Source organism: Zea mays, chromosome 6 (assembly GCF_902167145.1).
Source record: "Zea mays cultivar B73 chromosome 6, Zm-B73-REFERENCE-NAM-5.0, whole genome shotgun sequence".
In the NCBI taxonomy this organism is placed as follows: Eukaryota; Viridiplantae; Streptophyta; class Magnoliopsida; order Poales; family Poaceae; genus Zea; species Zea mays.
Window position 1 is genome coordinate 19,619,646 of NC_050101.1, and position 72,089 is coordinate 19,691,734.

The 72,089-nt window shown below is 44.8% G+C and overlaps 3 protein-coding genes and 1 pseudogene across 3 annotated transcripts; 3 read left to right on the forward strand and 1 right to left on the reverse strand.

The window, feature by feature from the left end:
• Positions 1 to 15,158: 15,158 nt before the first annotated feature.
• LOC109940372 (parkeol synthase-like) lies at positions 15,159 to 29,517 on the reverse strand (annotated as a pseudogene).
• Positions 29,518 to 40,151: 10,634 nt separating this feature from the next.
• On the forward strand, positions 40,152 to 42,006 carry LOC103630887 (uncharacterized). Its single transcript, XM_020540221.1, has 4 exons — positions 40,152 to 40,796; positions 40,888 to 40,957; positions 41,029 to 41,127; positions 41,723 to 42,006. The coding sequence occupies exons 1-4, from the start codon at positions 40,702 to 40,704 to the stop codon at positions 41,879 to 41,881; spliced, it is 423 nt and encodes a 140-aa protein (XP_020395810.1). The 5' UTR covers positions 40,152 to 40,701; the 3' UTR covers positions 41,882 to 42,006.
• Positions 42,007 to 43,447: 1,441 nt separating this feature from the next.
• On the forward strand, positions 43,448 to 44,789 carry LOC103629073 (salt stress-induced protein). Its single transcript, XM_008650268.4, has 3 exons — positions 43,448 to 43,612; positions 43,760 to 43,951; positions 44,154 to 44,789. The coding sequence occupies exons 1-3, from the start codon at positions 43,610 to 43,612 to the stop codon at positions 44,391 to 44,393; spliced, it is 435 nt and encodes a 144-aa protein (XP_008648490.1). The 5' UTR covers positions 43,448 to 43,609; the 3' UTR covers positions 44,394 to 44,789.
• Positions 44,790 to 49,992: 5,203 nt separating this feature from the next.
• Positions 49,993 to 52,316, forward strand: LOC100501004 (uncharacterized). The gene is made up of 2 exons (NM_001195870.2): positions 49,993 to 50,262; positions 52,141 to 52,316. Exons 1-2 carry the CDS (start codon positions 50,107 to 50,109, stop codon positions 52,273 to 52,275), a joined length of 291 nt encoding a protein of 96 aa, NP_001182799.1. The 5' UTR covers positions 49,993 to 50,106; the 3' UTR covers positions 52,276 to 52,316.
• The last annotated feature ends 19,773 nt before the right edge of the window (positions 52,317 to 72,089 follow it).

Genomic DNA, 72,089 nt, shown 5'->3' on the forward strand with positions numbered 1-72,089 from the left:
AATTTTATATGTATTTATTTACACACACACAAACATATATATATATACATATATATATATATATTTATTTATGTTGAAAGCAACATGGAATTAAATTCTATCATACATTTATATACATCAAAGTCTTCTGTTTACAACCATATATGCTTCACACATTCTATACATCAAAAGTTTTCACCTAAGCTCTAATAACTATCTCGGCTAAGAGATAGTCTACTAATTTCTGTTAGTATTCTAAACTCTGGCCTAGCTAATGTACCGGAAGCATCGTGATATTTCTCTTCAGCGGGAATGACCTCTTTCAGTATGAATGTGCATAGGTCCTCAATTATGCCATACAATGCACATTCGGTCAAGTTCTCCGGCTTTCCTTGTTGAAATTCCTGTAAAGGAAGTTTATAAACATCATCTATTCACACTCGATAACACATTTGCATCTTTAATTACATAAATACAAACATGACTATTACTAATAATACCTTGCTAGGGTTTGTGATGTATCCTCCTTTCACTCTCATGAACTCGCACGCATAGAACCCAAATAGGACAGATCCTTGTGGTTGCTTGTGGCACTACATAACGGGAGATTGGTTATTTAGCTGCAACATTGTGTATGATATGTATTCATAAATTCACATACTTATCGGCCAGTTATGATGGATGTCTAGTGGCCACCCCCTCTGCCCGAGCGGCGCCCGCGCTATTTAAACCTTCCGCGGCCTCAGCTGACCACGTCCGACCCTCCGCCACCTTGCCTGCCGGTGAGCGCGTGAACAGAGCTAGCTCCGCCGCCCGCCATTGTCCCCGAGAGCCGGCCGTCGAGGCCAGACTCCCCTGGCCATCTACAGCCCGCCCCGAGCCCTCAGTCAGCTTCCCCGAGAGCCAGTGAAGCTTCCCGAGCCCAGGCCCGAAGTTCTACTCCACCGGAATAGTGAGATCGACCTCGCCGGACTTCGGCCGACCGCCGCCGCGTGTGGACAGAGCTATCGGGTAAGCCATTTACAAATTGCTCGTGCCCACAGCCTCACTGACATCCCGTGAAGCTCCCCGACTCACTAGATCGAACTCTACCGCTGTATACAGGTCGAGCTTATCACCGCCGACGAGCTCACTCGCCTGCGCGCGTGATCCGAGCTACACCGGCCATCCCCGACGACGAGCCGACCATCGACGTAACCCTCGTGACTTCCCCGACCTCGCTGACCACTCCCCGGGAACTCTATCGCCGCCGGTAAGCTGCTCCGCCCTGTTCTTCCTATAGGATTATGGGGAGGCTACGCTAGCGCAAAACAAAATTTTCGACCCCATAAAACCAAGAACTACTGCGATTATAGGTCATGGAATTACCACTAGACGCACAGGGCAGCGGAAGACGTCTCGATGTAGACGAACACGTCGAGCAGTGCCGTGCAGTCGCCGGCGTCCTTCACGTCCTCGCGTGGTTCGTCCTAGTGCTCCAGATGCAGCACCTCCGAGGTATCCACACGTACAGGGAGGAAGCGCCGCGTACCGAACTGCTAGGTTCGCGACGGCGGCTTGGCGAGGGCGAGAGGCGAGCGGCTGCTCGTTTGCTGGTGGCGAATTAGGGTTAGCCTAACCGCGCCCCCGCCCCTCATTATATAGGCGTTATGGTGGGCTTCTGACTCCAAGGCCCATCAGTAACCCTAAAGCCCAGTCTAATTTCGGATCTAATCCGAGTTAGGCTTCCTTCCCCTTAAGTGTGTGACCCTATAGGTTCACGTACAAATAGACATGGCCCGAGTACTCTTACTTGGCCCAATAATTGACAGCGGCCTCTAGCAAGACATGTCAACTCCTATGCGCACGTAAAGATCATATCAGACGAACCATTGCAACATTACGTACTTGTTGTTCCCTTTGTCTCACGATATTTGGTCTGGCTCTAAGCTGACCTCTCTTTCTCGATACTGTGAATTGGAATCCTTTCAATGGTTAACTCTTAACCCTAGCACGGCCATGCATTTCTTGATCCAATCACTCGAGGGGCCCAGAGATATCTCTCTCAAGAAGAGAGGGACAAATTCCATCTTGACTGACCATGCCTCATAGCATGCTTCCTGACAAACCCAAAACTACCTTTATAACTATCCAGTTACGGAGTAGCGTTTGATAGTCCCTAAGTAGGTCAATCCACATCTTGAGAACATGCGACAATCTCAGGTCTAAGAACACAATATACATGTTGCAAAAAGAGAACTATATTACAATATCTCACATTGGGTCGGTCCAGCCTCATGTCATACATGCGCCCACATTATTAGTTCGACATCTCCATGTCCATGACTTGTGAAATGTAGTCATCAACTAATATATGTGCTAGTCATCGACTCTGACCAGGGACATCATTTAGAATAACCATACAAGTAAAGAATCTCACAAACAATTCACATAATTGCTAATCAATACAAGGTGCCTTTCATGGATATTCAATTAAGCAATATATATATCATGGATACAAAGAAATATGCTCATCTCTATGATTATCTCTAGGGCATATTTCTAACACTTCCGTGCGTCTACAGTTCCGGTGAGCGGGGGACGGCGGGTTAAGGGGAAGGAAAACCTAGGGGGTCTTTTGCACTGTCAGTGACTCAGATGAATAGTACACCGAGGATCTATTTGTGAGAGAGGAGAAAAGAATAAGCCAGGGACCCCATTGCAAACCGGTTTTTCCTTTTCTTTTCAGTTAAATCATTTACCAATTTTTGCAGATAGTTTCAAAAATTCATAACTTGAAACATATTCATCCAAATTGGGTCAAACCAATTTTGCCATGTTCTGTAGAGTATAAACTATCAAACAAAAATAGTGAACCCCATGTTTCCTGCATTATTTCTAGAGTTTTGATTTAAATTAGTAAACTGCTTATTCCTTGAATATAGAGAGAAAAATAGAAATACTTTTAGACTCGGATTGAGAAAATTTGTGAAAGTACTTGCCAAGTAGTTGCACTGTTTAAAAATATGAAGCACCCTAGTTTACTAAGTTAAGTAAGGATTATCCACAAAAACATGTTTCTGCCCAAACTTTTGAAAAATGAAAATGGGAGATAAAAATGGGAACCAGAGGGCAACCATATTTTTCCTAAGTTGCTTAAGTGATGTAGTTCATAGGAAAAATGGATTTTAACCATAGTTCAGTGGAGAAAATTGAAACCATTATTTAAAAATGAAAAACAGAGAAAACTTCAAAAAGTCATAGGAAAATAATCCCAAGGATAAACCACCCCAACCTTAGGAATGATTGTGCTTGTGCTAAGAAGCACCTAGGAAAATTACTAGTTCTGTTGTTTGATACTTTTCAAATAGCAAGTTAGTTATAAGTGTCTTTCTAGCTTTAAACTTTAGAAAATCATAACTAAATGACCTCTGTGTATCTCTCTGTAATTTTTGGCACAAGACCATAGTATTGCACCTAGATACCAGGAAAAATAACCCTTAGGGCAATAGCCACTTTTAGGTAGGAGGTGTAGTGTAATGCACCCCCTCTGCCCTAGCTTTTGTTATTTTTGCCTAGAACATATCCTAATTAGTTTTGACCCCAAATTTCTAGGATATGTTATTTTAGCCAGTGGGAAGCCACTGTAATTTTTGTAGAATTTTATAATTTTTATAAACCACAGTTGTAGTTTAAATCTACCTTAAAAGCATAAATGGAAAAAGAAAAGGAAGATTGGAAGAGGTACCTAGTGTTACTCATAATAACTTCAGTAAAACCCCTTTTAGTCTTCACCAAATCTTTAAGAAATTGTCTAAGTCCAAATCCACCTTGTTACCACTGGTCAACCCTGACCTAAACCACTAAGTATGAATTACTAAGGACCTTGTATAAAGCACCAACACTAGTTTACTAAGTGACTAGTGATACTTCATCTTGTATCATAATTTCTACTTTTGCATATCATAGCATACATACATCTTATTCATTGTATTCGTTAGATTGCAACCTCGCTGACGGGGAGTATGTGCTCATCCCGGAGCAAGGAGTTGCTCAAGAGGAAGTCCAGGAGCCAGCTCCTGAACCCGCTACAGAGGATCTTCCAGCAGCCCCAGCAATTGAAGGCAAGCCCCGGTTTTATGCATAACCTAATATATGCTATTTTACTGCACTTATTGCTTGTAGGGTTGTACTGTGCACTTAAGTGTAGGAGTTGTATGAAACCCTAGTTGCATGAACTTAGTTTCCTTTTGAGATGGATACTAGTATTCTAGGTCGAGTAGTTGCTTTGCTTTTAAAAGGATCTCGGTAGAAGTCGAGTGATTTTTCATAGCACTCGCGCGAGGTCAGGAATTGGTTGTATTCATCTTGATAATGGGAATTATGATTTGTCTGTGGACACGGATCTCGGGGAGATACTCTGTCTATGAGACGGAATTGGAAAAAGGATTAACGTGTGGATACTTGTGTCAAACGTTTGAACGTACTAAGCACATGCCGAGAAATATGGTAAATCGGTAAGCCTAGTACCTGAGTGAACCTGCCCGCAGACTTTACTCCTCACTTGTCCTGAGACGGAGTCTCCCATGCTAGTGATGGTGGGTACAAGTGCGGTCACTGCACAACGACAGCCGGGGTCAGTGGAGCATTGTATGCCAAGGCAGTGGGCCCTATTCTGTTGCCAGGGAATCGATGGGGACGGCTGATGTGTGTGGGGACGGAGTGCCCCAACATGTCGTGTGTTTAGGTTTAAATTGCAAGGTTAAAACTCGATTCGAATTGTCTGCTTCTCGCAGCTAATGAGACTGCTTGATCCATTGTACTGCATTGAGTAAGAAGTATAATGAGGTTTCATGATGCAAAACTATTGTGTGCAATAAATGCTTGCTACCATGTATGCTTAGAAGGATGCTCATCTAGACTAAGGAACATTGTAGAAATTAAAAGGCTAAAATCTGACTTAGACTCAGCTAGTGCTATTGGCAAACCAAACCCCTCAGCCAAACAGCTTTATGGTCTAGAGGTAGAGGAGTAGATTCCTCACACCGGGTAAGTCTAGCTGAGTATTAGTATACTCAGCCTTGCTTGTGGCATAATTTTACAGGTACTTCCTTGGAAGAAATGGTTGCTGGTTTGACTTGGTCGTCGACCCTGCCACCGGGTTAGACAGTCGAGTGGGACCCTGCCTCTGCAGGAGAGGATCATGAGGAGTGATTGGCCAGGCTTCACCAAACTCCCATCCATTTATCGATTGTTTATTTCCGCTGCAATAAAAACATTGGTTACTGCCTTTGAAACTCCGATGATGTAATAACTCTAAGTACTCTTCTAATCTGTGGTTTTATGCTTATTCGTATTTCTCTGTGTCTCACCTTCGAGTGAGCAAGTGGTATTCGATCCTTGTTAAGTGGCTTCATCGAACTAGATCCGAGGGACTGACGGGTTATTCCGATTTAATTGTGTCGTTGCCTCTAAGGCGAGACTTGGGCACTTAAGCTGGAATAATCTGGGCGGTTCCGCCACAGCTGGTATCGGAGCGATTACCACTTCAGAGAAGTCGATAAGTCATAGATACCAAACTTTCAAAAATAAAACTTGCTAGAAACCTAGTGTTGGTTAGATTGTCAGGACGATAAGGATAGACCTAGGACGAGAAGCCTTAGGAAATTAGATGGGTAGCTAGGTGGCTAAGTAAGTACGCCGCACAGGCTACTATTATAATAGGTGGGATGCCCTAGGCGCACCCCTATGCTTGATGTAAGGACGCTTAGGACGAGCATGCATCATCATCATCATTATAGAGTCATGTTATTAATAAAAACTGCATAAAAGGTGAGTCACCCTAACCCCTTAACAACTTGATCAATCCATGGTTAGGTCTTAAGATAATTAATTAAGGAAAGATCTTAATCAAGTCAGGACAGGTCCAACATTTAAAAGTTTTTCTAAGTTCTTTACACTTAGGAATTTTTTTTCTTTCAGTCTTCTCACTGCACTTACACTTACCTTTGCACAGATGGATTCACCCACGCCTATTGAGGGAGGGGACGCCCCTGTCACTTTTGACTACCTTTCCCGAGAGGGTTTTCCCTCTATTTTGTGGGAGGTGTTGAGTGCAGCTGGCTACCCCACGCCCCCTCAGTACACGGTGCAGTTGTACGAGGAGCACCGGGTGCCACGTTGCAGGGTGTGGCTAGCCTTGGAGCCTCATCCCTTGCAGCCAGGTTGGCGTTCTCTGGACTCTAAGACTATCGGGTTCCGCGCCGACGACACTACGGAGGCCACAGCCCTGTAGGCTCTAACGACCTTTTGCGGATTTCACCCACTGGAGATGCTGACGCATCCCATCGGTCTCTTCCCCGCTGAGCAGAGGGATGACCCGATGTGGTGCAACCGGGTGAAGTACGCAAAGGACGTGTGGGCACTTCACCCCGAGCTGGTGGGTCGAGTGACGGTTCAGTGCATGAGCGCACTGTATCGCCTACAGGCCTTGCAGTGCGAGGCTATGTCACACTTGACAGGCCTGGCGCAGACTGCCAAGGTGACCCTTGACGACAGAGAGGGCTTCGTGGTAGACTTGTCTTCTGAGCTTGTGGAGAAGGATCTCCAAGCTAAGCAGATGGGTACCTGGATCCGCGAGCTCGAGGAGCAAGTGGAGGTTCAGGACAACAACATCGAGGTTCTGGAGAACCAGCTCCAGACTACTCAGCAGCAGCTCGAGTAGGCAAACCAGCACCTGGACATGCATCACCAGGAGATGCACGACGCTATGGAGGCAGTTGAGGCAGAGGAGGACGTGGACATTGATGGAGAGGAGGAGGATCCTGAGGAGCTAGTGCCAGCCTCTAGTCTGGACACTGCTAGCTTAGCTCACTCTGGTGGACCACCTTCTCCTGAGTCCAGTGCTGCCTCGTTCGCTCGTTGAGGCATCCTAATTAGGGTAGAAGTGTTAGGAAGTAGCACTCTTCAGAATAGCTTAGCTTTTGCACTCATGATGTACTAGGCTAGATTGTTGAGTCCCTCTAACTTGATGTAACCCATGAAACTTCTTTTGTGAAATGAAGAATGAATGGTTTTAAGTTTCAAATTATGGTTCGAGTTTCACCCTGTTGGTATACGTTGTGAAATACCAAGTAAATCTGGAATTTTAAGATTCTCGCTACTCACTCATTATTCGTCACACAATTTTGCAAGTATGGATCATGAGTATAACGACAGGGACTCCTTAATTTCAAATGGCAGGAAGAGCGCGCCGTGGACAGAATGAGCAGGTTCCTCCACCGCCACCACAGCCTCCCACTATGCAGGAGCTGATGGCTCAGCAGAATGAGATTCTGCGGCAGCTCGCGCAGCGTCAGCCACAGCCCCAGCACTTTGGGGGTGGTGAGCAGCACCAACGTCCACCGGCAGCGGCAACTTACCAGGAATTCCTCAGCACCCAGCCACCGCTGTTCACAAGGGCCGAAGATCCACTGAATGCCAATGTGTGGCTCAGAGTGGTGGAGTCAAAGTTTCCACTACTTACGGGAGCATGCCCCGATGCGGCCAAGACCCGCTAGGACATGGTGGGACCATTTCCTCACCATGCAGCCAGCTGACCACGAGGTTACCTGGGATGAATTCAAGACAGCCTTCAAGGGGCACCACATCCCAGCAGGCATCATGGACCGCAAACTCAATGAGTTTCTGGCCCTAACTCAAGGAAACCGCACGGTGCTACAGTATGCCCAGGCTTTCAATGATCTGTGTCAGTATGCAAGCTATCATGTAGATACAGATGAGAAGAAGAGGGACAGGTTCCGGAGGGGCCTCAGCACCTAGCTCCGGGAACGTCTCAACACAGTTCGGGCCAACAGTTACAATGAGCTGGTCGATTTGGCCATCTCACAGGAAGATTGCATCATGGCCCATAGGACAGAAAAGAAGAGGAAGGCACCCATGGCAGGACCATCCACACAACCTCAGCGCTTCCGGATTGTGTCCAATACTCAGAGTAGGGGACCGCAGCAGCAGCAGGGACGTTGGGTAATGAGGCCACCCCAGCAGTAACAAGCACCCAACCGCCCCCAAGCTCCAGCTCAGAGGAACAACAACCACCAACCTCAGCAGCAACAGCAGCAGTATCGCCAGAACAACGGGAACAGATGCTTCACCTGTGGTAACACTGGTCACTATGCCAAGGACTGCCCCCAAAACCAGCAAAGGCAAGGGCAGAATCCTGGCCAGAATAAGGGCAAGAGACAGAAGGTGCAAGTGAGGCAAGGCAGGCTGAACTTCACCACGCTGGCGGATCTTCCAGAAGGAGCACCCGTCATGACTGGTACTTTCTCAATTCTTAATCAACATACAGTAATTCTGTTCGATTCTGGTGCATCGCATAACTTTATTGGTCAAAGGTTCAGTGCTAAGTGTCAATTACCCTTCTATGATACAAAGGGGGCATATATGATTGCAACGCCAGGTGGCAAGGTTGCAACAAACCAACTCAACCGTAATGTGCCTATTCAATTGGAAAGTAAAATTTTCAAAACTACCCTCCTAATCCTAGGATTACAGAGTGTAGATATTATATTGGGGACCGATTGGATGACTCAGCACCAAGTTCTGCTAGATGTCGCAGCCCGTGCCCTTGAAATCCATTCCCCAGCATGTGGAGAGCTTACCCTATATCTACCAAGCCAAGGCTACACGCACTCTTGTGACTTCTCCATGATCGAATCACCCCTAGAGAAAATCCCAGTGGTCTGTGAATATGTCGATGTTTTTCCAAACGAGTTGCCTAGAATGCCACCCGACCGGTACATAGAGTTCGCCATAGAATTATAGCCAGGCACCGCACCTATCTCTATGAGGCCTTACAGAATGCCAACAGCAGAACTGGCTGAATTGAAGAAATAGTTGCAAGAATTGCTGGATAAGGGATTCATCCGCCCAAGTACTTCACCTTGGGGATGTCCAGCTTTGTTTGTGAAGAAGAAAGATGAAAGCTTGAGATTGTGTATAGATTACCGCCCTCTCAATGCGGTAACCATCAAAAACAAGTATCCTTTACCCCGCATTGATGTTCATTGATGTTCTATTTGGTCAACTGGTTGGAGCTAAGGTGTTTTCCAAGATAGATCTTCGTTCCAGCTATCATCAAATCAAGATCCGGGCAAGTGATATTCTGAAGACAGCCTTCTCAACCAGATATGGACTTTATGAGTATCTGGTAATGCCCTTCGGGCTGACCAATGCCTCGGCATATTTCATGTACTTGATGAATTCAGTATTCATGCCCGAGTTGGACAAATTCGTGGTGGTTTTCATCGATGACATATTGGTGTATTCCAAGACAGAGGAAGAGCATGCCAAGCACCTTCATACAGTGCTACAACGATTGCGAGATCACCATTTATATGCCAAGTTCTCTAAATGTGACTTTTGGCTAAAGGAGATCAAATTCTTGGGTCACACCGTCTCTCAGGAAGGGATAGCAGTTGATCCAGACAAAGTGCAAGAGGTGATGGATTGGAAGCCTCCTACCACCGTTCGCCAGATTCGGAGTTTTCTGGGATTAGCTGGATATTATCGATGATTCATTCTAGACTTCTCCCGAATTGCCAAGACAATGACAGAGTTACTAAAGAAGGGAGTCAAGTTTGAGTGGAGTTAGAAATGCAAAGATGCCTTTCACACCTTAAGGCAGCACCTGACAACCGCGCCAGTGCTAGCGTAGCCCGACAACACCAAGCCTTTTGACGTGTATTGTGATGCTTCAGGCACTAGACTTGGTTGTGTTCTAATGCAAGACAACCGAGTTATTGCCTACGCGTCACGAGCACTCAGACCTCATGAGTAGAATTATCCAACACATGATTTGGAGCTAGCGGCAGTGGTTCATCCTCTGGAGATCTGGAGGCACTACTTGATGGGAGCTCACTGCAACATCTATACCGACCACAAGAGCCTCAAGTACGTCTTCACCCAGGCTGACCTTAATATGAGACAAAGAAGATGGTTAGAGCTAATCAAAGATTATGACCTAGAAGTGCACTATCACCCGGGAAAAGCAAATGTGGTAGCAGATGCGTTGAGTCGCAAGGCACAATGCAACTGTCTGACCATAGATTCTCATGTCACCGCTCTCTGTGATGAGTTGAGCAAATTAAACATGGAAGTAGTTTCCTCGGGCACTCTGGACTACATTTCAGTTGAGCCGACCTTGCAGGATCAAATCATCATGGCATAACTCAATGATAAGGGAGTACAAATCATCAAGGAGATGCTCACACAGAAGGTGGAGAAGTATAAGTGCTTTCGCCAAGACAGTAAGGGTGTATTATGGTTTGAGGACCGACTTGTTGTTCCCAAGGATCAGGAACTTAGGAAGAAAATTTTGGACGAGGCTCGTCTCTCCAAGTTCTCCATGCACCCTGGAAGCAACAAGATGTATCATGACCTTAGATCCTTGTATTGGTGGACGAGGATGAAAAGGGAGATTGCTAAGTACGTGTCTGAATGCGACACCTACCAAAGAATCAAAGCAAGTCACCTCAAGGCAGCAGCCGCCTTGCAGCCACTCCCCATACCCGCTTGGAAGTGGGACGACATCAGCATGGATTTTATCGTGGGGTTGCCCCATACCTCACGGCACCATGATTCCATATGGGTCATTGTGGACAGACTGACCAAGACGGCTCATTTTCTTCCAGTACACACAACATATCCGACCAAGCGATATGCCGAGCTATATATGGACCGAATAGTGTGCCTACATGGAATACCACGGACAATTATCTCGGATCGAGGAGCTCAGTTCATAGCACGATTTTGGGAGCAACTGCAAGACTCGCTGGGCACCAAGTTAATCAGAAGTTCCGCATACCACCCTCAAACTGATGGCCAAACGGAAAGAGTGAATCAGATTCTTGAAGACATGTTGAGCGCATGTGTGATTCATTATGGCAAAAGTTGGGATAAGTGTCTTTCTCTAGCAGAGTTCTCCTATAATAACAGCTATCAGTCCAGCTTGAAAATGGCACCCTTCGAAGCCTTATATGGAAGGAGGTGTCGAACACCCCTTAATTGGTCAGAAGCTGGAGAAAGGGAAATCTTTGGGCCTGACTTAGTGCTTGAAGCTAAAGAAAAAGTCAGAGTCATTCAGAAGAATTTAGAAGCTGCTCAAGCCAGGCAAAAGAGCTATCATGATAAAAGAAGAAAGCCTTTGCAGTTCAAAGTGGGAGATCATGTGTATCTCAAGGTTTCACCCACAAAAGGTGTGCAAAGATTTGGGATTAAAGGCAAGCTAGCCCCTCGCTATATTGGACCATACGAGATCATAGAAGCATGTGGACCCGTAGCTTATAAACTAAAGCTACCACCTTACATGTCTGCGATACATGATGTATTCCATATATCTCAGCTGAAAAAGTGTGTCCGAGTACCAACAGAAGTTCTGGCTGAACCTGAGATGGAGATAGAACCAGACCTATCGTACAATGAGCTCCCTGTCAAAATTTTGGACCACAAGGAGAGATCCACTCGCAAAAAGACAATCAAAATGTATAAGGTTCAATGGAGTAACCACACTGAAGGAGAAGCTACGTGGGAAACAGAGGACTATCTAAACAAGAACCACCCCGAGTTTCTACCTAAAAGTGTTGGTACGTAACCATACCCTCCCTTGATCCCTGTCTTCTGTCGCAAGATAACAAGATCCCTCCTTGTTTAAATAAAAGATAAATTACCTGACTAGGTGTAATAGGGCTTCCTTTTGAAGTTGCAAAGAGGATAACATTCGAAGAGCCAGTTATCAACCCAACTCAGTGGTTACCCTATCCCTATTAGGAAAGTAGAGTTACCTACCTCCTTACCCCTGATAATCTCACTCAAATCTCGGGACGAGATTCTTTTAAGGGGGGAGGGCTGTAACACCCCTGGTGTTAATCAGGGTTTCTGCTCAAAACCTACAATGTGGAATCTATTATCACATGTAGTTTAATTTGAGCAAAAGACACCAAACTTGAGAATCAAGGTCTTAATTAAGTATAACTCATCTTAGAAGTCATGCCTTAGCCATGTCATGCACCAAAAAGGGGAGAAGTGTTAAACCCTAAATCTACCCTCTTTAAGCCATTAGAGCACCCAAGGAAAACATAGTAAAAGGGCTATGTAAATCACATTATCTTGATTTGGGCCATTTGTAAAAGTTGTAGCACACTAAAATATCTACAAAAAATAGTAAGAAAGTTACCCCAAAAAGGTTCCACAAAAGTCCCAAAAAGATTGCTCAAGTAGGAAGCTCAAAAGAAAATCAGTTTTTTCTCTAGTTCAAATTTCAGCCCACTTGTAAAGATCACACGTGTTCACCTAGTTCCAAAACCCAAAACCACAAGACCCAATTAACAAAGTGGCGCCAAAATACTGTAGGAACACTCTGGTAAAGGTTGAAAACAAACAAAATCCGTTTGACATGAGTTGGCATGGATTCTTCCTCGGGATGGAGCAGTCGGACAGACCTCTCTCTCCCCTCCCATATCTCTTCACTCAGTACACAAAATCTTTGACCTCCCCTACAAAAGAGGTTGCTTGTGGTAAGGAGAGCACGGCAGGTGAAGAAATCTTGCCAAAATCAGGCTTGGAACGGCGTCTACACGGCTTAGAACTCGGGCAGATGAACACTGCCACGTGTTCGACTAGGGATGACACGCCAGCGCGCGCCCAACCCACGCTCGCGCGCGCCCCTGTGCCGCGGTCGGCCACCCCCTCTGCCCGAGCGGCGCCCGCACTATTTAAACCTTCTGCGGCCTCAGCTGACCACATCCGACCCTCCGCCACATTGCCCGAGCCTTGCCCGCCGGTGAGCGTGTGAACAGAGCCAGCTCCACCACCCGCCATTGTCTCCGAGAGCCGGCCGTCGAGGCTAGACTCCCCTGGCCATCTATAGCCCGCCCCGAGCCCTCAGTCAGCTTCCCCAAGAGCCAGTGAAGCTTCCCGAGCCCAGGCCCGAAGCTCTACTCCACCGGAACAGTGAGATCGACCTCGCCGGACTTCGGTCGACCGCCGCCGCGCGTGGATAGAGCTATCGGGTAAGCCATTTACAAATTGCTCGCGCCCACAGCCTCACTGACATCCCGTGAAGCTCCCCGACTCACTAGATCGAACTCTACCGCCGTGTACAGGTCGAGCTTCTCGCCGCCGATGAGCTCACCCGCCTGCGCGCGTGATCCGAGCTACACCGGCCATCCCCGACGACGAGCCGACCATCGACGTAACCCTCGTGACTTCCCCGACCTCGCTGACCACTCCCCGGGAACTCTACCGCCGCCGGTAAGCCGCTCCGCCCTGTTCTTCCGTGCGTCTACTATTCCGGTGAGCGGGGGACGGCGGGTTAAGGGGAAGGAAAACCCAGGGGGTCTTTTGCACTGTCAGTGACTCAGATGAATAGTACACCGAGGATCTATTTGTGAGAGAGGAGAAAAGAATAAGCCAGGGACCCCATTGCAAACTGGTTTTTCCTTTTCTTTTCAGTTAAATCATTTACCAATTTTTGCAGATAGTTTCAAAAATTCATAACTTGAAACATATTCATCCAAATTGGTTAGATTGCAACCTCGCTGACGGGGAGTACGTGCTCATCCTGCAACCTCGTATTCATCCAAATTGGTTAGATTGCAACTTCATCTTGTATCATAATTTCTACTTTTGCATATCATAGCATACACACATCTTATTCATTGCATTCGTTAGATTGCAACCTCGCTGACGGGGAGTACGTGCTCATCCCGGAGCAAGGAGTTGCTCAAGAGGAAGTCCAGGAGCCAGCTCCTGAACCCGCTACAGAGGATCTTCCAGCAGCCCCACCAATTGAAGGCAAGCCCCGGTTTTATGCATAACCTAATATATGCTATTTTACTGCACTTATTGCTTGTAGGGTTGTACTGTGCACTTAAGTGTAGGAGTTGTATGAAACCCTAGTTGCATGAACTTAGTTTCCTTTTGAGATGGATACTAGTATTCTAGGTCGAGTAGTTGCTTTGCTTTTAAAAGGATCTCGGTAGAAGTCGAGTGATTTTTCTAGCACTCGCGCGAGGTCAGGAATTGGTTGTATTCATCTTGATAATGGGAATTATGATTTGTCTGTGGACACGGATCTCGGGGAGATTCCCTGTCTATGAGACGGAATTGGAAAAAGGATTAACGTGTGGATACTTGTGTCAAGCGTTTGAACGTACTAAGCACATGCCGAGAAATATGGTAAATCGGTAAGCCTAGTACCTGAGTGAACCTGCCCGCAGACTTTACTCCTCACTTGTCCTGAAATGGAGTCTCCCATGCTAGCGATGGTGGGTACAAGTGCGGTCACTGCACGGCGGCAGCCGGGGTCAGTGGAGCATTGTATGCCAAGGCAGTGGGCCCTGTTCTGTTGCCAAGGAATCGATGGGGACGGCTGATGTGTGTGGGGACGAAGTGCCCCTACATGTCGTGTGTTTAGGTTTACCTTGCAAGGTTAAAACTCGATTCGAATCGTCTGCTTCTCGTAGCTAATGAGACTGCTTGATCCATTGTACTGCATTGAGTAAGAAGTATAATGAGGTTTCATGATGCAGAACTATTGTGTGCAATAAATGCTTGCTACCATGTATGCTTAGAAGGATGCTCACCTAGACTAAGGAACATTGTAGAAATTGAAAGGCTAAAATCTGACTTAGACTTAGCTAGTGCTTTTGGCAAACCAAACCCCTCAGCCAAACAACTTCATGGTCTAGAGGTAGAGGAGTAGATTCCTCACACCGGGTAAGTCTAGCTGAGTATTAGTATACTCAGCCTTGCTTGTGGCATAATTTTACATGTACTTGCTTGGAAGAAATGGTTGCTGGTTTGACTTGGCCGTCGACCCTGCCACCGGGTTGGACAGTCGAGTGGGACCCTGCCTCTGCAGGAGAGGATCATGAGGAGTGATTGGCCAGGCTTCGCCAAACTCCCATCCATTTATCGATAGTTTATTTCTGCTGCAATGAAAACATTGGTTACTGCCTTTGAAACTCCGATGATGTAATAACTCTAAGTACTCTTCTAATCTGTGGTTTTATGCTTATTCGTATTTCTATGTGTCTCACCTTCGAGTGAGCAAGTGGTATTCGATCCTTGTTAAGTGGCTTCATCGGACTAGATCCGAGGGACTGACGGGTTATTCCGATTTAAGTGTGTTGTTGCCTCTATGGCGAGACTTGGGCCCTTAAGCTGGAATAGTCTGGGCGGTTCCGCCACAGCCAACCATCATCAGCTGTAGTAAATGTCCATCCACCTTTGCAAATACGGCGATACCAGTAGTTCAAATCTCCGGGGCAATTTTCAAGTAACTTCGTAGTAAAAGAACTCCTTGTTTATAAGTAATACCAAATGACATTGAGATTTTACTGATAAAAACTGAGGTCCAGTACCATGGATATACATGTGAATTCTTAATAAAGGCATGTGCTCGTTGAAGAGTTGATCCAAGCTCTTTGACGAGGCCGGTAGCCAAAGAGTTATGGTTTCTCATTTAAAGTGTACGTGATGATATGTTTGTTGACACAGTAGCCGCTTGAATGGAATGTGAGGGAAGTAGCAAGGAATGGGGCATAAGATCAATGTTTATACTTAATTGTAAAATGACAAATCATTAGTTACCTGCATCTTCATGCCATCTTTGGCAATCCACAAGTAATCAGGTACTCGTGCAATATGGCATTTGAATGCTTCTGAGTCAGGATCTTCAATCCAGCAAGCAAGCATACTTAATGCCTGTGTACAGTTCACTCAGTCATTATCTATTTCAGTGATTGATGACGATTAGGAAACAAATACAGTCATTATTAAGACATATACGTTCAATAGAAGTTAGTACCTAACTACTGGCCTATGACGTAAAGAATAGAATCAACACACACACACACACGTGAAACACGCAGCGGACCCTCCCACCCGGCTCGGCTCCTACCGGCCGACGAGGCCCATCTCTAAAGTTTAGTTTTCTTGCAGTTTGAATATAACACAACATAACCATTTTGGATAGTTTGATTATAGGGACTGGTTTCAATGAAGTACCTATATAATACCTGACTGCATCATATATAGATTGCTACAATGAAGTGCCTATATAAGACCTAACTGCGTCATAGACTTGTGGTCTTTGCTCACATCCTTTAGGGCTCCTTTGGATTGAAGAATTATTTCCTGAATCCTACGTTTTTCCTGTGTTTTTGAACTAATTCCTATAAAATTTCTATATTGTTCCTGTGAAATTCCTGCGTTCCAAAGAAGCCCTTAAGTTTCTGCATGTTCTTGTTTATGTGCCTTTACTGTTCCTAAATTAGCTTAGGCTAGTTGATAAGTTTTGCTCTAGGGTGCAAAACTCTATGGGTTTGGGTACGTAGAGAACATTAGGAAAACTAAGTACACAATTTCTAGCTAGTTTATTGTTTTTTCTAGTGTAAAGTTAAGTAGAGCCATATGTTTAAGTTGTAATGGCCCAATTCAGCCCTCGTGCTTTTGGGTCCGACGCTCACTTCCCTTTAGAAGCTAGTACCCTGGTTTTAAAGTTAATGGACCGGTAAAAAGTCAATGGACCGATAATTGATTTTTTTTTCCAAAACAAATGGATTGTTATGTCTTACTTCTGTAAACTTTTTTAACAAGGTCAATAAGTTGCTGCACAAATCTAGCATAATGAAATTTCAAAACAGGAACTATACTTCCAATAACCATTCTACGTACTCAGTTTACCTTGGGTACAGCACCCATGTTGATGTAGTGAGTGCTCTCGTCTTCATAATGAATGTGCCTCATGATAAAGGCCAAAGCTTTGTTCCTCAGTTTTCTCCAAGGCCAATGGAACATAATCGGTTCAAACTTGTGGAGAATGGTCCATGAGATACCCAGAACCAATGAATGCGGATTATACATATCTTCCTAAAGTATGAGCATATAAGAAATCATGTAAACATTAGAGAATCTATGTTCAAAAAACCACATCTTGGTCATAAAGCAAGATAAATATGACATCTTATATGTGCTTTCTCAGGTTTTCCAAATAACCTCTTAGATCACCCAATTGTTTTGCAATTGATTATAATGTCATGTATGAAAAGGAAGGACGTAACTGTGCCATCGTGGTTTAGGTATTTCATTAAGAGGTACATGCACTTTTTCTGCTAGGCTTATTTATCCTTAAAATACAAGAAGCCCTTACATTGATGAAGGGATTATCAAATTAGGTTTTTATGCTAGTGTATACATTTAAGGACAATTCATTTTTATTAAATTTGTCAATTATTTTTTATGGATTATATTATTCAGAGAACTATTCCTCAGGATATTTCCCTGGATTGGTATTTAATTAATATTTCCAATTCCATTTCGGATATAATGGCTTTATTAGGACCACTTTTTCGTCCATTCTGGGAATACCAATTATCTGATTTTAACAGTTTGTGGAAAAATTATATACAATTCCAGTAAATATGCATCATGCAGAAAATTTGCTATCTGGTTTATATACTAAAACTAGTCGGTTCCCCGTGCGTTGCGACGGCTTACAACAATACCCACGTAAACTATCTATCAAAAAAAATTCAAGATTTTTATTGATTGTCTCCGCTCTCTGTATAATATATTTTTTGATTTGGCTAACTGATGTTATTGTTTACTTCATGGAAATATGTCTTTGTACAACACAGCCAATAAAGTGAGCGATTAGAAGAGAGTTCACAACGATTGACTGAATGAACAGAGATTATAAAATGACATAATTTCATCATACAGAGAACAAATAAGAGAAAATTTGTGAGATCAAGTTTATAAAATAAGTCTCATGAAGTCAAACTTATAAAAAAGATAGATCAAAATATAGAGTGATTGCTAAAGTCAAGCATCAATAAAAACTGGATGCGCTCCATATAAATTACGCTACTTCGTAGCAATTAGTAACGTTTAAAACCAACAAATAACCTTTCATTTTGCTGTTAGTGTGACAAATCATTGATGTTCCATCCAATTCAGCAACCTCAAACACCATGTAGTCAATTGCGCCAATGTGGTTTCAGAAACGACCTAATGCTTGCAAGAGCAAAGAACGTCGTGTCGTGCTTGGGCTGTAGCCTCGGCCCAGCCCGACACGATTATTTTTTATTTTACAAAAAAACCGTATATACCTATATACAATTTATATTCAATATTAAAACATCTTAGCGTGATGTTCTACTGGTTAGACAATTTCACATAGTGTCTCCTGCACTTTTTCCATCAGGGCATGGGTTCGAACCCCACATCCTGCACCGTTTTTTAACATTTTACGCTGATTTAATTAAATGGATCGACGGGCTAATGGGCTGGCCCGAAACATTTAGCAGACGGGCATGACGTGCCTGTGCGCTGATTTAATTAAATGGATCGACAGTCTAACGGGCTGGCCCGACACAGTTAGCGGGCCGGCATGACGTGCCTGTGCCATAGTTGTTGCCCGCGTGCATCTAGCCCGTGTCGGGCGTCGTTTGACATCTATAAATGTGCAGCAGATTAATTTGAAATAGTTGTGAGGGATTATTTGTAAAAAAATGACGCATGACGACCGTTATTAATTTGAAATAGTTGTGAGGGGTTATTTGTAAAAAAATGACGCATGACGACCGTTGAAACCGGTGCTTTAAGTATAGTATAGATTTGAATAAGACGAACGGTTAAACAAGATGTCTAATAAAAGTAAAAAAAATAACATTTTTAATGGGACGGAGGGATTAGATGTTTACATCAACTGTTGTTTAATAGTATAGTAAATTACTTTAAAATAGTATAGTACACTAATACTAACTTGGTTCTGATCATTTTCCCATACCAACCTTAGCACATTCAGTACGAGCTTTGTTCCAGTCAATCTCATCATAGGCGTCTGTGTACAGCTCTTTCCTTAATTCCATTACTAGTGGTGTTATTGGGCCAACGAACCTCCTACCATAAATGTAAGACATGGGCAAATACACCATTCGGCAATAGCAAGACATTCGACCTGCAATAGTGGTGAATCATTATTGCATTAGAAAAGAATGGCCTAGTAAGGGCTTATTTAGTTCTCACCGTAAAATTTTTACACTCATCATGTTAGATGTTTGTACATATGCATGGAGTATTAAATATAGATGAAAAATAACTAATTATACAAATTTCGTGTAATTTGCGAGACACATCTTTTAAGTCTAATTAGTTCATGATTTGACAATGTTGTGCTACAATGAACATTTGCTAATGTCTGATTAATTAGACTTAATAAATTCTTCTCGCGGTTTACAGGTGAGCTATGTAGTTAGTTTCTTTATTACTATCCCAAAAATCCTTCCCATATCCCATGGAACATCTGACGTGACACACAAAGTTTTTATAGCCCGGATCTAAACACCCCTTAGAAAGAATTCGTAGCTTTTATCGACTTTAGTGTCTTTTTGTAAAATGACATGATTGTCCTGTGCTAAATGAATTTAGATCGTCAAATAAATTAGAACTTTATGATGGTACGATTATTGATTGGAGATGGATTTATTGGCTGGTACAATGAAGATAATATAAGGGTTAAACTCACAAAGCAACATTGTAACGGTAGAATATCACAAAAATAGAAATCTAGGCACAAATTTCATAAAACTTGTACAAGTTCAAACAGTAAAATTTTATGATGGAGTTAAAACTTGTACGATTATTGATTGGAGATGGATCTATTGGATCAATTAATGGTGTTGCGGCACGAGTCTTTTCCTCTATTTACTAGTTCTTCGTACATGGTCACATGGATATCTATATCTTTTTCTCATACACGCAGGAAAACTTTATATCATTATGTTAAGAAGTATCACTTCAAATAGATATATACTTTTATTTTTGAAAATAAAATAACTAGCAACCCTAGATGCACTTTGGTTGATCCATCTCCTAGTAACTAGCCAGTTAGAATAGTTCCCTCTTTGTCATCAACCGAAATCTCTCTATCTTTTCTCCTTATTTATCTGAGCAATGCTATATACATATAGGAGTTAAAGTTCTCGTACGGTACGTAAGACATGTCCCTACCAAAATGGTGGGTTTCTCCTAATATTTTTAATTAGTAGTAGAACAGTACCACGAGTTATAACACATGGGAATCTCACTAGGAGACATTTAACGGGAAAATTTATACTAAATTTTGAATAGAAAAGCACTAAGAGAAACCCACCTCACAGGAGAAGTCTAAAATTCTGGTTGTGGTGCTCCACATGATTCTACTATATAGATAGATGAACCCAAACAAACACTACATACAAACATACATGAATAATACAATGCAATTATAGAAACAAAATAGAACCTGGGTGAAACGGCAGGTAATATGGAAGTAGCCAAAATTCTGGTGGTACCGGGTTAACTCCGGACCAATCGTATACTCCAAGTACCTGAGATATTTTAAACAAGAGATCTTAGTTAAGGAAACTTCTACTAATAAAACCAGTTCGAATAAGGTTGACACTGCATAAATCGCATAATTCCATAAACAAAGGAGTGATGTCCCCTACTGTGAGCCAAAACTTTCCCCATGCTGCCGTAAATGTGGCTCCTCCATGATCCAGTATCCACTTTCGGCTTTTCTCCATGGCTCCATCTCCGCCATTTGGGCTCTCCCCAAGCAACCTCAAAGCAACATAGTTCAAGGCTGAGCTAAGCATGGTGCTGTGGCCCTCAATGTGCAATCCTCACCCTCCATCTTCATTCTACATTATATTCAGGGAGAGTAATGAAGTTTGCTCTCTCCCAGCACGCAACTTTCAAGTTTATCAATAAAATAGCCTTACCTGATGATTGTAGATGTACCGAAGTATCTCCTTCTGATGTTCCGATGATAAAACAGTGTTCAGAACTCCACTCACATATAATGTTGTAATCTGGGCACATAGGTAAGGAGTCAAAACATAATGAGTAACTTTAATTCTTACTACCACTGCTATGTAAAAGCTCTTTAGAGGCGGTTGGACCAGCCACCTATGCTCTTCCGTTTCAGGTGGTTTTCGAGCCGCCTCAAAAAATAGGATTTATAGAGACGGCTGGGAACAAGAACCGTCTCTAGAAATCGATTTGTGAAGCCGACTGCATTTTGAGCCGCCTCTACAAATCGTTGTCCAGAAATCACAAATTTAGATTGAAAAAATAGCAAAAAGAATTTTAACCCCGAAAGACTCCACCAAGCAGCTGCATGTCGTTCCCTGGCCACTCCACCTATACAACACTTGTGTCCATTTAGGATATTCGTTCTCCTCATTTTATCTTTATCTGGTTTTGAAATGAGTATTTGAGATCCTAAACGAATTCAAAGAAAATGATGTCTACTATAAAATTTTATAACTTTTTGAGATCTACAACTTTGGTTTTGGCTGTTCCTCCGTCCGAGGTCATTTGAAACTTTTGAATTTCAAACGTGAGACATTCAAACGGAGATTTTTCATGTATAGATGATTTCAAATGAAAAAGTTATCAACTACAGACTTGCATAATTTTTCAAGATCTAAAACTTTTGCTTTGGTCGTTTTTCCATTCGAGGTCATTTGAAAATTTTAAATTTATAATGTGAGAAATTCAAACGAAGATTTTCTTTGCATAGATGATTTCAAATGAAAAGTTGTCAACTACAAAGTTATATAACTTTTCAAGATTTATAACTTTTGTTTTGGTTATTTCTCATTTGAAAATTTGAATTTCAAATATGACAAATTCAAACGTGATTTTTGCATGCATAGATGATTTCAAATCAAAACGTTGTCAACTTCAAAATTGCATAAATTTTGAGATCTATAACTTTCGTTTTGTTCGTTTCTTTATCCGAGGTCATTTGAAAAATTCAAATTTTGTTATGTAGCTCCTATTTTTAGAGGCGGGCGGAAATAGAGTCATCTCTAAAAATCAATTTCTAGGTGCAGCTAGAAATAGAGCCGCATCTAAAAATAGAGGCATTTGTAGATGTGGCCGGAACAACCGCCGCCTCTCTACAAATGCATTTCTAGAGGTAGCTCATTTTGGAGGCTGCTGTAGAGGCCGCTCCGTAAATTGACCCGCCTTAAAGAAAAAGGCTCCCGTGTTTGAAAATCGATTTTATAGTAGTGTACTACGTAGCAAGCTAGAAGCCAAAAAAATCATATTAATCTCTACTACTTATTAAGTAAGCAATAGTAGTCTGCCATTGACTTGTTCTGCCTTTGACCTGTTCTGCCATGGCTCTGGTTCTGCCCCCACAGGTCGTACACGCAGGTGTCCAGCAAAAATTCTTATGCATGCGCGTGTTGAAACTGACCACCAGTTCAGCCACCATTTGAAACTAATCAGTTCAGCCACCGCGCCAAAGCTTATAAGCCGCTCCATGTCTCCTTTACTAGCCAATATGGTACTAAAGTTTTGCAAGACAATACAACAATACAGCAGTGCAGGCGTTTTGGGCTGCTTTTTTGGTGCGGCCCATACTCCAATTAGGTTTGGGCGGCCCATGGTCGCGCGCACAGCAGTCGTTTCTTCCTCCGTCCGCACGATGGAGCGCTCAACCGTCCGTTCCGGCCGCCCCTCGGTCAGCTCCACGACGGCACGACCTCAGCTCTCCAACCTGGGCCTCGGCTACTCCATCGCCATCGCGCTCGGCTTCCTCATCCTGTTTGCCTCCTTCCTGCTGGCTTTCTACTTCTGCTTCGGCCGCGGCGGGGACTACTGGGCCGGGGAAGCAGTCACCACGGCGTCCAGCTCTGGCCACCTCTCCATCACCGTCCCGCGCGTGCTCTTCGTCGCGGAGGGGTCCGAGTCCCCCGAAGACGACGCTTACCCCTCCTCCTCCGCCGCCGCGGCCTGCTCCCCCGTCGGGCTCGACGCGGCCGCCATCGCTTCCTACCCCAAGGTCGTCTTCTCCAGCAAGGCCGCCGAGGCTGACGCCATGTGCTCCATCTGCCTCAGCGAGTACAGGGACGGCGAGACGCTGCGCGTGATGCCCGAGTGCAGGCACGGCTTCCACGTCGCGTGCCTCGACGCCTGGCTGAGCCGGAGCGCGTCCTGCCCCGTCTGCAGGTCCTCTCAGGTCCTTCCCCGTTTTCTCTCCTTTGCAGTTTTTGGTTCCTGAATTCTGCACTGTCAAACCCAAGCTATACATAAACAACTGATGGCTCAATATGCTAAGCAATTCTTTACATTGGGTATAATCAATATAGGGGCATTATGGAATATTAATTATTTTGGTTATATTTGATTGTTTGGAAATATTGTTGTTCTTTACATTCAGGGCTTGGTTGAGCGTATGTTTAGTGACAAAAAAGCATTGATCAGAGAAGCTTCAAATGTCCAAGTCATCCTCTTTCAGGGGAACATTTGCAGGTAGAGGATGGACTGCTTAATGGTTCTATTTACCAGCGCATTTGGCAGTTCTATTTGTCAGAGGCAAATGTGGGTGATTTCTCATATCTACTTGCTATACATCTTGTCAAAGCACTGCTAATAGAAGAAGGGGACCATCTTATGTCAAAAAAAGAAGGGGGCTATCTAAGAATTATATGGTCAATTACACCTAGCATCCAGTTTTACACAATTGGTCCTTGACATTATCTAAGTCACCTAATTGGACATGAAGGCGAGGGGTCCATCTTCCATATTATAAAGGAACTAGGTAAGTTTACTTCCACAAATGGTTGTTGTACTTATGATTTTGCTAACCTTATCTACTCGAGTATAGTCATGTCATCCTTTACTCGTCAACCTGTAACATATCTAATCTAACTACTATAGGATGGGTCGTTAACTTAATGCTAGAGAGAGCAATGGCAATAATGAGTATTTTTTTTCTCAGCAAGCATGAGGCTCACTGATGCTGGTGATGGTCAGGTTTGATCCATATTATCTTAGTTGAGCTAGCATAACCATTTTCATTGGAGACACTTTGATATTACTTACGCCTTTTATGCTACAATTATTTTAGTATAATGTAGCACACATGGAGGATATTGTTCGGTTGATCTCCAAATATCTTCATCTGTTAAAGGAAGTCAGTTAGTGGATATTTAATGAGGTAATGGAAAGGGCCATGGTTTACATATCACGAGAAGCAAATGGTAAGTCAGAAGACCTGAAATATGTAACTAACTTGGACAAATTGCAAGAGGAGACTGGTGGTAGGAGCTTACAAAAGCAATCAAAGCCTTAGAGGGCTTGATGGAAGCAAATAGGGACTTTGAAGAACTAAAAGTATGTGTTCCAGTCTATATAATGTTTATTTTTCTTAGATTTTCATGTACGTACTTCTTTTGGGCACAAATCAAACCAGCTCCTGAACTGCTAGATGAGCTGTGCATTGTGGTTCGTTATAGCTGAAGCACATTTCATGAATAAGGTATAAAATTGATCATTCTATTTCATTCTATTTCCAGTCTGTAAGATATTGAGTTTTCAGGATGGTTATGCCTTGCTTTCTAGGTTGAAGCCTTATCGAGTGTAAACCATAAAAATCTTATGAACCTTGTGGGTTATTGTGAAGATGAAAACCCTTCATCTGGATGATGGTCTTCGAGTATGTTTCAAATGGATCACTATTCGAGCGATTGCATGGTAAGTTTAATTGTGGGGTTACCTTTATCTATTTTGATGTGTACATCACATGGTACTGCGAATCCGAAACACCCTGGTTAACCGCTATTAACAATTTTCAATTTATTGGTATTTTCAATTTATATCTTGAAATAGCATATATCTAAACCTAAGTGTCGGTAATTTGATATGACACGAACTAAACTCCAGTCTGATTATAAATCTAATTACACAGATGAAGACTAAAATAGAAGACATATTTATTAAACATATATTTAATATATAAAATTAATATTCAAACATTTGATATGACATCAACTAAACTTCAGTCTAGGGAACCAAACACCAGCTAACAAGCAGAGTAGTTGCACAGACGATGTTCTTTTCTGGTCACATGCATGGAAGCGCGTGCACAAACTGGCCTAGGTTTCCAGTGAGATGGGATGCCGTCCACCTAAAATTAGGGGATTTGTTTTTATTTTATTGGTATTTGCTTTTGTGGTCTCTTAGTTATTTTGGTTCATAATTTTCAAAAATCAATGGCCACGATTTGTTCGAGATATTACTTTTTATGGGGTATCAGACCCTAGCAAGGCTCATTTAATTATTTACTTATTTGTTTTAGGTTACTCGGCTGATACCAGATGCAAAAGGAACATCATGCAATCAACGGCTTGAGAGAATTAGTGGAACACAACATACTTACATTTTACGAGTTCCCTTCAGAAATGAAAACGGGATACTTAAGAAATGGATATCAAGATTTGATGTGTGGCCATATCTGGAAACATTTGCTGAGCTTCTTTTAATGAAAAAAATCTGAGGAAAGTACCTTATGACTTCATGGTACAATGTAAAATCTGTGAATAGTTAGTTAGGAGACGATATTTGATACCCCCTCAATTTCAAATTGTAATTCAGTTTTTTTTTCTAGATTTGTAGTTTTACTATGTAACTCAGTGAAAATTATATACCTAGAAAGCAAGACAACTTACAACTTGTAATGGAGAGAGTACATATTAAGAAAAGGTCCAACACTCAAAAGGTAAGAATCCAAATTATTTCCAGTAGAGTTGCATGAAAAAGCAACATTTCTGCCTTTGCAAGTGTTGATTTCTTATATGCAAATTTTCTGTGTACCGGTTCTTTTTTTATATGACATTTTCTACTTCAATGGTCTTCCCCATTTGACAAAAGCTGTATTTTCCTTTTTTATATAGGATGCTGCTGGTGAAATTGCTGCTGAATTACAAGGTACTCCAGACTTCATAATTGGAAACTACAGTGATGGAAATCTTGTGGCATCGTTGCTATCTTACAAGATGGGAATTACCCATGTATGCCCTGTTAATCATACTTGAGGTCTTACATTTGTTTCGTTACTAACCATATATGCATGGTCCTTGCAGTGCAACATTGCTCATGCTCTGGAAAAGACTAAGTATCCAGATTCAGACATATTTTGGAAGAATTTTGATGAGAAGTACCATTTCTCCTGTCAGTTCACTACTGATATAATTGCTATGAACAATGCTGATTTTATCATCACCAGCACATACCAAGAAATTGCTGGAAGGTTTTTATTCTGTTTCCGTCTTGTTGGCCACTGTAGATTTCTTCTGGGACTTAGCATTCACCAATTAATTTGCATGCACACTGAATCATGTTTACCTCGCTCATGCATATACTGTTCTGATGTTAAGTTACTGTATTGATTGTAATTATGGTAACATGCAATCCATGCTTTTTCATGCATTAATCTTGCATGGACTGTGATCACATATGGATAATAGCTATTCTTAATTTTCTACAAGACGCTCATATATATACTTATTCTAATTTTTTTCTCAGCAAAAATATTGTTGGACAGTATGAGAGTCATATTGCCTTTACTCCGAGTTGTCCATGGGATCGATGTCTTCGATCCAAAGTTCAATATAGTCTCTCCTGGAGCTGACATGTCCATATACTTTCCACATACCGAGAAGGCCAAGCGACTCACCTCTCCATGGTTCAATCGAAAATTTGATTTATGACCCGGAGCAAAACGATGAACACATGTGAGTACTTTCTGCTATCCTGCCTGGTCCTTTGAGGCCTTTTGGGTTGTGACATGGACGTCCTTCGCAGTATTCTCTTCTAATTCGATTCGAGCTTGGAAATTTCTGCTGATGATATTGTTATCACTAATTCGCAGTGGGCATCTGGATGACCGGTCAAAGCCCATCCTCTTCTCCATGGCAAGACTCGACAGGGTGAAGGACATAACAGGGCTGGTCGAAGCTTTTGCTAAGTGCGCTAAGCTGAGGGAGCTGGCAAACCTTGTTGTCGTTGCCGGGTACAATGATGTCAAGAAGTCCAAGGACAGGGAAGAGATCGCGGAGATAGAGAAGATGCATGAACTCATCAAGACCCACAAATTGTTCAGGCAGTTCCGCTGGATCTCTGCCCAGACAAACAGGGCCCGTAACGGTGAGCTCTATCGCTACATCGTTGATACCCATGGTGCTTTCGTACAGGTGTATATATATGGCTCTGGATTACAATCTAGATTATATAGAGGTTTCATTCCATACCTGGCATATGTATGGTCCGGTCGTTGTCCAGCAACAGCGGCTTACGTACCGACTTTAATCTTGGCATGTTAACTACAACCGACCTTCTATGAAGCGTTCGGTCTCACTGATATAGCTGAATATTTGATTTAATATGTAGGCAATGTGATACTGTCCATACTACAGTAATGAGTTGTTTTATGTATTGCTAATACTTAACATAACTACCTCACATGTCTGATCTATTAATATGTGCATTGTATATGGTTTTTCTTTGCTATGTCCACATTCAGTTTTTTTTAAAATCTCATGAAATGAGACAATTAGTGTGGACATAGGATTGTATTTTGTTGGTTCTTGTTCTGATCTCCAGATATATTCTTGAACCATCCTTTTCCCCTTGTTAATAATTTCTATTTAGAGTCATTAATCTGGGACACCTGTAACATTATCAAGTTACTCCTTGTGCTGATGACTTTCTGTATTTTGATTTTTGCATGCTTAATGATATTGGTGTTACTCTAATGACTAGAAAATGGCATCGGATTTCCTGGGTACTTCTAGATTTGGGTTGATGCGACTTGGTTTGTCTATACAATTTATGTATGGATAGGATACCAAATGTATTAAGAAACCTTTTCTCATAGCAGTACCGTGGTATTATGTGTTTCCGTTGCAACGCACGGGCACTCAGCTAGTGAAAGAAACAAGGTCGCATGCCTGTGTACTCTCTCTATCCCTGAATATCTGTCGTTTTCGTTTCCCTAAAAACAATTTTTACTAAATATATATTAAAAGATAGTAATATTCGTGGTACATAATTAATATTACCGGAAAGATCAGTTTTTTAATAAATTTATTTGGGATATAAATGTTGCACGTATTTTATATAAATCGAATCAAACTTATAGCACGCACATCAACAACGACAGTTAAATAAGGCATGCATACATACAAAGTAGTCACTTAGTGGCATGCAACGAAACAAGTTGGAGCAGGTACCAAGCCTAGCTGGCAAAAGGAAGAGAAGTCCCACATAATCCGCAGGCCAGTGTCCATCATGTGCCTGCAAATTACATATACACGGTTTACAGCCCGTTTCACAGAGGTCCAGACGGCTTCCTCCGTAACGTCGTCATTCTCTTGAAGCTTCACTGCCGGAAGGTCGCCCAGATGATTATGAGGGTTTTCTTTAGCGTAGTGCACAAAAGACAACACAATTAGTTAAGCAAGTTGCGGTCTACAACAATCTCATTACAGAGTAATCTGAAAGATAGAGCTCGATCGGCCCGTTTGTACTGATTTAATGTTGAACAGATGTGTCATCTTATATATTATTTAAAACTGAGCCGATCTGGGTCGTATCTCAAAGAACCACGGTGCCCTTTCTAGCGTTTGCTTTCAAGGATTACAATGTAGTTACAGTTACATCGGGTGTTTAGATACTATATAGGAGTATTAAATATAGATTAATTATAAAATTAAAAATCGGAGGCTATTTAAGGAGACGAATCTATTAGGCATAAATAGCCTATGATTTGACAATGTGTGCTACACAGTAAACATGTGCTAAATAATGGATTAATTAGACTTAATAGATTTGTCTCGCAAAGTACTCTAGCTCCGGCGATGTAATTAGTTTTATAATTACTCTATATCTAATACTCCTAGATAGTATCAAACATTCTACGTAACACGGACTACGAAGTAGTAGTCCGCAAACACTCCAGGGTAGAATATATCAGTAAGAGTTGACGAGTTTCAATAACGAAACGTACGTTTCTGTCTTCCAAAACAAGGCGATCGGTGGGAGAGGTATGTCCATGCATGGTCCCAGACATTAATAGTGTGTTTGGTTTGAGGAATGAAGTAATCCATCTTCTTCTCACTCCTCACTTTTTTATTTGGTTTGTGGAATAGAATGAGTTGATCCATCACCACTTCATTCCTCATAAGCTAATAATTAGTATATACATGAGGAGTGAGTTGATTCCACCAAAATTGATGGAATAGACTTATGATGCATCAACTCATGAAGCATAGAGTGACTCCACAAACCAAATACACCATAACTCGTCTACTACGTATACCTTTTTTTATATGAGGTCATAAAAAAAAACTCACCACGTACGCTACATGCATGGTGCTATCATATATATGTTCTGTTTTTCTTTTTACTGAGATTACGTAATAATTAAAACACATGCATGGGACACACCTGGATCCGCATGAGGAGGTCACTAGAATGCTTGCGTTCGAAGCGGTGCTCGGCGAAGTCCCGTCGTGCCTTGTCAACCTGGGCTCGCTCCTCCGGCGTGCCGAGGTCGGGATCGAACACCCACTCTTGCCTCCCGAGGAGGTTGTTCAATGACCGAAGCCATGGGCTGCTGCTGCGCTCCGACACTTTGAGCCTCCACATGATGCAATACGATGCTCGGCTAATAATCTAGCTAATAGAGATGGACAATGCATGACATGAGGCATGTGTAGTACTGCAGTGTTCCTGTCTTTTATAGAGGGCCGGAGGGCCATTCCCTGTGCAGAGCGCTCATGGTTGCAAGTCTACTACTACTCTATAAGACTGCAAAGAGGGCGTCCACAGTGGTATGCCCCCGCCTCCGCAGATCTCGCCTGCACTGCTCCCGCCCGTGACAGCCTGTAAGGAGGCTGCCCCAACCTCCGCAGATCTCGCCTGTGCTGCCCCCGCCCGCGATAGCCTGTACCTCACGCCCAGCCTCGGCGCTGCCCTCCACCGGCGCCGTCTGCTCCCCATGTTACACCATGCCCTCTTCTCCGCAGATCTCGCCGTGACAGTAAGTGAGCTCTCTCGACCTCTTGTGGCAACCAGCTTCGTCGTCTTCTCCTTGATGTGCCACCTCCTCCCGCACGCCGTCTCAGGCTGCGCTCCAAGCGAAAGGATGACACTCGCTAACTTCTCTAACAATCTCGACACACGGACCATCGACCGACGATGGCCAGGCGCGGGGAACTACTCCGACGACTGTTGCCGGTGGACCGGCGTCCGCTGTCGCCGGTTCGGAGTCGGAGCGTACCATCGACAACAGCAGTTCCAGGTTGTCAGCCTAGACCTCGCCGGCATAGGCCTTGCTGGCCCCGTCGTGTCGAGGACGCTGGACCGCCTGGACATGCTGTGCGTCCTCAACCTCTCCCGGAACTCGCTGCACGGAAGTGTCCTGTCGGAGGTGCTGCGCATGTTGCGGCTGCAGGTGCTGGACCTGAGCTAGAACAGCCTCAGCGGCGAGCTCAGCGGTCAGTCGGCAGGGCCGTCTTCTCGTGGCACTGGCACCTCGGGGATCGGGCACCTTGACGTCTCCTTCAACAGCCTGACGAGCCTGGGGGCAACGTATTCCAGTGGCTCCCGCTGCTGCGCAACTTCTCGGCCGAGTCCAACCGGCTCACGAGCGTCCTGCCAGGGTCGCTACTCTGGTCATGCCCGGAGCTCGAGCACCTGCTTGTAAGGTTCATATTGTAATGTTTGTACTGTTCTGCTACCGTGCTACACTGAAACTAAAGACTCTTTTCGACTGAATTCTGAAGCAGGCATTGTTTAGCTTAGTTAAGTTCAGTTTCAGACCAGCATGAGACCCATGACGTCATTAGAATATCACCAGTTAAACTCCTCCAGCTGTCTTGATATTTTAAGAACTGCCTTTCTTTTGTGCCTGATAATGCATTTCTCGACTTGCTGCTGAAAATTTGAGATATCTTAATCTATTAGGCATCAAATGAATTCATTGATTTCACTGCTTCTCTGAAATACTGGAGGCTGAATCTAATTTCAGATGGATTGTTTGGTGCAACCAAAGTGGCATCCACTTCATAGCTACAAGTTGGCACTGCAGACACCCCTCGTAAGCAAGCTTCTGGACAACCGTTTGTCTTGTGAGAATTATTTACATGTAAATCTCGTTGTTTTTTATTCAAAGTAGTAGGTACCTATAAATCAAATCGAAGTAACATGCACACACAAATGCATATTTAATTTGAAAAGTTCTAAAAATTTGCTAGGCATAGTGGAGCGTGTACTTTATTTATATCTATGCAAATTGTGCAATATCCGTCTCAATGGTCTATATTTTTTTTTTGCAAAATCTCAGTTTGGAGAAAAAATCATGGTTAAAGTGTTCATTTCAATCTCCTTCATGTTATATGCGTAAGTGTACAACATTTCTGGTATCCACCCCATCCTCATCACACGCAAGTTCCTGCGTCCCTAAACACGTAAATTGTAGTAGCAGTAGTATTTTTTGAATGTAAGCTTCAATTTAAATGCAGAGTATGATAGGTCAAAGTAATAACTTTGTGATTATCTGGCTCCAGTTAATGAATTTATAAGACCACATATTTGTAGTTTCTATAAAATTTGTTCAACAATCTCTGGTCCTTGCATGAAGAGTGAATTAGCATCAAGTTTTGATCAATTTTGTGTTTCTCTTACAATGTTTGGCATTGCGATTCTGAAAAATAGAGCTTGGGCCCTTGGCAAATATTAGTTTGGTAAGTGCACAATCTACAACTTAGCCTTATACTTCTGATTTTGTTTGCATATTGTTTTAGAAATGGAAAAAAGAAAGGCCAAAAGTTAGCCAATGTAGCAGCCTTATACGAGCCATTCATAGCTTATGAAGAAGGGTCTAGGAGCAGCTTTAAGAAACAAGAAAGAAATTACCAGTGCCGTCTGCTGTTCATCAGTCAACTTTTCTTGACCGCCAACTCCAAGCGATCTGACAGATTGTTGTATAATTGCGCCATTGGAATTGTGTCTATGGTATGTAGCCTTTTCGGCGTGACTCAAAAAATAAACCCTTGGATATACATGCAGCAGTCTTCCAACTGTTGTAGTTCAGTTGTTTTGTTCATTATGGCTCACCAAAACAAGATCCAAATTTTAACTGTTATTAAACTTCCGCACATGTGTATACATGGTTGTTTTGGCCAAACATTATTACCCAGTCCATTGATCTCGATGTATCTGCTTCACGCCACACGTAATTTGTAAACCAATATTAGGGCACATTCGAAGACAAGCTGAGATGCAGTAGATTTGCAAAGCAACTAAGTCGGTTCCTATTTTTGTGTCGAACTGTTCTAAAGCTCACCATGATAGTAAAAACAGTTATCTTGTACTTTTACTCACTATGATAATAAATGAGACTACCAAAGGTATTCTGTCATCCATCTTTTTTGTGCTCCTATATATAGTAAACTTGCACTATTAGCATTGCTAAACTTGCATTATCAGTATTTAGAGGTATTCTCCTGATACTAAACTTGCATTAGTAGCATTGCTTTTGCTTTTCTGCTCCTGTGCTAATGAAAGGTTTAAGGAACAAATAAAGTGGCTATGCATCTAAGAGGTTATTGCCTTTCTTTGCATCTGTCCTGTCCTCTGATTGCATTATTTATAAGACATGCTTTCAGGATTTTATTATACTTCTTTATGCTAATGAGGTTGTGCATGTTGCCTGAATTTCAGATAAAACTTCTTGTAGATGACTGTTCTAATTTTGTGAGGATGCTAATATTTATATTTAACATTGTTATTGTTATTTTAATTTGATGAAAGTGCATTCTCTTTTTATGTTTCTAAGGTATGTAAATATCTGCTTTTAGTGATGCTAACAAAAATATAGAATAATAATTAGTGTTTTTGCATATCAATACATTTTTATCATATTGATTCTGTAGCAACGTACGGGCATATATCTATAGAAGTATGAATATCCTTGAGGAAGTTTAGTTTTGTAAATGGTTGTCTTTGTAGGGTCATGTTTTTACTATAGTCGTGCTATACTTGCCTCTGAAGGTGGAGAAAATTTGCAATCATGTATTGTGAAATATCAACCGTGTATATTAATCATCATATTTGTTTGAGATTATTAATGCCATGCTTAGTGTTCGTGCCAATAGATAAGTTTGTAGTTGATGATAATATGTATTGTTTGTTTTCATGTAATCATTATATACTAACTTTGTATCGAATAATTTATATGTCGTCGCAACGCACGGGCATATACCTAGTTTTTTTTTAAAAAAAAAGTTAAATAATTGTATTTTGGTGGTTGGCGGTCACAAAGCTATTAATAAGGCTCAACGAACAACTGCTCGATAGGATAGTATGTCTGACGGAATTTATTCGTCTGACTTGTAACAAAAAAAAGAGAGAGTTTTAATAAGGCTTAACGAACAACTGCTCGATAGATAGTATGTCTGACGGAATTTATTCGTCTGACTTGTAACAAAAGAGAGAGAGAGAGAGAGAGAGAGAGAGAGAGAGAGAGAGAGAGAGTGAGTTTTATCTATATACCAAAGTTCGCAATTATCTATAAGTTTCTGAAAAGAACCTGTGGCGCTTGCAGGGCACAACTGTGGGACAAAAGGGAGTAGACGCTACGAGCCAATACTACTGACGGAAAACTGAAATAGATATCTAAATTATCCAACATTTGTATCCGGATATCTGTATTCCTTATACAAAGGTTCTGTTTAGTTCACACCGTAAAAAACTTTACCCCCATCACATGGAATGTTTGATATACATACAGAGTATCAAATATATAGCTGCGTGTAAATTATGAGATGAATTTTTTAAACCTAATTAGTTCGTGTGGTACGACAATGTTGTGCTACAGTAAATATTTGCTGATGCTGAATTAATTAGACTTAATAAATTCATGTCACTGTTTACAAACAAGTTATGTAATTAGTCCTTTTATTAATATCCGAAAAACTCTTTCAACATTCCATGAAACATTTAGCAACGAACTCTTACCGAGCCCGTTTTCCACTAGTGGAAAAGAGCACAAAGCCTGCGGCGGTGGAGTTTAATTTTTACAGGCGGTTTCAGTTATCAAGCGCCAGTGCTATTCCTAGTGGCGGTTTCTTAAGAAAACCGCCACTAGAAATCATATTTCTACAGGCGGTTCTTTAAGAAAACCGCCACTAGAAATCATTTTTATCCAGAATTTTTTGAGTGTTTTAAACGACCTTGTATGAAAAAACTACCAACATAAAAGTTGTAGATCTCTAAAAGTTATGAAACTTTGTAGTTGACAACTTTTTTATTTCAAATCATTTTGTCTCACAAAAATTGCATCTAAATTTGTTAAATTTAAAATGCAAATTTTGCAAACGAACTCGGATGGGAAAAGTACCAAAATAAAAGTTGTAGAACTTCAAAAGTTATGAAACTTTATAGTTGACAACTTTTTCATTTGAATTCGTTTACAGCCTCAAATAGTCAATTTATACTCGGATTGTTCTAATGTGTGGACAACAAAACTGCAACATAGACATGAAGTAAGTGATAGGCGGAGTGGTAGAGGGGGCTATGCGCGAGGGAGAGGTTGTGGGTTCGATTCTCACCGGCTGCGTAGCCGCGAAAAATGCCGCGACTTGCGACTTTGACGGAGACGGGAGGGCGGGGCCTAATGAGGCCCCCCTAATAAAAATATTTTTTTTGCTATTTTTAAAACACATTTTATGTTTCTTGGAAAAGATTTTCACTGTCGGTTTTATTACCTCGACCGCCAGTGAAAATCGATTTCCACTGACGGTTTTCTTAGCCCGACCGCCAGTGGAAATCGATTTTCACTGGCGGTTCTCAGTTACCCGCCTGTACAAATAATTTTTTCTACTGGCCCCTAGCACTAACGGTTCTGAAAAACGCCAGTACAAATGTGTTTACAACCGCCTGTATAGAGTTTCTCTATACTAGTGTTCAAGACATACTGGACTCAATCCACGACGATAGCCTACAATCCTTTGGAATACGACCATATAGAGGCCACGGCAGGCTTTGTTGAGGAGGTACTCGAACAAGAGGAAGGCGTGTCTGACTCTGCTCAGATGCGTCGTCCGCATCGCAGAAACAAAGGAGACAGCCGCGGCGGCGGCGTCATCCGCCTGTGGCGGCCTCGCTAGGCCCCCTGCACCCCGCGCTCGCCCACGCCAGACGTCACCACCGCCCCATCTTACCCCTCCCTGCTCCTGCTCTCTCCGTCGGGACTCCGAGCAGATCGAGGCCGGAGAGGAGGATGAGAAGAACACGCCAGATACCAACGCCGCACACCGTGCTGCCCCTGGCGTGGAGCCGCGAGCAGGCCCAGGGTCACCGAAGCCTGGTGTTGAGCACCGTTTGTGGCACTCGGCACGACCGGACGGTTCGACCTGCGGACGGTCCGTCCATAGGCGCGGACGGTCCGCGATAGGATTAGATCAGCCTGTTAAAACTCCTATCTCCTCGCGTGTTTATCCCTCTAATCACGCGGGAGCTGTTGGAGAACGCCTTGTAACGGGTCCAGACCTCCTCCCTTTATATAGATGAAGGGTTACGGTCGATTGAGCGACACAATCGAACCCAAATCAATATATTACCAGTTCTTTACTTTCATGCCCTAGGAGTAGCCAGTAACGTAGCCTTCTTCGTCTCATTCTTCACCTCTTTACGGCTCTACGTCATCTGGAGGCGTCTTGGGTGGCCTGCCGATCCCAAGACAAAACCTAGGATCTCTCCTCCCTGACGGGGTCCCTCCCGGGAGGTCAGATCCAGGTGCTGTTGGCGAACGCCGCCGCCTCTGCGCACACGCGGACTGTCCGGCCACCAGGCGCGGACCGTCCGGCCTCTCCGCAGAGAAGACTCCGCTCCTGCCACAGGTCGCGGACCGTCCGGCCCTAGGCCGCGGACTGTCCGCGCCTCCGCAGAGAGCACCGCCGCGCGGTACACCTCGCAGTGATTGACGCCTAGATCGGCGCCAACACACTTTTTGCCGACTCCGCTGGGGACAAGGCGTGAAGGTCTATCAGATCGGCCCACAATGGCCGGTTCAAAGGGCCCTTCTGATGTCTCTCCCAGCAACATCATCGAGCCAGCATGGGAAACCCTGCCGACTGAAGACCAGCAGGAGTTCGAGGAGCATAAGGAAAGGCTGATCAAGGAGGCTCAGGCGAAATTTCTGACCAACTTCAAAGTGGACAGAAATTAGAAGGTCGTCCGGGTGCGGGCGACTGATCCGGCCGCGCTCCAACCTGCAGCAGCAACCCCTAATGTAAGTACCGCAAACGATATCCAATCCCTCAAGTCTTACGTTGATGAGCAGCGCGAACAAATGCAGAAAATACTAGGGGGGTATGCAAGAGGACCATAGAAAACTAGTGCGCGCATTTGAAAAATCCACTGTGCCCAATTTTCCATCACACAATGTAGGCACCACACACGACGCACTAGAATCATCGGCTGCAAACGGGCATGTACAACCCCAACCATTATATGGCATGCCGTTGAACTCCTACGTCGAAAAAACCCAACCTCCTACACAGGTATGGAAAAAACCTGCCGATCTGCCCATGGCTGGACCATCCGCACATGAGCGCGGACCGTCCGGCCCACCGGCGACTGGCCCTGTTTACCAAAACGGACCACCGAGATTCGCGCCAGCGCCGCCGCAGTCCGTGCAAACCCTAACAGACACGTTCGGACCGTCCGCGCATCACGGCAGACCGTCCGAACACCTCACCGGACAGTCCGCGCATAACGCCGGACCGTCCGCGCACGCGACCAGCAGGGGGTATGTAGAACGTAATAATAGTTACATTCAGCAACCTATACCCCCGCCTCAGCCAAGCTTCCCCTTACTTCCCACCCCACAAATGCATGGAGGTGACCATTTTTCGGCCACCATAAGGCCGAAAAAATATTCTGATCAACAATATGATATGCCTGGAGCAACCATTAATGCCCCACAAGACCCAAACCCATGGGCAAGAAGGCAACATAATACCCAAACACCCACACCCATGTTGGACCAAAGGACCGGTGGACTACCACCGGCCACCATTGACATAGTAAGGGAAGAAATAGCTGGGGCGTTCCGAGATAAGCTCGGAGTTACCATGGCCCCTGGAGGGCAGTCATATCGGAAACCCTATGACAGCCGATTTGACTATCACCCGTACCCGCAGGGAACAAGGATACCCAAATTCACAAAATTTTCGGGTGACCAAGGTAAGAGCACGCACGAGCACATAGGCCAGTTCCTAGCGCAGTTAGGAGAATTGGCCGATACCGAGGCATTCCGTATTCGTTTATTTTCATTGTCTCTGACTGGGACTGCATTTGCCTGGTACCTACGCTACCGCCTAACTCTATTTTTTCATTGAGGGATTTAGAACAAAAATTTTATGATCATTTTTTCTCCGGCGATTATGAGTTAGACTTGGTAGATCTAGCGGCTCTGCGACAGGGAAAGGATGAATCGGTTAATGACTACATCCGGAGATTCTGGGACACTAGAAACCGATGCTTCCAAATTAACCTGGCAGAAAAGGAGCTGGTGGAATTAGCTTTTCATGGAATGCGATATTATTTAAAAGAAAGATTAGAAAGCATTCAATTTTTTACGTTAGCTCGGTTACATCAGAAGGCTTTAGCTTGCGACAGCCGATGCAAAGATATAGCTAAAGCAGTTCGTCACAACGTCCATATAGTAGACTGTGATCAGAATAGCTCAGATGATGAACCGCAAGATATGTACGCCGCTGAGATGGTTTGGCCAAAACAGGCCAAAGCTCCAGTTTGTTCTTCTTTGCAGCCGATTCAAAAGAAACGGCAAGAAGAGGTTAAATTTACCTTTAATGTTAGTAAATGTGACAAAATATTCGATGAATTACTTAAAAGCGGCAACATAAAATTAAATCATACTATGCCATCTGTCGACGAGCTTAAACGTCGAGCTTATTGCAAGTGGCATAATTCGTTCTCTCATGCCAATAATGATTGTAATGTATTTCGACGACAGGTCCAATCGGCCATCAACGAGGGCCGATTGAAATTTCAGAAAATGCAGGTGGACACTGAGCCTTTTTCAATGAATATGATCAACTTCGATGACAAGAAAGTCCTGGTTCGGCCTAGCGCGGCCGATAAGGGCAAAGGCAAGGAGATCATCATCAGCGACCCGCGGGAAGCCGATGAGAATACTAAAATTTCTTGCAGGAAAGTGGTGGCGGAGAAGACCCCAGATGGAGGGGAGACATTGAAGATCACCATCGCAGCCTCCAACGTTGGGGGGCAGGCGCAGACAGGTAGCCAGGCTCGGCCCCCTGTTCTGCGCATCGCGGACGGTCCGGCCCATAGGCGCGGACGGTCCGGGACACCGCCGGACGGTCCGGGTGGGTCCGGCGGACAGTCCAGCAATGCTCAGGGGCAGCGACGACCGCGTACCTTCAAACTGCGACGACCAAAAATAGGTACGTGGAAGACGAACACTTTTAAAGCCTCCGGTCGTTTGGTCAAGGCCGGCCCAACATTTGATCAGCTATTATCTAAATATGTACAAAAGGCCGGCCCCAAGGACCGGCCAGCAAAGCGACCACGCTCACCTGCCCAAGATGGACAAGCAAGATCAATTAGGTTTTCTCATCAAGCAGGGCCGAATAAATCGGCCCAAGACATTGCCCAGCTAACACCACCACCACCAACATCATGGACACCTCCACCACCATATCCATATATGTCGTATCATTATGCATACCCGCCACCACCGTATGTCCAAAATCAAATGTGGGGCATGCCACCATATCCATATGGGATGCCGCAGTACCCCGCTTGGGGGGCACCCCAAACTTCTGTATTTGATAGACTGGCACCCCCACTGCAAGACCGATTGGGTTCACCTCAATCCGGTCACCAGGCGCGGGTCCTACAAGATTGCCGGACTACTCGGCAGCAAAGGCCGACCAATCCGGCAGGGGGGCATAGAGAGGAGATGTCTACAGGCACCAAAAGGACGACGAAAGGAGATATCATCAAAATAGGCACTGCAGATGTCGTCATACAAGGAAACAACGAGGGGCCGATGGTTTTTGGTAAATTGGCCAAGACAGAGGTAGTAAGAGACACAGGAGCGACCAGCAAAGCATCTGACCTGAAGTACTCCATGCCCCGATGGTGTCCATCGGGTCAAACACGGTCTTAAAAGCGCAAATTACAGCGCCTGAGAGCAAAGGAGAGCAGGGAAAATGAGGCGGAAAAAATATTTAATGATACGCATCCCCAGTACCCACCACTACAAAAGAGATGGAGGCCAAAGGCTGCTGAAGCAAATCAAGCGGCCACAAAAACAGATGACAAGACAGAGGTTGCACAACTCTCTGCGGGCATCACGGACCGTCCGGCTCCAGAGGCTGGACCGTCTGATACAAGCGCGGACCGTCCGCGCCTCTCCAGGAGGCCGCCAACGACACGCCAGCACCTATGGAAGAAGATAACATCGAGGAGGACGACCTGCTGGGAGAGGATCTGGTCGACTACGAAGCTTCACCCGGGCATACAGGTATGGATGTGAATGTTATTACATTTTCAGCCGATTATGATATCATCGGCGATGATGAACCTGTAGTTGCTCATTTTGATTTTGGTCCTAAAGAGGCCGTCTTCACCAAACCAAAAGAATTGGTCAACCATTTAAAGCCGCTCTTCGTGCGCGATCACATTGATGGAGTGCCGATTGCTAGGATGTTGGTAGATGGTGGGGCGGCCGTAAATTTAATGCCTTATTCATTATACAGAAAATTAGGTAAATAGGATGACGATCTGATCAGGACTAATATGACTCTCAGTGGCGTTGGGAGTGACAGTCCGATCGAGGCCAAGGGTGTCACGTCCGTTGAGTTGACCATCGGGACAAAGACCCTCGCCACCGCTTTCTTCGTCGCCGAGGTAGAAGGGAACTATAGTTTGATATTAGGCAGGGATTGGATCCATGCAAATCAGTGTATACCTTCTACCTTGCACCAAATGTTGTTACAATGGGTAGGCGATGATGTAGAAAAGATACATGCTGATGCATCGGCTTGTGTTGCTATAGCCGATGCCCCTGTGCTTTGGACCTATGAGACTGCGACATGTCTCACGGGAGTTGATTTTTCTGATTATCAGTTCATAAGTATCGACAGGAAAGGCTTCATTCCTGTAATGCTAGAGCCGATGGAGAATCGACTAAATCCCAAGTAAAGTTTAAATGATGCATACAATCGAAGAGAACACGTCCCAGGTCGCGGATGGTCCGGCCCCTGAGGCCAGACGGTCCGAGGAAGAACAGAGACGGCCGCAAAGCCCAGCCCTCCTCGCGGACAGTCCGGCCCCTAAGGCCGGACGGTCCGGTCTTCTCCGGGACGGTCCGGCCTTTAAGGGCGGACAGTCCGGCTGCTGCCAGAGAGATCTTCTTTCTTGTGCACTACTAAATAATATAGATTCAAAATGCTAACTAAAGTTCTCTCACACCTACTATGTTTCCTAAAGCATGGAGATCCAACGATGCCATAGAGAAGGAATTCACAATATCGGCTTCGTTGACCCACGACGCGTAAACGAGCCAATGATTAAGGATTTTCGAGAGACTACAGTACAATTTATGCATAAGTGTCTTCACAAGCAACGCAATATGGATTACATACTTGTTTCATATAATTTTAAGTTAGTGTTCATTATCTTTTCGTATTCATACCTTTTCTAGATTAAATGTGTTGTCTAAATTTGCTCTCTCTGTGTTTATAAACTTTGTACAGTTTTCACTGGGTACTTATGGTGGTCTCAATGAATGAAGGCATTGTATTTGTCCTTGACTCATTGAGGAAGCCAGCCGACGACTTAAAACTAATGACAGACCTTCTTAAAGAGTAACTCTTACCATTCGAACCTTTCACTATAAACCTCTGTACGATTGAATCATGCATGTACGAAGGACTTATAATTTTCATTTTTTGGCAGAGCATGGAGTCGGCTACGCAAAAAGAATGTCGATCTTAAAGAAACTCTTGATTTTAGGATGAACTTTTCGGTATGTTTGCAGCTTCTCAATCCCTCAAGTTATTTGGTAATAATAATTCACAACTGTTTTCTCGATTTCAGTGTTTGGTACAGAAACAGGGTATCAACCTCTGCGGTTTCTACATTTGTGAATTTATTCACACATTCGTAGGTCAGAAGACAGTAACCAAAGATATTCAGGTACATCAACATTTTCTACAATATTTATGTTGATTAATATTAATTAATAAAGTATCTTAGCTTTTAGTTTAATGCAATCAGGGGCGGATCCAGTATATAAGGTGTGCTGTCACCTGATAACAATGCCTTTAAACTTGGCACAAATATGTTTCTCTATTTTAGTGGGTGACAACAGCCCAGTATATACCTGGTGACATCAGTGTTTCTCTGAAATCAGTCTGCGTCCTCTCAAATTGCTTCTTCACTTGCACTGAGTCTCTTGTTCCCTCTATTGCTTTTAAATATTTCATTTGTGGTGTTTGAATGTTTTGATTTATTTCACATATTTATACTGATGTCTACATTATTTAACTATATGTTCTTTTCGATTAATATGACAATTCATACAAATTGGTTGGTTTCTATAACTTCGTTACTTGAACTATAATCATAATATAGTGTGAATTATGTTTGATTTTCTATATATTATTCACTTACTACATATAAATTTATGTATATATTATTCACTTACTACGTATAATGATTGCACGAGTCTCTTGTTCCCTCTATTGCTTTTAGAGTGACACTTTTTATTAATGCTATTGGCAAATGACAGGTACAAGGGATGCAGGGAGAAGTACTTGGGGAGAATACTATAAAAGCAAATCAAGAACAGCTAATAGGGTTTATTAATAGGGAGGTACAATCTAAAGAAGGAGAGTTCTATTATGAAGGACAAACTCTTCGGGACCACGAAGATTCTAATTCGTATTAAGAATGTAGAAATGAGGATACGCTGTTCGGCTGACAACATTCCTGCTCGAGTGGTTGTTTTCTGTTTTTATTCCAGAAATGAGGACATGTATATATACGCTAGCTGTTCCAGCCGAACAAGTTATAGGAGAATTAATACTCATTTGTATATATTACTATATTAGTGTACACATTTGTATATATCCTTTTTTAATATGAATCTTCCATTTTGCATGTATGAATGACAAAAAATATGTATATAAATGTACACATTTACGTACAGTATCTTTCAATGTAAATATATATAATAAAACGTCCTGGAAACACTAGAACCGGTTTCTGGATAGATCCGTTACTAAAGGAAAAAATCTTTAGAACCGGTTCCTAGCTACATCTGGTACTGAAGCTACAACCTTTAGAATCGGTTGCTTGATAGAACCGATTACTTGATAGAACCGGTTACTTGATACATCCGTTACTAAATCTACACTCTTTAGAATCGGTTCTTTATTAGAACCGTTACTAAAGGTCCGTCTTCAGGCACGGTTCTTTACTGGAACCGGTACTAAAGATGGCTCCTTCAGTACTGGATCTGACCAGAAACCGATTCTAAATTACTAGCTTTAGTACCGGTCTTTACAACCGACACTAAAGTTGTGGGCTTTAGTCTCGGATACAGAGTGGCGGGTGGAAATCCGGTTTTGTAGCCAGTTCCCAACCGGTATTGAATGCACATTCCGCAGTAGTGGTGGCATTGCTGCTTCAAATGGGCATTTTATTTGTTGTTACAATTGTCGAAGAGAAAAAAACTGAACAAATGATGAATAGTGGATGGCTGACTCATGATCTTTGCTTGAGCATGATTTTTTTAATATTATTGTTTTGATTTTTATTATTCCGTTGCAAGCAAATGCTTAATTGCATGGCATTAGAAATTGCGTCTCAACAGGATTCGTATAATTGCATTGGAGATATATTGCTGCGACTATTTTGTTCCCGATGCTAATGCAGCTTAGAAAGACAAATATGTCGTGTCAGATATCAGCCGTGTTATCTTATCGTGCCATCTATATGTTTTTAGTAAAAAAGTTGAGTTAAATTGATTTTTCATATTTATCTAATTTAGTTTATACCTAATATATTTGCTATTGTAAATTATTTTAATACACTTTAATTTATTTATTTTGCTAATGTAATTTTTTTTTTGTACTTATTGATCTGTACTTTTGAAAGGGAAGCACGGATGAAACGTTGTGCTAATGACCAAGAACCAGCTTGCTGTGTTCGCTGCGGCTTAAAGCCGTACTGTTACGGCTGTTTGTACTGCTGCAGCTGCAATTTGTAGAGACAAAATGATGCTAGAGGCACCTGACGTGGAGGATAGGCAATACCAACAGCAAAGGCGTTGAACTTATCTCGTTTCTCGAGATACAACTGCGTACGGGCTTGGGTAACCAAGAAACAGATGAAATGGAACCATGGGCGGAACTACTTGAGGGAGGCTTCCCGTGTGCACATGTGCCCCCCACTAACACAATTCAGTTGTTTGCCGTTTGATTTTTACCACCTTTTGTGCACCCTAGCGGCAAGAAAGAGGATTGAAACAATCATGTAAGACAAATGCTGCATGCATGCATGCCTTCTTCTACATCTATATAAGTGGGTGCTTGTATTGTATGTTCAAGTTTGTAGCAGAACTGAAGCACCACATCACCAACAGCTTCAATATTAGGAAGCAGGTTCATACAAAATGGTATTGCGCTTCAATCCTTTTATTAATCCCATCATCTGAAAATACTATCTGACAAAGTTTGTATCAGCAATATTGTTTAGTTAACATTGTTCGAGGAATACATATATATATATATATATATATATATATATATATATACATATGCAGAGCACGACTCTTGTAAAGGTTGGACCGTGGGGTGGACAAGGTGGCAATCCTCAAGACATCGACGTGCTGCCTGATGAACGCCTAACAAGCATGACGATCCGCAGCGGTGACGTCATTGAAGCTTATGTTGACACTGCTGGGAACGACTACACAACAGATCTTTGGGGTGGTGGAAACGGGAGCTTTACTAAGGTACGTCGTGACTTCCATACAATTATTGGACTGAAAATAAAGAAAATCCTCCAAGGAAGTGAGAAATAATTGAAAGATAATAATCTCAGCAATTTTGCTGCTACGCCTTTACGAAAGCATTTGCCAAGATATAGTTACACATTGTCAATCATTTTGCATCCATCGATGTTTCTTATAATATGTAACTTCGATGCTTTGGCAGATTGAATTAGGTGACGATGAGTATGTGAGGGAAATTTCTGGCACTTACGGCCCTTACGACAATGTACTGAATCTGGTGACGTCACTTAATATTATTGTCACCAACGTTGCTAGCTTTTCATTTGGAAACGCACAAGGAGATACTTTCAGTATCCCAGTGGAGAACGGCGGCCAAATTGCCGGTTTCTATGGGCGCTCAGGGTGGCTTATCGATGCAATTGGCGTCTATATTCATCCCTGAAAAAGAATGGAACCAGAGGCTCGTTTTGGGTTCCTTCCGGTCATCCACGGTTCCGTTGGAGTGTTGTTGCAATAAGACGGCTCCATGTCCTGCTTCGTTGTTTCAGTTTGAACAAACAGATGCCTAAAAAAAAAACCAGAAGCCAGTGATGGTCACAGCATGGACTACTCGTGGATGTGGTTGTATTGTAGGTGTGTGCGAGATGGCCTCGCTGGCCTTCTTCGTATGTAGTGCCGCCGGGTGGTCGGCGGACGGCGGTGGTCCTAGTCTGCTGGAGCTATGGCCAATCGCCAGACGACAGCCGTAGCAGGCCAGGCCACAACTAATTAGTAAAATATTTTATAATGTCATAAAATATTTATTTGTTAAATATTTATTGATAACTATATTTTTTTATATAAGCTAACTTTATGTATGTGATGTACCCACATACTTTAATCTCTATTCATGTAATAATTTTGTAATTACAAATAAATTGATAAAGCAAAATGGCTACTTTATTGCCTACTATACCCATTTGAATTTATCACTTGACCTATCATTTCATTAAACATTATCTACTATAATTTAGTTCACTTCAAATTAAAGATTTTAGAATTCCACTTCGATTTTTTTCAATTGGGTTATCGATGAACTCAGTAGTAAAATTCTATAGAAAAAGTCTACTTAACCCCCCCCCCCCCCTCCCTCCCAAACTATTAGTGGTTCTCTATTTCACCCCGTCACCTATAAAACCAGGTATTCCACCGCTTCAACTATTGAAAACGATCTAAATAATCCCTTGAGGTATTTTCGCTGATGTGGCATATTTAAAACTCTACCTAACCCCTTAACATATCAAGAGTTGATTTCATAACCCCTGAACTATAAAACATGATATGGTTGCCCTTATCTAGAAATGTTCAAATGACCCTGGTATGGTCTTCTAGAGCCATTTGGACACTGCATCCCGCCACACTCGCCTAACTATCCATCCTTACATGCCTTTTTATTCCCTCCAACCCTGCCCTTACTCTGAATAGGCTGACCCATCGCTCGACGAGCAGAACATACCATCTTGTCTGCTGCTCCACCTCTCGGCACTCGCTGATGGCATTAAGCTCAAGCACCAAGCTTGCACCCTCGTCATCGAGCTCCACCCACATCCTCCATCTAGTCAACCTTTAGGTTTTTTAGGTACCCATAGGAGGACAAAGTGAGAGCCTGAGAGGGGCCGAGGATATGGGAGGGGCAGATGACAAGGGTGCATACGCACTGCATGAGCTAAATGCCGCCAAGGAGTGCCGTGAGGTGAAACAAGAGACTAGGTGGTGCTCATCAGGCGGTTGGGCAAGCCTTAAAAGAGTAGAGGAAGGGAGGCAACCGATGGGCCTCCATTCAAGCATGTGAGCTTACGCAGTGTGGCGAGATACATGTCCAAACTGACCTACAAAGTCATGGGAAGGGGGTCATCTGAATATTATTAGATACTTTAAGGTCTACAATATCATATTTTATCGTTGAGAGGTTACATAGTTAGCCCTTAGTATGTTAGGGGTTATATGGACTTTTTAATACGTCACATTAATGTTGCCATGAAACCACTTTCAAAACTGACTTAGGGGTTATTTAGACGGTTTTTAATAGTTTAAGGAGGGTGGAATACCTGCTTTTATAGGTGAGCGGGTGAAATAGACAACCGCTGATGGTCTGAGGCTAAATAGACTTCTTCCAAAATTCTATCCATATATATTGAATTCAACAACGTGCACTATGAGTTCAACTGAATAAATATCTTAATAGAAATTTGAATTTGAGACATCCATTTGTATTCCTACTCGAAAATAGCAGTATTCTTCTTAAATTCGAATTAAAATATGGTAAAATATGATATTTGGATTCAATTTCATGTGAATAACATCAGTTCCAACCTTACCCAATGCAAAAACAAGATGGTGGTGAAGTGAAGGGCCAACATTCTCCATGCTGTATGCAGTAGTAGTGCGCATGTGGTTGGTGGGTTTTCTAACTTTTGTCGTGTTGTTTGTTCTCAACACGCAGCAAACTAGGCCGGTCCAACAACTGAAGTATTAATCTAAAAAATGGAGTATTGTCCTGTCTGACCGTCTGATGTGCTCAAAACGTGGAGAGGTTTATACTACGTAGGGATAGCAACGAGGCGGGTTCGGATCTGGTGGAGCGTCCGTGAACCTACCCCTGAAACCCGAGAGGAACCCCCCTAGTCCTGAACTCTGGTTCGGGTGGTAATTTGGACCCGCCCCAAAACCTGACGGGGACCCAAAACCCGATTGGGGACCCGAAACCCGAACGTGCAGCCATGGGGGGAGAGGGTAGAGCAGAGGACGGTGGGGCCAACCTGCTGGGGCGGCAAGGACGCGCGGCGCTACCAGTCTGCTGGTGCTTGGCCACGTGGGGAATAGGGGACCAGCGCACGATGACCGGTCAGCTGGCGAAGCACCGAGCGGAGAGGCTGTGCGCCGCGCGAGTAGGGGAGGTAGCCGACCGAGCTGGGCGCCGTGTGCTGGGCAAGCAGGAGAGGCGACCGAGCGAGTGGGTGCGGGGCGCCGTGCGCCAGGCGAGCAGGGGTGGGATGGTGTGAGGCAACAGCAGGGGCGACAACAGACCGGCAGACGACAATGTTCGCACGGCCGCAGGGCAGGGATGACACGAGGTAGCAACAGGGGCAGGGCGCGGTGCACCGTGCGGCGGTGCGGGCGTCAGCTGCGGCATAGCGACAGGGGATGGGGAATGGGAAGAGGGGTGGAGACAGGAGAATCAGTGCTAGCCTGCTAGGGTTACAATTACAACATTATTGAGCTACTTGGGCCACTCGTATGGTGGGCTTTTCTACATAGCATTTCGGGTCCCTGACGGGCACCGGCGGGGGAGATTCCAAACCTGACGCTGACCGGCCCTGTTTCGGGTCCCCAACACGAAAACCCGTGGGCTGAGAACTAGACCTATCCCCACCCCCGCAGGGTCTAAATCCCACGGGTTTCGGGTCTAGACTCGACCCGTTGGCATCTTTAATACTATGTAGTGTCTGTATATGTGCTCTCGAGGGGCCTTCACGTGGCCCCGACCGCAAGGACTGAAGATCGACGTCCTTAATGGACCTGACAAAAAAAAAGAAACCACACTATGTAAAAAACTATAGTATCTGTTAGCGCACCCAATAGACGTCGGACGAATGTGCGTTCCCCCAACATGCGTCTATAGTAAGTCACCAACCAGGGTCACCAGCCCGACGAGGTCAACACGCATCTGTAATAAACATTTACAACAGACGCTTGTGGGTGACAAGTGTCTGTAATAACTCTACAGACGCGTGTTGACCGGACGTGTCTTTAGTTAAACGGTATAGCACAGATGTGTGTTGTGTTATCTGTGTCTCTGATAACATGTTAAATAGCTACAAACACATGGAGTTAAGACGCGCCTGTAGTTGCATGTCATATTACAGATAGACGTGTTTTACCTTACAGACACTTGTAGTGAAGATGTGTCTGTAGTTACATGTCATATTACATACGCGTGTTACCTTACAGACACATGTAATGAAGACATGTCTCTAGTATGCGTAAATGGAGCAGACACTTGCTTCACTATACGTGTTTGTGTAACATGATAGACGAGCGTCTGTAGTAAGTGGAGTAGACGTTGTAACAGATGCGTTTGTGGTAGCCGTTGGATAGTGCTAACCAAGAGTCGTTGGCGTCATCTATGGCTTAGGCGGGCGGCACCGGCCGGGGGCACGCGTGGCACAAGCATACGGCAGGCAGGGGGTGGCTCTCTTAGGCGGGCGGCTATTGAGGGCGCGCGGGAGGTTCTCATCAGGCAGGCGGCGGCCGGAGGCATGCGTGGAGTAGGAGGGAGGCCACCAGAGGCACGCACGGCATAGGTGGGCGACGGTCGGGGACGGTGTGATGTAGGCGGCGCTGGCGGCTTGGAGCAGCCAGGGGTGTGGCCAGACGTGCTCCGACCATGCTTCAGCCATTCTCCTTTAGCTTTTGCTCGATCCGTCCATCCATCCATCCACCAACAACCATTTCCTCCTTGGTCCCGTGCATGCTCATAGCTCAGGTAGGTGACCAAAATTCATTCCTAAATAGCATTGTAATTCTTGTGTGAGCGTGAAACTCAATTGTTGGATGGAATCTGTGTGCTTCATTCTATCTCGATCTCTACAGCAGGGTGCACTCATGCTTACTCTTCTTGATCACTACAATGCTTCACCATCGCCATCCTCCAGCAGTGCTTTGCCGTAAAGCAATGGCCAGAGGCGAGCAAACTTGTGAAATAATTAATTTGCATTTTGAAATTTGGTGGGCTTATGTGAAACTGTGATGAAATAGAGCTAAAATTGTTGTGATGATGTGCCAATTTCTTGAATTGATTGACTTATTCTTCCATTTCAATTTTCTTTCATAGACTACAGAGGATCGAAGCCACTAGATGTATCTTCGAAACCATACTTGTGATGACTACTTAGATGGTCTTAAATCTTTCCTAACTGTTGCAGAGGCAGATATGTTGAATGGACAAAAGTTATCCATGTGGTGCCCATGTGCTGACTGTGAGAATGAAAAGCAATACTCAAATTCGTTGACTGTCCATGCCCACCTAATCATTCGAGGATTCATGGATGACTAAAGATGTTGGAACAAACATGGAGAAGAAGATGTCAATGATCGAGACCAGGCGCAGGCTGCTGGTCAATACGATGGCGAGGAAGCACTCCATGAAACTTAGGAAGCACTCCATGAATCTTATGCCGGTGGTGAGGAAGCACACTTTGGCAATCAGGATCTCTCTGATGATAATGTAGCAGATATTGCTACCAGCTATGATGCAGTCCATCTGACAGAGAATCTAGAGGATAAGGTGCATGATACCTTGGGCTTTGAGGAGTATACTGATTTGGAGTTGTAATACCCAAATTTAGTGGATAAAAAAAAATATATAGAATTATTTGGAGGTACCTTATATAGAATTTCTTTTAAGCATATATATATATATATATATATATATATATATATATATATATATATATATATATATATATATATATATATATATATATATATATATATACATATATATATAGAAGGTAACATGGTTAAATCCATTAACAAATTAAAATAAATATTGCATCATCCTGATACTTTTGGTTGTGCACTTAATCTGTGTGTGAAACTCACAAACAAATTAGAATTTGAATATTAAAATTCGAAATTAAGAAGGAAATAACAAAAGAAAAAAAAAGAAAAGCACAGCCTCCGCGTGGGCCGAATCCAACTGGCCGGCCCAGCCTCAACCAAACGCGAGAGCTGCGCTCCCCGCCGGGCGGGGCCCGCGTGTCGGCGCACTCACGCCTCGGCCGCGCGCGGACACACTCGCGTGTTTAGGCGCTGACCAGTGGACCCGCCGCGTCAGCTGAGTCTTCTCCATGCCGGAATCGTAACAAACCGTCGAGCAAATCCCAACAAACTCGCGCCGTAGCCGTATCCGCCGAGATCTTCTCCCGCTGGCCGTGACGGAATCTGTTGGGATCTTGGCCATGGGAGTATAAATCCTAAGCCACGACCGCCCCGCCCTTCCCTAGGACTATACTCACCGAGAGCCTCGCGGGTCATACACCGCCGAGAGTACGAGAGAGAGAAGCACCGGCCGCCACCGTCGCCGCCCGCCTACACCGCCGCTCGGGAGCCATATGGTGGCTGAGGAAGTTCGCCAGTACGTGAGGGACCTGTACGCAGAGCCGCTGGGGTTTGGGGACAACAGGGACGACGGAAATTGCTCATCGGAGTTTCTTCTCTCGCTGTTGATCCGCTCCGCGCGTGGACCGCCCAATCCCGTCTCCATCCCGGTGAGAGCCCTTCCGAACCTTCATCTTCACATTCACATCGCATAGCACCAAGGTTCGTAGAGTATGTTATGTCGGGTGGTCGGGGATCTGTCGCCAAAGTTGCACCACCACCGCGGATACGCCATCGCCGCGGTCGAGTTATTGCGCCGCTGGATTCACGGTGGGGAGCTTCTCAATCATTTCGCTGTGGTCAATACGTCGTGTTGCACCGATCAGCACACGTTTGGGGCACTAGAGAGTGAGACCGGCATGGCTCCGGCGACGCGCCGCCGTGGTACTCGGGCGTCGCCCTACTCAGGCGGGGAGGGGGGAGAACGATGCACGGATGCCGTTGAGGCATGGATGAATGGCCAGGATTATGGGTTGCGTACCGCTTTGTGGGGATTGAATCTGGACTAATGGATTTTGATCGGGCGGCCGAGATCGCGTACCGATTCGTTATGATTCTGATTGAATCCTGTCCACCAGTTTTAGATCGGACGATTGTGGTCGGCCGATACCCCTTAGACCGCGTACATTTGCTTAAGAGACCCTGCCATTTTCAGAAATAAACCCGCCGTCCAAAAACAATAGAAAATAATTACATATTAGTCCTAAATTTTACAGATTGAACCTTGAGCTTCTTTAAAATGTTGGCCGACGTCCAATAGGGATTAAATAATTGTAAATTGAATATAGAAATTGATTTTTAGTATAAAATAAATCCAGAAACTTGGTAAAATTCATAACTTACCCGTTTTAACTCCGTTTTTAGTGGATCTTGAACCTATAGTTTCGTATCGACGCGTAGAATATTCCTATGCTGTTTGTACTCATGTTTGGTGTGATGTTAATTTTGTCTCTATATTGTTTGTTTGTGTTGCCGCGAATAGACGAGCAAGTGACCGAGGAACCCGAAGCAACCCAAGTTGGAGATTCTGAGCAGGAGCTCGCAGAAGGCAAGTTGTGTCCTTGATCACCTTCTTTAACCCAATAATGTTTATGATCTCACCAATGCATGCACTGTTAGGTTAAATTGATGGGACCTAATAGGTTGCCTAGTTTTGTTTACCCTACACCTTGAATACAAATGAATTATTGGGTAGTCTTGCTAGTGCTCTACCTGGTTTTTGGGTTATTGATACTTATGATTCACGTCCATGTTCTATTGTGATTTATTATTGTTGGCTTTATTATTATGCATGATAAGATCATTTTGTTAATTGGAACATGGAGAACCACCCGAGACAACAGTGCAACCACAAGGACTATATGGCTCTGGTCTTGGCCAATTAATTAGGAAAGCTAGGGAGGGATTACCTTACCCGAAAGGGGCAAGCGGGGAGTGAATCGCTGCAGAGCATAGTGCTGGCTGTAATTACTGCGATGGGGTTACAGACCGTGGAACAAGGCACTATGTTCCCTTTTGCCTGAAACCGTAGCGGGTTTTCCCAAACTAGTGGAACTTTGTAAAGGCCTCGTAGTGAGCCCTTGCCTACTCACCTTGGCAGTGTTTAAGGGTCTGCGCAACCCGAGGCAAATAAGGTATCACGACTTGTGGGTAAAGATGTGCCACCTCTGCAGAGTGTAAAACTGATATATCAGCCGTGCTCACGGTCATGAGCGGCTCGGACCCTCACATGAGTAATTTATGGAACTAAACTTAACCTGTCATGCATGCATTGCATTGTGGGAAACATTATTATTGTTATTTATGATCATTTATATTATTGGGATGGTATTTACTTATACTTAGTAACTGCTAATAAAATTTTGACCAACCTATTAAAAGCAATGCTCAGCCTTAACCATTTATCTTGGTAAGCCTTACACTACACATTACCCACACTTGCTGAGCGATGACCGTATGGGAGCTCACCCTTGCAATAATCACACCAGGTGAAGAGCAGGTACCACCAGAGGAGGACTACTACGACGAGTTCGACGAAATCTAGGCCGTCGTCTCCCAGTCAACTATGGCGCCGTGGAGATAGTGTTTCTGATCTATTTTATTATTATCGGTTATTTTTGTAAGACATTATCATTATATAATAAAATTTATGACATTCGTCTCGATACACTGAGTCATTGTATGTGTGGATCTCGATTTGGCGCACATATGAGGCGCACCCGGGTTTGCCCTTAAATCCGGGTGTGACAGGAGTTCAAGAAGCTGAAACAACCGCTGAAAGACATGAAGACCCCACTCTATCTGAGTTGCTAGGAGAGGTATACGAAGTTGTCCGCTTCACTAGCTTCTCCAATTGAAGGCAACGCATCATTGGGCTGACAAGAGCTTCAGAGAATTGCTAGAACCACTTATGGATATGCTTCACAAGGGAAATGGGATATCCAATACTACATATGAGGCCAAGAAGATCGTTTGTCAACATTCGGTTTGCACTGAGCATAGATGGCATGAAACAATCTGGTAACATGAGTAGCTCACATAGTGTGTGGCATGTGTTGTCAACTATCCACAACTTTCCACCCTGGTTGTGTAATAAGAGGAGGTACATGATGATGTCAGTTTTGATCTCTGGTCCGCATCAACCAGGTGTTAACATCGACGTGTTTCTTAGGCCGCTTATTGATGATTTCAAAAAACTTTAGAAAGAAGAGGGTATTAGAGTATACGATGGTTTAAGAAAGAGTGTTTCAACTTATGTTCCATGTTGTTCACCACCATCACTGATATTCTAGGACATCGTAGCGTGTCTGGGCAGAGCAAAGGAGAAAAAGACTACTTTTAATGCATAGATAACACAGAGACTAATTGCCTGAATAACTCAAAGAAGAGGGTTTATGTAAGGCACCCACATTTTCTTCCTAGGTCTCATCCATACCAGGAAATGAAAAGTCTGTTTGATGGGACGAGGGATACATGACTACCCCAAGGCATTTCCGCGAGGAAAGTGTTGACGGTCCTTAACTATCAATTTTGACCATCAACACGACCTAGTTCCACTCGTACTTGGAGATCTTTGCTCATGCACAAAAACTATACAAAATATCAAATAATCAAGCATTAGAAGCAAATGGAGCAAGGTGAGCCACCATGGCCCACTTGGAGGTGGCGACCGCGACCTAAGGGCAGTGACCGCCATGGCACTTCTTGTGCCACCTCACCTATCCATGGGAGAGGCCAAGAAACACACCCCCAAGCCTTTTCCACCATTGATTCCAAGTCGGTGCAAGGTCAAAGGTCAAAAATCAGCATCACATGGATTGCTGACTCATCACGGCGTATGTTGGTGCTCAAATGGACCAAATGGCGCCATACCGACACTCCACTACAACCCAAGGGGGCCCACACCAAAGGAGGAGGGCCCACTCATCAGAGTGGGGGCAGCCGTCGCCCTACCCACTACGCCCGCCGGCCCACTTTGGCCAAACCGCCTCGGACAAGGTCGGTTGCTTTCCCCACATGCAAGGCACATGCCAAATTACCACCCCCGTTGATCTTATGGTGGTTTATGGTCGGTTTCATCCAACGGAGGCCAAGGGACGTCACGCATATCACTAACATGGCAATGGAATAGCCCCTACTCCACCTTAGGCTATAAATAGGACCTTTATCCCTCACTTGTAACACACACCAACACATACCAAGCTCTCTCTACTCTCTCAAGATGTAGCTCTAGTAGTAGTTAGTCTTGGTGGGAGCTTTGCTAGGAGCCTAGGAGTCTGGAGCAGTCTTCAAGAGTCTGGTATATCTTAGCCCTTCTCTTATAATACTTTCCTTAATTCAATAATATATTACTTTCTATACAAGTTCTACTTCAAGTCTTTTACTTTCAGTACTAGTCTTGTTCTCTAGTTATGCTTTGTGTTGCATGTATTACCTTTATTAGTGGTAGGTTCTCATGGCATGTTTTCTTCATCACTAGCTGGTGCTCTAGTCTTAACATGAGACTACGAGTAGTATCACATAGTGTAAGTATGGTGCTTAGATTATGGAGGTACCTTGGATTGTGGCTAGCCCTCCGAATAGTTGTGGTAATGGCAGGTGGTGACAACCCTATTTACCTATGTATTCCTCCACGTTGGTGCTAGTTATTAAATCATAGGGCTCGTTGTGCTTTGTGCCTAATCAATCCTCTAGGCGAGTTTAGAGCAGGTACGCCCTGAAGTGTTCGTGCATCCTACCCTAATCTTGGTTTATCTGTATCATCAAAGTATGTTGCTAGAGTATTGCTTGAATAGAAGTAATTCAGGATTAGTGTGCTATCTTTCATAGTTTCATCTCATTTAGTTGTTACACTTCCACTTTTCCCTTTTCATGTGTATATCTTCTATGTGTCACCCTTATTTTATTGTATGTCACTTACCCCCACTTTAGTCTAGATGATATACTAGCTAGTAGACACATGATGGTTAACTATCACTATCTTTAACCTTGCTTCCCTATGGATAAATACTGTCGGAGGGAAAATCCTCTGGCCGGGTGGCGGAGTGCACCCGCCCTAATCCTAAGATGTGGAGGGGGCCTAGGTACTTGCCTGTCTGGTGATTTTTGTTGATGAACACAAGAATACTCGAGGGTTTATAGTGGTTCAGGCCGCCGGAGCGTAATACCCTACATCCACTGTGCGTAAGTTGTATTGACCGTGTCCTGCAACGCTGTGCCTCCTCCCTTTTATAGTTTAAGGGAGGTACATACAAGGATGCTGAGCCCCAACATGTGGGCCCAGGAGTATAATAGAAGGAATATGTGAATAATTAACCCTGTCAGCACACAAGGTGGGTGATGGCTTCTTTCCTTGGAGTATGGAGTAGCCTGGTACACCTGTTATGCGTAGAGGTGTATTGGAGGAGCCGTTCAGATTCCCTCTGGCTTAGTAACGTATGAGTAATCAGCGGGAGTCATGATGACTGCGGTCCATGCAGCATTGACAGGCAGTAACCCCATTCTTGGTAACGCGCGAGTAATGGTGAGTCACTGTCCTTGTTGTAGTAACGTGTGAGTAACTGCGCAGCCCACGCAGTCCGGAATGGGCGCGCCGCCTGTCACCGGAACGGACAGGCGCACGTCTTATCCGTAATAAATGCAAAGATGCGCGTAGCCCAGAGGCTTTATGCCAGCTTCCGCCCGTTAGCTTACGCCACGCGCAGCAGGCCACGTGTCAACACCGGACCCCCGCCTCGGTCCTGATTGAGGCCCGAGTATATTCTGTCCTGGAACCCTGGGACCCCACTGTGGGCGACCCGGACCCCATATAGGGGGGTCCGGATCTCATCCCAGGGGTCCGGTTCCCACATGTGGCGGTCCTGGACCAAATTTGGAGACCAGGACTGTACATACAGGGGTCCGGGACCTTCCCATGGGGGTCCGGACCCACGGGTGGTGTCTCAGAGCATGGAGGGCAGAACTGTACGCACAGGGGTCCGGGACCTTCCCATGGGGGTCCGGACCCACGGGTGATGCCTCAGAGTATGTTACTTTCCCTGGACACGTGTCGGCACTGGACCTGCCCATGCGGTGGGGTCAGGTGCTGCTGCTGACCCAGAGTAGCCGCCCGAGGCTTGGGCGAGTCACGACCTGGCCCCACATATAGTTCTTTTACCACGCGACTAAAAAATAATCGCGTGGGTACTGTGCTTTTATGCAGCAGTAATGGGTACCCTAGTTCCAGGGTACCGACAGTGGCCCCCGGGCCCACCTCAGGGGAGGATGCGTGCCTGCAGGTGGGGCCAAAACTTGTGCTTTGCCTCAACATGGCTTGACCGGTGATTGATGCGCTGTTCTAGCACGTCTGCTGACGCACTCGCCATCAATCCACCTTCGGTCACGTCAACTGCCATATCTGTCCCCGCGGCTGACTGACCCACGGCCCCCACGCCTGGTGGTTTCGTCGGGCCACGCACGGGGCGCTTCGTTGCTGCTGCATTGGTTTTAAAAATAACCCTTTGTCTTCTGCAGCGGCACCAAGGAGGCGCACTATCACGCGCGGCGGTTCACACCCCGCCCTTTCTGCACCCGGAATCCGGCACACCGACCGTATGACTTGTGGACCCGGGCCCCTGTGTCACAAACTGGACTGCCTGGGTCCAAGGTGTCCGCCGAACGGGATTTCTTGCGGCATTTTAGGGACGCACGAGAGAGTTTCCCTGAAAAAGGATTTACCCCGCGTGCAGCAGTTACCTTTTCGCGTTTTCTCCCAACCGGCTGCGCCCCTTTGCCTTCGTGCTCCTCTGCTCCACACCCGCGCCGCCACACACGCCATGGCCTCGCTCGGTCACCCTGATCGCTTTTAGGCTGAGGAAGAGCTCAATCTGGTGCGCGGCCTGCTTGGGTGGAGCGCGCCAGGGCTCGCTGGAAGGATCCGGGCCGGCGCTGTCCCCCTCGGTGCTCTCGCCGCCGGGGAGTTTGTGCTGTTCATCTCGTACATTTCTTGCGGGTTGGCGCTGCCGGTTTCGCCCTTCTTCCTGCTACTGCTGGAGGAGTTCGAGCTTCAACTTCAACACCTCACGCCTCACTCCATCCTCCAGGCAGCGATCTTCGTCCACCTCTGCGAGATGTTTGTAGGTGTGGCCCCCTGCACTTCCCTCTTCCGCCATTTCTTTGTGCTGGCCAGGTCTGGGAAGGCTAGGGACCACATCGGTGCCTACTATTTTCAGACGAGACCAGATCCGGCCATAGCTTACATCCCCTCCTTTGGTGGTGCAAGGTGGGAGAACTGGTGCAGCGACTGGGTGATCGCCAGTACCGAGGCCAACGACCGCCTCATCCTGCCGACCAATGGGCCAGCACTCGACCGCAAGCAATGGAGGACCAAGCCATCCCTCTCTCCAGAGTTCCTGCCCGTACTGGACAGGATCAAGATCTTGGTCACGGGCGGCCTGACGTCAATGCACGTGGTCGGCGATCTCCTGAAGCGCCGGATCTCGCCGCTGCAGCAGAGGCCCCGCCTGTCCTGCTGGTTCACCGGCCCGAATGACATCTGTAGGATCCACCGCGGGCCGGGTACCGATCTGTCCTGGGACGAGCTGGAACTCCTGGTGAAGGGGATTACTGGGGAGACTTTTGTCCCGGAATCCTTGATACTCCCCCAGGGCATCGCAGCACTCTGTGACGATGACCCAGGCCTGAGGACGGCGATCCTGGCCTCACTGCCAACCCTTGATGAGAGCGGCGTGGCGGTTCGCCAGACCGGCGGCCAGGACCCCCACCACGGGATCCGGATTCCTGGTGTATCGGCTGGGGGTCCACAACCCGTCGATGTGGCTCCCAGGGCCAATCCCGCCATGGCCCCCAGCCCCTTGGACAAGGGCAAAGGGGCTGCAAGTAGTGCCTCCGCCCCAGGTAGCTCCAGGGGGGTCGGAGGAGGAGAGGCGGCGCAGGTTGCGCCGTGCTGACGGGTCGTTCGTTTCGGAGCCTGACCCGAAGCGCCAGAAGGCTATAGATGGGATCGAGGAGGCCAGCTCCCAGGCTCAGGGCGCGCAGAGGCGCGTCAGTACTCCGGTCCCGTCGCCACTACCAGCATCCGGGGGTGATCGCCCCCGGGAGCACCAACAGCAGCAGCAGCAGCAGCCTCAGCAGCAGCCACCACCACAGCAGCAGCAGCAGGAGGAGCAGCAGCAGCTGCCTCAGCAGCAGCCACCACAACAGCAGCAAGAGCGGCGGTCGCCTCGCTTCCAGGGTCACTGGAAAGTCCAGGGCCCCAAGTAAGTGCAGTCCCTTTTTCCACGAGCCTGATCATTATGCCGATCAGTCTTAACCCATCTTCTGTTTGCCAGGGCTTCTTCCTCCGCTGCTCCCAAGGCCACGCCTCCTCCATCGGATACAAGGCCTACCGATGGGTCTGGTTCTCAGCAGCAGGGATCCGCTGAGGGTGGTGCCGGCGGTCCGCTCCCAGCTGCTACCGGGACAGCGCCAGCAGGCTCCCATGCCCCAGCTGGGGATCCGGTGGCAGTGGCGCCAGCGCCAGGCGGCGTCGCTGCGGCGGAGAAGGTTCCAGCTGGGGGACCCACGCCCACTCCCAGCGCTGGGGGTGACACAGGGGGCGCGTCCAGCTCCATCCCCCCGCCTGCTCTGGAGGAGATGGAGGTGGTCTTTGGGCGGCGACTCCGGTCGGGTGCCGAACGAGAAGCGGCGCCAGTCCCCCTCCCCCGCATGCTGTCCCGCGCCCACCAGGTTCTCAGGGAGACTGAGGCAGCAATCTTGCGGGAGTGGGAGGCACTTGAAGCTGAGCGCCAACGCCTCAATGATTGGCGCACCCAACTGGAGGAGCGCACCAAGACGGCGTCCCGACAGTTCACCTCCGCGCGGTCCCAACTCGAGCGGGACCGCAAGGAGTACAAGAAGGACCTCCAGAGGGTATGCATCAGGGAGCTGGAGGCGACCCGGAAGGAGAAAAAAGTGGCCCAGCGGGAGGAAGCCGTGACCCTAAAAGAGAACCTTATGGCAGAGTACAAGTCCAAGCTGACGGCTCTGGATGAGATTCTGAAAGGCCAGCAGACCCAGCAGGTGGAGCTTGCTGAAAAGCTGCAGAAATGGGAGCAAGAGCTCGAGGGCAAGGCCAGCAACGTCGCCCTCGCCGAGGAAAACTTTAAGGAGAAGGAGCTGTCCTTGGATAGGCGGGAGAAGGATCTCGCCTTCAGGGAAGAAATGCTCATTCGGCGAGTGAGAGCACCTAGAGGGGGGGGGGTGAATAGGTGATCCTGTAAAAACTTCAAACTTAAGCCACAAAAACTTGTTAAGTGTTAGCACGATTAATGCCAAGTGGCTAAGATGAAGTCTCAACAAAACACAGTACCACAAGAAAATCAAGCACATAGGTGACACAGTGGATTTATCCCGTGGTTCGGCCAAGACCAACTCTTGCCTACTCCACGTTGTGGCGTCCCAACGGACGAGGGTTGCAATCAACCCCTCTCAAGCGGTCCAAAGACCCACTTGAATACCACGGTGTTTTGTTGTTCCTTTCACTATCCCGTTTGCAAGGAATCTCCACAAATTGGAGTCTCTTGCCCTTACAAGTATATGATCACAAATGAAACACAGAGTAAGGGAGGGAAGCAACACACACAAATCCACAGCAAAAGCGCACACACACGGCCAAGAATCGAGCTCACAAAACTATCTCAGAGTTCTCACTAGAACGGAGCTCGAATCTCTTAGAATCACAAACGAATGCGCAAAGACTAAGTGTGGATGATCAAGAATGCTCAAGAGTTGCTTGTGTATCTCCTCCATGCGCCTAGGGGCTCCTTTTATAGCCCCAAGGCAGCTAGGAGCCGTTGAGAGCAATTCTGGAAGGCTATCCTGGCCTTCTGTCGACGGGGGCACCGGACAGTCCGGTGCACACCGGACACTGTCCGGTGCCCGATTTGTTTCCTTAAACGGCGAAGACGACCGTTGCAGACCGTTGGCAGATCTGGCGCTGTTGGCGCACCGGACATGTCCGGTGCACACCGGACAGTCCGGTGCCGTCTTCCGACCGTTGGCTCGGCCATGTGTCCCGCGCGGATTGCGCGGCCGACCGTTGGCCCTGGCCGACCGTTGGCTCACCGGACAGTCCGGTGCACACCGGACAGTCCGGTGAATTTTAGCCGTACGCCGCCGGCCAATTTCCCGAGAGCGGCCAGTTCGAGCCGAGGCAGCCTGGCGCACCGGACACTGTCCGGTGCACACCGGACAGTCCGGTGCTCCAGACCGAGCTGGGTCTTGGCTGCACACAGCCAAGTCACTTTCTCCTCTTCTCTCTTCTTCTTCTTTCTGTTTCTAACACTTAGACAAATATATTAGTACACAAAACCAATGTACTAAGGCTTAGAAACATACCTTTACTTCATGATTTGCACCTTGTTCATCCATGCACATAAATTCACAATTAAGCACATGTGTTGGCACTCAATCACCAAAATACTTAGAAATGGCCCAAGGGCACATTTCCCTTTCAATCTCCCCCTTTTTGGTGATTTATGCCAACACAACATAAAGCAACTAGAACAAGTGCAAACTCACTTCAAATAACACTTAAATTTATTTTGAATCAATTTTGGCATATATGGATCATCCTTTGCCACCACTTGGTTTGTTTTTGCAAATCAAACTCAAATCTCTATCTCTAAGTTAAACACACATGTTGAAGCATAAAGAGAATCATTCCAAAAGAGATTGATCAAAGATTTCAAAAACTCCCCCTATTTCCCATAATCAATACTTCTCCCCACAAGAAGCCAATTATTGACAAGAGAGACAACATAAGAATTTTGACAAACCAAAAATTCTATTCTACTATTTTCAAAATCTCTCAAGTGGTAGCTGATCCATTTATTGCTTTGGCCTTTATTTTCTCCCCCTTTGGCATCAAGCACCAAAACGGGATCAATTTGTGGCCCTTTAACCCCATTGCCTCACCAAAATCTTCAATTAAGAGCAAATGGCAATAAGAGTACATGAGATGGACTTGGAATAAGTTACCCTCTCATCGGAGTGCAGTGGAAGTCTTTCATGGTCCAAGTCCACCTTTTCCCTTTCAATTCTCCTTTGAAACTAAAACAAGCAAACTCAAGCATATGGTTAGTCTCAAAGGGTCAAGTTGTAACACATCTCCCCCTGAACATGTGCATCACTTTGCAACGGACTTGTGAGGTCCAGGGAGTGTTCGTACAACTTGAGCACCATAATAAGCAACAAAATGCAGAATGGACGTGATCAAAGGCATAAACACATGTATGCTACATTTCAATCCAAGTTCCGCGAATCTAAGATATTGAGTTCACTACGCAGCCTGCAAAAGGTCTTCTCATCTAAAGGCTTAGTGAAGATATCGGCTAGCTGGTTCTCGGTGCTAACATAAAACACTTCGATATCTCCCTTTTGCTGGTGGTCTCTCAAAAAGTGATGCCGGATGTCAATGTGCTTTGTGCGGCTGTGCTCAACAGGATTTTCCGCTATTCGGATAGCACTCTCATTATCACATAGGAGTGGGACTTTGCTCAGATTGTAGCCAAAGTCCCTGAGGGTTTGCCTCATCCAAAGTAGTTGCGCACAACACTGTCCTGCGGCAACGTACTCGGCCTCAGCGGTGGATAGGGCAACGGAGGTTTGTTTCTTGGAGTTCCATGACACCAGGGACCTTCCTAAGAATTGGTACGTCCCCGATGTACTCTTCCTATCGACCTTACATCCAGCATAGTCGGAATCTGAGTACCCAATCAAGTCAAAGTTAGACCCCTTTGGATACCAGATCCCGAAGCAAGGCGTAGCAACTAAATATCTAAGGATTCGCTTCACAGCCACTAAGTGACACTCCTTAGGATCGGATTGAAACCTAGCACACATGCATACGCTAAGCATAATATCCGGTCTACTAGCACATAAGTAAAGTAATGACCCTATCATTGACCGGTATGCCTTTTGATCAACGGACTTACCTCCTTTGTTGAGGTCGGTGTGTCCGTCGGTCCCCATCGGAGTCTTCGCGGGCTTGGCGTCCTTCATCCCAAACCTCTTTAGCAGATCTTGCGTGTACTTTGTTTGGGAGATGAAGGTGCCGTCCTTGAGTTGCTTCACTTGGAACCCAAGGAAGTAGGTCAACTCGCCCATCATCGACATCTCGAATTTCTGCGTCATCACCCTGCTAAACTCTTCACAAGACTTTTGATTAGTAGATCCAAATATTATGTCATCGACATAAATTTGGCACACAAAGAGATCACCATCGCAAGTCTTAGTGAAAAGAGTTGGATCGGCTTTCCCAACCTTGAAAGCATTAGCAATTAAGAAATCTCTAAGGCATTCATACCATGCTCTTGGGGCTTGTTTAAGTCCATAGAGCGCCTTAGATAGCTTACACACATGGTCGGGGTACCGTTCATCCTCGAAGCCAGGGGGTTGCTCCACGTACACCTCCTCCTTTATTGGCCCGTTGAGGAAAGCGCTCTTCACATCCATTTGGTACAACCTGAAAGAATGATGAGCGGCATATGCTAGCAAGATACGAATTGATTCTAGCCTAGCCACAGGAGCAAAAGTCTCCTCAAAGTCCAAACCTGCGACTTGGGCATAACCTTTTGCCACAAGTCGAGCCTTGTTCCTCGTCACCACTCCGTGCTCGTCTTGTTTGTTGCGGAACACCCACTTGGTTCCCACAACATTTTGCTTGGGACGAGGCACCAGCGTCCAAACTTCATTGCGCTTGAAGTTGTTAAGTTCCTCCTGCATGGCCAACACCCAATCCGGATCTAGCAAGGCCTCCTCTACCCTGAAAGGCTCAATAGAGGAGACAAAAGAGTAATGTTCACAAAAATTAACTAGTCGAGACCGAGTAGTTACTCCCTTGCTTATGTCACCCAGAATTTGGTCGACGGGATGATCCCTTTGAATCATCGCTCGAACTTGGGTTGGAGGTGCCGGTTGCGCTTCTTCCTCCATCACGTGATCATCTTGTGCTCCCCCTTGATCACACGCCTCCTTTTGATGAACCTGTTCATCGTCTTGAGTTGGGGGATACACCATGGTTGAGGAAGAAGGTTGATCTCGTTCACCTTGTTCCTGTGGCCGCACTTCTCCAATCGCCATGGTTCGTATGGCGGCCGTCGGAACATCTTCTTCATCTACATCATCACAATCAACAACTTGCTCTCTTGGAGAGTGAAAGTTCCCTTTGGCCCGGGAACAGGATCTAGATGTCGCCTAGAGGGGGGGGGTGAATAGGCGAATAAAACTTATTACTTTAAAACTTAAATCTTACTCTACTCGAAGACAGGATCGCAGTGGAGTGAAGAATCCTTCGAGTAGGTTGCAGTGGAATTGAAGTTCCTGTCTTACGAATATCCTGCACTTCAAGGAAAGCTAGTACCACAAGTAAGTAGTGAAGTGCAGATATAGAAGCGAGCAAGACAGAGAGTCAGAGTACAATGCAGAACAGAGCACACAGACGCAAGGATTTATCCCGAGGTTCGGCCAAGCCTGAAATGCTTGCCTAGTCCTCGTTGGAGTTAGCCACACCTGGGCTTGGAGTTTATTTCAACTCCTTCCTCCGTTTGCTCAGATCTGTCAGTATGACAGATAGAGGCTTTCACTATTGAGTGGGGTTACAACAGAACCGCGGCTGCTTACAAACTTCTTGATAGCACCCCGGCAGAGTAACGATACGCTCACGACCTTGCTCTAGCTCTAAGCAGCACTTCTCCTCTCTCTTAAGGCTTATAGCTGTGCCTTCTACACAAACTATAGAGTTACACACAAGAGGGAGAGTGAGAATTGATTCCAGTGAAGTCTATACTTGTTGGCTGCACATCTATCTTGCTTGAGGCGCCTAGGGGTCCCTTTTATAGGCACAAGGGGCCTAGGAGCCGTTGGAATCCCATTTGGAAGGCAATACTTTCTTTCTGTCGGGTGGCGCACCGGACAGTCCGGTGCACACCGGACACTGTCCGGTGCCCGATTTCTTTCCTTTTATGGCGAAGCCGACCGTTGGCAGTCTTGGAGCCGTTGTCGCACCGGACATGTCCGGTGCACACCGGACAGTCCGGTGCCTCCATCTAGCCGTTGGCTCGGCCACGTGTCCCGCGCAGATCGCGCGGCCGACCGTTGGCCCTGGCCGACCGTTGGCTCACCGGACAGTCCGGTGCACACCGGACAGTCCGGTGAATTTTAGCCGTACGCCGCCGGCCAATTTCCCGAGAGCGGCCAGTTCGAGTCGCGCCAGCCTGGCGCACCGGACACTGTCCGGTGCACACCGGACAGTCCGGTGCTCCAGACCGAGCTGGGTCTTGGCAGCACACAGCCAAGTCCCTTCTCCTTTTCTCTATTCTTCTTCTTTCTGTTTCTAACACTTAGACAAGTATATTAGTACACAAAACCAATGTACTAAGTCTAGAAACATACCTTCTCTTAATTATTACATCTATAGCATTTCACATGCTTGATCTTTGATGTTGGACTCATAAATCATCAAGTCGGCTTGACTTGATCTAGATTGACACTTCTTATCTCCAACATCCTGTAAAGGTCACATAGAACATCTCCAAACATAGGAACAACCCAAACTAAAGATCAAGGTGAACTTAGCTCTTTTGGGCTGCTTCCAGTTCTGGTTTTGACACTTGTTTTCCTTCTAGTGACCTTGATCTCCTTCTTAGAGCTTGGTCTTGAGCCTTATGACTTACACCACATAGTTGTAGCTGTTACCTCATTGGTTGTAAGTCACGTCCTTATGTAGTGATCCTTGATGTGCCATAGCTGTTCTCAACTCGATCACCTTTGACTTTGCAAGCCTCCTTCTTCACCCTTGGCTTTGGGTTCCTCAGCCTCCTTGACCTTCTCCCGTGCACTTGGTACCTCGAAGCTCTTCTTGCCTCCGTCCTTGGCTTGATCAGTTGTCTCCGAGCTACGCACCCGAGTCTCACTTTATGCAATGTCCATTTTACTTGTGATGTCCATTATGTATCCATAATCCAGTTCTTGGACCATCACATTTGTTTACTTGTGTTGAACCTTGTAGACTTTACCTTAAGCACCTGTTCAACACTTAGTACACTTGTTAGTCCTTTAATTGAGTTGTCATCCAAACACCAAAACTCACAAGAGAGCTTTCAATCTCCCCCTTTTTGGTGATTGATGGCAACACAATTAAAGCTTACATAAGAATAAGATTTGAAGCACAAATTTTAATTCTAAGATTATAGAATGCCCCCCCTAAATAAGTGCTTACTTCAAAAACATAATTTTGGCCTTAGACGCCAATTTGCACATACTTAGGCAAATCGAAACATTTCTACACCTTAGCACTTTTAGGAAGCATTGAGACAAGATTCAAACCATGATGCTATAATACACAAATGCACATAATCAGAGTTAAACACCATTCAAAATAGTGGATATATCACAGGAATATCAACCTACCACTATTCACCATTAAGATACTAATTTAAACTAAGATACCAATTTAAAGCAATCTTAAAGCACCATTAACACCATTAACCACATGCATCATTATCCACATGACTGTCTATTAATGAACACAATAGATGCCAATTAATTCATAGCAACGGAAGCACTAGTCCATATGATGCAACACATATAATACTGCAGGAAGCATATGAATAACACACTAGCAAAGCTTAAACTAACACATCACCCCTTAGGATAAGCTTTCCTCTCAGGTTGAGATAAGCTTTAATGTACAAATTCTCCCCCTTTGACATCAAACACCAAAAACCATACGCGAGCAAGAACATAGGATGATGTCAAGGGACAGCAGGGTGACAAGGAGGAAAACGACTATCAAAACTCCCCCTTACTTATTGAGCATATGCCCGATCAACATTTAGGCAAGATACATATATGCAAAAAGATTAATACTCCCTTTGTACCTTTACCATGTTGTAGTGTACTTCCCATCTTGAAAGTATCTAATCTCTCAAGAGCCTCTTCACACTTGTGCCTGATTCTTTATCCTTACTCTTTCTTGTTGCTAAGACATCAAATCACAACTTGAGATACCAATTTCTTGACTTACAGAGGTACCCAAGTCCTGATTGCTCCATTTCTTGCTTATCTTCTCTTTTCCACCTAGAGACTATACAAGATCACTCAAGAAACAGTTAGTCTCAAAAGACACAAGTTATGTGTGCTCCCCCTCAAGTTGTGCATCAAGTATTTGAGTGACTTGCACTTTGCACATTCTAGCTTCCTTAGAACTAGAGGGATCACAACATACCTTGGTCAAGGCATACTCTATCACTTTCATCACACAAGGATGCCAATTTGAATATCAATTGTAAAACCATTTAACACCAATTTAAGGCTAAATGAAAGGTTGACTAAATTCAACAATGCATGCCTCAGTGGCACCTAAGCCAAAACAATACTCAAGGAAGTCTAACATTTACTCAACCTGTACATGCTTCATTTTTAACTATCATTGCATATACCAATTGAAGATCAACACAATTATGTATATAAAGCGAAATATCTAAGCATGTCATGATTAAGAAGGTTTCTTAGATGCATAAAAGAAACAACATTTTAAAGACATAAATTACCTAAACCAGGATATTACCAATTGAAAGACAAGAACATAGCTATGATCACAATGAATGGAATTTCATGAATATTTAATGAAATTGCATAGCTTCATTTTCCATACCTTTGCCTTTATGAGAGCGCACCTCATAGCTCATGGATTTGAAATTCACACAATACTAAACTAGGGTAATCATGTGAGCATGGACTAAACAAAATGTCATAATTGCACATAGCATGACTTGCAAAAAGTTACAGGTTTATCCACATACACAAAGAGAGTTAATCGTTGTGGATATAACAAATGAAATAGCTACCCATGAATAATTCAAAAGATATATCCTATATAGCACCAGTCATGATTAAGCAAACATCATTATTATTCATTTACATAGGCAATCATCAAGCATAACTACTCCAAAGACAGGTAGCACAACAAGCCAACTTAAGAGCAATACTACATTGCAATTATGTACTTAAAATACACGGGGTACCGTCCTTTGGAGAGCATGTTGTACATTCTCATCAAGGTCCTTTACTTGATTCACCAAAAATGATTCATGACCTATACACTTTATTTCACTTGAGATGAACATGGGATTAGTGTTTCAAAATAATTCAACCTTGGGTCAATAAACACAAAAACAATTAACAGCTTAAGCATAGAGTTTTAGATAACCGTCTTAATCTCTCCCATGGTCTCCAGTCCATCTCAAGGCACCTGCATAGTCTAGTTAGCGCAGTTTGGTACCCATCTCGGGATGGGTCCATAATGATCATCTAAATGTGCCTTTGGTACCCAAATGGCCTTTGTGCTAGTTCTAGGTGATCTCATTATAGATCTAGCACAAGTGTATGATTTGGGTCTCCTACGCGAATAAGATTGACACAAATCCACTTGTTTAGGAATCTTACCTTTGTAACATACCTTGGATAGATGACCATGCTCACCACACATGTAGCAGAAGCGTCGCTCAACCTGACTTGACACTTGTTGTTTGTCTTTTTGCTTAGTGAGGGTCATCTTGGAGGGTGCACGTTTTTGATTCTTCATGAGCGGACATGAAGTGATCATATGGTCCTTATCGTTGCATCCAAAGCATCTCCTCATTCCTTCATCCTTGTCTTTGTGTGGACAAGACGCAATGAAGTGACCTAATTCCTTGCACTTGAAGCACCTCCTTTTTCCTCTTCCCTTTTTGCTCTTGGATGACATAGAGAGATGATCAGTGCAAACAACATGACTAATTGAATTTTTACCTTTTTCCTCGTTCATGTTGATTTCTTCATTTATAGCTTTGGGAACATTCTTCTTATTGAGCTTAACACTTGCTGCAGTTTTTCCTTTCTCAAGCTTCTTCACCACGCGCCCGTGGATATCTTGAGAGAGTTGAGCTAAGCGTCTTCTCCTCAGTTGTCGTTGCTTCTTATTCCCACAGAATTTCTTTTGTGACCCTAAAACTTGTTGCTCAATCAATGATTGGCTTTCTTTTGAGCAACAAGGGTTAGCACATGATGATATACAATTCAAATGCGCACACGTGCGAGAATGGGGTTCACATGAATTTAAGTTTGAAATTACAACCTCATGAGCAATATTAAGCATGATATGGTCATCAACTAATTCATTATGAGAATAAGATAGCATATCATATTTTTCACTTAGAGCAAGTTTTTCTAAATTTATCATTTCTACTTGACTCTTAAGCATAGAATTCTCAGTTTTAAGTTGAGCAACATCAGATAATACATCATGATTATTTCTTTGCTCAAATAAAATAGATTCATACCGATGGACCAAATTATCATGAGAGCACTTTAGCTCCTCATGTTCTTTGGTCATCTTCTCCAGGCTGTCGTTGGTTTTGATGAGAGTCTCCTTTAGCCTGAGAAGCGTCTCGCCTTGTTCCTTGTTCCTTCTCAACAACTTAACCAAGAGAGCTTTGTCCGCTTTGTTGAGATGGTTGTAGAAACGGCGAATCTCCTCTTCTTCCACATCATCGGTCTCATTTTCCCTGTCATTAATGTCAGTGGAAGCAATATAGGAAAATGTACCTTGTGATGATGAAGATTCATCCTCGCTATCATCCTCATATTCCTCCTTATCATGGCTTTTGTCTCCACCGTCATTGTTTGCAATAAAACACTTATAACTAGTGGAAGACAAACCTGTCGACGAGGTGGATTCATCGTTTGGGTGCCATCGTTCTTGTTCTTCTCCCTTTGAATGGTTAGTATCACAAGTAATATAGGGAGTAGGAGCAACACAGTTTGCTACAAAATATTTTTCTTTGATCCTATTCCATAAATCATGAGCATCAACAAATAGATCACTATCACTACTCATGATGGCAAAATAAGCACTTCTAGAAAGAGAGTCAACTAAGATGTTGCAAGCATGGTGATTGAGAGATAAACATCTTAGTTCTTCATTAGAAGGATTTTTACTAAAATCAGAGGGAAAAATACTTCTACTAAAGATCTGTATCAAATCAGAATCAACATTCATGAAAGCTTTGTAAATAGAGACAGACCAAGATTTGTAATTAGAACCATCGCCTAAAAGAAGTTCTACAGTTACCTCTTGTGACGACATCGTTATCTCCGGACGGCTAAGCCCACACTGGAGAGGCCTAGCTCCGATACCAATTGAAAGTTCCCTTTGGCCCGGGAACAGGATCTAGATGTCGCCTAGAGGGGGGGGGTGAATAGGCGAATAAAACTTATTACTTTAAAACTTAAATCTTACTCTACTCGAAACAGGATCGCAGTGGAGTGAAGAATCCTTCGAGTAGGTTGCAGTGGAATTGAAGTTCCTGTCTTACGAATATCCTGCACTTCAAGGAAAGCTAGTACCACAAGTAAGTAGTGAAGTGCAGATATAGAAGCGAGCAAGACAGAGAGTCAGAGTACAATACAGAACAGAGCACACAGACGCAAGGATTTATCCCGAGGTTCGGCCAAGCCTGAAATGCTTGCCTAGTCCTCGTTGGAGTTAGCCACACCTGGGCTTGGAGTTTATTTCAACTCCTTCCTCCGTTTGCTCAGATCTGTCAGTATGACAGATAGAGGCTTTCACTATTGAGTGGGGTTACAACAGAACCGCGGCTGCTTACAAACTTCTTGACAGCACCCCGGCAGAGTAACGATACGCTCACGACCTTGCTCTAGCTCTAAGCAGCACTTCTCCTCTCTCTTAAGGCTTATAGCTGTGCCTTCTACACAAACTATAGAGTTACACACAAGAGGGAGAGTGAGAATTGATTCCAGTGAAGTCTATACTTGTTGGCTGCACATCTATCTTGCTTGAGGCGCCTAGGGGTCCCTTTTATAGGCACAAGGGGCCTAGGAGCCGTTGGAATCCCATTTGGAAGGCAATACTTTCTTTCTGTCGGGTGGCGCACCGGACAGTCCGGTGCACACCGGACACTGTCCGGTGCCCGATTTCTTTCCTTTTATGGCGAAGCCGACCGTTGGCAGTCTTGGAGCCGTTGTCGCACCGGACATGTCCGGTGCACACCGGACAGTCCGGTGCCTCCATCTAGCCGTTGGCTCGGCCACGTGTCCCGCGCAGATCGCGCGGCCGACCGTTGGCCCTGGCCGACCGTTGGCTCACCGGACAGTCCGGTGCACACCGGACAGTCCGGTGAATTTTAGCCGTACGCCGCCGGCCAATTTCCCGAGAGCGGCTAGTTCGAGTCGCGCCAGCCTGGCGCACCGGACACTGTCCGGTGCACACCGGACAGTCCGGTGCTCCAGACCGAGCTGGGTCTTGGCAGCACACAGCCAAGTCCCTTCTCCTTTTCTCTATTCTTCTTCTTTCTGTTTCTAACACTTAGACAAGTATATTAGTACACAAAACCAATGTACTAAGTCTAGAAACATACCTTCTCTTAATTATTACATCTATAGCATTTCACATGCTTGATCTTTGATGTTGGACTCATAAATCATCAAGTCGGCTTGACTTGATCTAGATTGACACTTCTTATCTCCAACATCCTGTAAAGGTCACATAGAACATCTCCAAACATAGGAACAACCCAAACTAAAGATCAAGGTGAACTTAGCTCTTTTGGGCTGCTTCCAGTTCTGGTTTTGACACTTGTTTTCTTTCTAGTGACCTTGATCTCCTTCTTAGAGCTTGGTCTTGAGCCTTATGACTTACACCACATAGTTGTAGCTGTTACCTCATTGGTTGTAAGTCACGTCCTTATGTAGTGATCCTTGATGTGCCATAGCTGTTCTCAACTCGATCACCTTTGACTTTGCAAGCCTCCTTCTTCACCCTTGGCTTTGGGTTCCTCAGCCTCCTTGACCTTCTCCCGTGCACTTGGTACCTCGAAGCTCTTCTTGCCTCCGTCCTTGGCTTGATCAGTTGTCTCCGAGCTACGCACCCGAGTCTCACTTTATGCAATGTCCATTTTACTTGTGATGTCCATTATGTATCCATAATCCAGTTCTTGGACCATCACATTTGTTTACTTGTGTTGAACCTTGTAGACTTTACCTTAAGCACCTGTTCAACACTTAGTACACTTGTTAGTCCTTTAATTGAGTTGTCATCCAAACACCAAAACTCACAAGAGAGCTTTCAGAGAGCCATTAGTCTCATCAAATACAACGTCGCTAGAGACTTCAACCAAACCCGATGATTTGTTGAAGACCCTATACGCCTTTGTATTTGAATCATAACCTAACAAAAACCCTTCTACAGCTTTGGGAGCAAACTTAGAATTTCTACCCTTCTTCACTAGAATGTAGCACTTGCTCCCAAAAACACGAAAGTAAGATACATTGGGTTTGTTACCGGTTAGCAGCTCATACGACGTTTTCTTGAGGAGTCGATGAAGGTAGACCCTGTTGATGGCGTGGCAAGCCGTGTTCACAGCTTCCGACCAAAAGCATTCGGGGGTCTTGAACTCTCCAAGCATCGTCCTCGCCATATCGATTAGCGTCCTGTTCTTCCTCTCCACCACACCATTTTGCTGTGGTGTGTAGGGAGCGGAGAACTCGTGCTTGATCCCTTCCTCCTCAAGAAACTCCTCCACTTGAAGATTCTTGAACTCGGACCCGTTGTCGCTCCTTATCTTCTTTACCTTGAGCTCAAACTCATTTTGAGCTCTCTTGAGGAAGCGCTTGAGGGTCCCTTGGGTTTCAGACTTATCCTGCAAAAAGAACACCCAAGTGAAGCGGGAAAAGTCATCAACGATAACTAAACCATACTTACTTCCTCCTATGGATAGGCGACGGGTCCGAAGAGGTCCATATGTAGCAGCTCCAGGGGTCTTGACGTGGTCATCACATTCTTGCTGTGATGCGCTCCTCCCACCTGTTTACCTGCCTGACAAGCTGCACAAGGTCTATCTTTTTCGAAATGTACATTTGTTAGACCTATCACATGTTCTCCCTTTAGAAGCTTGTGGAGGTTCTTCATCCCCACATGTGCTAAGCGGCGATGCCATAGCCAGCCCATGCAAGTCTTAGCCATTAAGCATGCATCTAGACCGGCCTCTTCTTTTGCAAAATCAACTAAATAAAGTTTGTCGTCTAGTACACCCTTAAAAGCTAGTGAACCATCACATCTTCTAAAGACAGACACATCTACATTTGTAAATAAACAATTATATCCCATTTGACATAATTGACTAACAGTTAGCAAATTATATCCAAGACTCTCCACTAAGAATACATTTGATATAGAATGCTCATTAGAAATTGCAATTTTACCTAGCCCTTTTACCTTGCCTTGATTCCCATCACCGAATATAATTGAATCTTGGGAATCCTTATTTTTGACGTAGGAGGTGAACATCTTCTTCTCCCCCGTCATATGGTTTGTGCATCCGCTGTCAATAATCCAGCT

What these genes read in the sequence shown, in the direction of transcription:
- LOC103630887 (XM_020540221.1), top strand. Translation starts at nt 40,702, where the DNA reads ATGGTGGTCTCAATGAATGAAGGCATTGTATTTGTCCTTGACTCATTG. An exon ending in ATTTTAGGATGAACTTTTCG is followed by an intron (nt 40,958 to 41,028) that starts GTATGTTTGCAG and finishes TCTCGATTTCAG; the next exon opens with TGTTTGGTACAGAAACAGGG. An exon ending in CAGTAACCAAAGATATTCAG is followed by an intron (nt 41,128 to 41,722) that starts GTACATCAACAT and finishes GGCAAATGACAG; the next exon opens with GTACAAGGGATGCAGGGAGA.
- LOC100501004 (NM_001195870.2), top strand. Translation starts at nt 50,107, where the DNA reads ATGGTGGCTGAGGAAGTTCGCCAGTACGTGAGGGACCTGTACGCAGAG. An exon ending in CCAATCCCGTCTCCATCCCG is followed by an intron (nt 50,263 to 52,140) that starts GTGAGAGCCCTT and finishes TAATCACACCAG; the next exon opens with GTGAAGAGCAGGTACCACCA.
- LOC103629073 (XM_008650268.4), top strand. An exon ending in GAAACGGGAGCTTTACTAAG is followed by an intron (nt 43,952 to 44,153) that starts GTACGTCGTGAC and finishes ATGCTTTGGCAG; the next exon opens with ATTGAATTAGGTGACGATGA.